Below are 59,917 nucleotides of genomic sequence, written 5' to 3'. Positions count from 1 at the left end.
CAAGCAAAGCAATATCAAGCAGAGAGCAATACAAGTAGTGCTACCATACAAGATCCATTAATTGAGTTCTAGAAGAAGCAAAGTGCGCAGAGTAGAGGTGTAAGTGCCAGAGTAAGTTTTTGTTTTTTATTTTTTTTATGGGTTGGTTAGGTGTTCACGGAAGAGGTGGGTCTTTAGCTGTTTTTTGAAGATGGTGACAGATTCTGTGGTCTGGATTGAGGTTGGAAGTTCATTCCACCACTGAGGAACAGTTAGTTTGAAGGTTCTTTAAAGGGACCTTCAGCCACGCTGAGTAGGTACTACTAAGCGTTGGTCATTAATCAATCACAGATTGCGTGAGGGAATGAAAGCCTTCAGGAGAGAGTTGAGGTAGGAGGGTGCTGTTCCAGACAAGGTCTTGTACGATTAGTTCTCTATAACAGCAGCTCTGACAATATTGCAGGATAATATTAATGCGTGCGTTCTGATATCGTTATCGTTTCTATAGCAACAGCTTGTTCACATGGATGTGTACAGCAAACACTCCACATAAACACCCCAAAGTTTATTATTTTACTTTAACAGCATGTCCCCAAGTGTTTTATTCCTCTTAAAAACAGCAATTTGTCAACCATTACATTTTAATTTACCTTTATCGGGTTGTAGTTACATTTAATGCCAGCAAAATAAGTCAGTTCCTGCTGTCACTGTATACGTTATCGCAGCTATAAACAGTCGTTCCCTCACCAGTCCCTCTCTATTCTCTCTTGAAGTGAATAAGAAAAAAAAAAAACTAATAATGGCTTCTCATGTTAATCGAGATGTGGGAAAACTGAAAGGTACAGCTTTACCTCCGACTGCTACAAAGCGCTGACACTGGAGACTCCTTCCATGAATGTTAAATAAACGTCACCATGTCAACAATTAAACACGTTTTTAATCCGTTTACATGGAGCTTCCACTGTACGAGTCCCTGTGAACAAGCTGTTGCTATATATATATATATATATATATATATATATATATATATATATATATATATATATATATAAAAATCTGTGCTACTGTCAGAGCTGCTGTTATAGAAAACTAATCAACACCTTCTGGCCAATCACGATCCAGAACCCGGCAGTGCCGTGGTGTAAAATACCACATGGTATTATTGATATTATAGTTTGGTTAAGATGGTAATGTACATCACGTGTATAAAATATTCAGATCATCAGTGCAGTAATCTGTGTAGGTATCGCAGCTCCGGTTGTCTACTTCGTTGATCTCGGCTCCAACTGCATTTTCCTGGAGGAGATCACCGACTCAATTACGGTGCGCGAGCACGTCGCAGCCGCTCAGGCTTCCGGACAATCCGTCGAGTCTCTGCACCCCCTCGCTGAGAAAATGGGCCGGATCCTGGCTAAGATGCACGACGAGGACGTGATCCACGGAGACCTCACCACCTCCAACATGCTGCTGAAGCCAGAGCGCTCCGGAGATCTCCAGCTGCTGCTCATCGACTTCGGCCTGAGCTTCGTCTCCGCTTTAGCCGAGGATAAAGGCGTCGACCTGTACGTGCTGGAGAAAGCTTTTCTCAGCACACACCCAAACACAGAGACTCTGTTCCAGAAACTTCTGCAGAGTTACACTGCTGCGTCCAAAAAAGCTCCGGCGGTGATTAAGAAACTGGACGAGGTCAGACTCAGAGGGAGGAAACGCTCCATGGTGGGATAAAAGGAAGAAAACCTAACCAGCAGTGATGCACTGTGCTGTGGTCATGTAACTGTTTTTAAATAAAGATCTTATTTTTTTGGATGTTGACTGAATGTTGTCTTTTTATATATTTTTGTCTGTAGTCTGTTTTTTGTACAGCTTTGCTTAGCTTTTAGATTCACCAACACTTCCTTAACTAGCAGTCAGCAAGCTAATGAATATTATTAAACACCTGAATCGCTCGTTAATGAATATTAATGACAAGAAGCAGAGTCTCTGGAAGTCACTGGAATTTATTACATTTTTATATATAAATTTATAGACATGCATTTTAGAGTTAAAACCACTTGAGATGTCTTTCATAAATCCTCAGGAATAATACGGAAATGCCTGATTTTTATATATATATAGAGAGAGAGAGAGAGAGATACACACACACACACACGTTACCAGTCAAAAGTTTGTGGACACTCGACTGAAATGTTCTCATGATCTTAAAAACCTTTTGATCTGATGTTTGAAGTCGGTGTTGTGGACAAAAATATAATAGCACCAACGTATTAATTTCTTTCATTAGAAAACTAACATTTTATTTATCAAAATATATTTATTTAAACGGATGACTTGGAGTTAAATATTCGGAAAAGAGGAGATAAGTGTGCAGCGAAGGTGTGAACTCCTTTAATACTGTTTAAAAATCTCATCTCAGGGAAATTCCTCAAGAAATCTGGTGAGAAAACGCCAAGAATACATTTTTGGAAATTCTAGGCGAAAAGGGCGTCTACTTTGAAGATTTTAAATTATTTTGATCTATTTTGGATTATTTATCACAACATAATTCCCAGAGTTCAATGTGTTATTCCAGAGTTTTGATGACTTTATTATTATTCTAAAATTATTATAATTATTAATAATTAATAATAATAATAATAATAATTTTAACAGGTTGCATATTTTAATGAAGTGAACAGTGTTCCCTTTCAAAGGAACCGCCATGTCGCGTGAGCCACGCTGTGGGAAACGCCCTCGCGCGTGAGAGGTATCTGAAGCGCGTGTAACTTCATGCCTATTTATAGACCTGCCGTGATCAGGTCACGTGTCAATTAAGCGCAGCGTGATATGAATTCGGCACCTGTGAGTCGCGCCTCAGCTTTATTATCTTCAGCGATACTACATGTCGGTCTTTTGTGTAACGCTCGCGGAAAGCTTTTTCATTTCCTCTTTCTCTCTTTCAAAAAAAAAAAAATACCTTTACTTTTCTGTCTCTTTGAAAAAGCGAGAGAGAAGTATGAGTGAGAGAATTCAGGAAGTGTCACGCCTTGCGCCCGTTTCATTGAAAGTGTAAATTCACTCCCTGACAGTAGATGGCGCTTATTGAAAAGCAGAAATACTCCTGTACACAAGGTGGCGCTGCACAACTTTCCGTTTCTGACCGTATTTACTTCTTTAAGCCGTTCACACACTTTCTGTGAACTGGATAACCGAGTTTAATACATAATGTATACAAACACCAGCACTCACTACAACAACTGGTATAATAGTACTGATGTAACATGTTCTCTTGAAATGTAAGGTATTTTGTGATTTGTCTTCTGCAACAAATACTTCTTTAAAGCTAAATCCTTTAAGTTCTCATTTTAGACAGTATACTCTTTTTAAATAAGTAATGATTTCGAATAAATTTAAAGTCACAGCAATAGCATTCACATACTTATGGGACGTTCAAGATAAACATTTAATTTAAAGCAATACACACTAATGGCACAACTCTGTAGCAGGACAATGAGAGAAGAAGTTCTACGTCATTAAAATAGGCAATCAAAACACCAACAGTACAAAAACATTTATGAAAAGGATTTTCTTTTGTTACTATTAAAGGCAGTATTTCTGTGGTCATGTCTATATTTCAAGTGTAAAGATGTCCATGTGCCTTAATAAAGGACTGTTTTGGTCATGACTGCATTTCACAACTGTAAAAGCTCCAGACAGTCCTGAAGAGAAACAAGTTACAGTATATAAAATCACTTTTTTATATATATATATATATATATATATATATATATATATATATATATATATATATATATAAGTAAAAACATAAAGTGAAATATGATACATCTCTTAAAGAATGTGTTTTTAAGAATAAAACACTGAGTAAAATTTCATAGCAGAAAACTATTACATAAAGAAAACTGTTAATGCAAAATATTGTAGGTGGAAAAACGTATGCAGCACTAGGAAAAAAATGTTGCAGCATTTCTCAAGCATTACATAAAGCCTCATAAAAAAAGTGATGTAAAACGTCTCACGAAAATATTGACATAATATTTCTCAAACTTTACATAAAGGCTCGTAAGAGAAAAACATGACGTAACATGTCTTAAGTAAAAAAAATTGTCACAATATTCCACAAACTTGACATGAAATCTCACAACAGAGAAAAACATGATGTAAAATGTCTTAAGCAAAAATTGTAACATTTCTCAAACTCTCACAATAGAAATGTGAGAAAGTCTCAAGTAAATACTGTCTCAATATTTCTCAAACAGCAATATAAAATGTCTAAAGAAAATAATTCACATTGTTTCTTGAACTTTACGTAAGTGATCATAAGAGAAAAACATGACAAAATGTCGAGCAAAAATTGTCATATTTCTCAAACTTAAAAAATTGAATGTAAAATGTAAAATCACAAGTAAATCACGTTAGAAATACATGACAAAATGTCAAGATTTTACTTAAAGTTCAAAACAAATATTTTTTGACTTTACGTAAAACCTTGTAAGAGAAAAACAAAGTGTATTCAAGCATTGCCTTATTTTAAAAATGTGACATAAAGCATCTTATGAAAACGAGAGAAAATTCACAATATTTCTCAAATGTTACATAAAATCATGAGAGAAAAAAAATCTTAAACACAATGTAAAATTGTAACAGGAAAAACGTCACAGAAAAAGTCCTAACAAAAAAAATCTGTTATTTAAACTCTCTTAATCGTAAAAGCAGAAGGATAAATCAGTTACGATTAAGTGGCTATGAAAAGTCTCGGTCTGGGAGGATGATGGGAGCGATCAGAGTCATGACGTAGAAGAAGAGACAAAACCAACTGGACGAGATTTTCACCCAAACTGGTCCTCGCTTGTGTGTGATGTCGCTGTGGTTAGCATCAGGACTGTTACAGGAATAACACAAAATATGTGAATCATGAACAGTTACACAAATGTCAGCAATAACACAGTAAACATATAAATATTACCATACAAAACTATAATAGTTCCTAATGTCTTGATTGCAACCGCTGGCAGAAATAAGATAACAAAAAGGACTCCTCGTCACTTCCTGTTTCCTGCTTCCTGTTTTCCTCGGCTCCTGCTCCAGCTTCCTGCTGATTTATTTTGTGTTGTTCATCCTCGTTCCGCAGTTGACCCGTTTCTGCACTTTGGAGTCTAGTTCTAGTTCTCACTGGTGTTTTGACTGAAGTAAAAAGTCTTAAGCAGACTTTGGCAGCAAATAAACAAAAAATAAAATAGAACGTTCATGCTTCAGCAATCAGCCACAAGTCTGATATGAAGCTCCGCTAAGAAAACAAAATCTCACCACTGACTGTGGAAGTCTAAATGTTACATTCATACCGTATAATTAAAGAAGTCTACCTAACTAACTAACTTTGATTACTAACTAAATAAGATTTGGACATCTTTCCATAAATGATGCATTTCAGAATGTTATTGATTTTTGTGATAATATGTATAAAAAACAGGGAAAGTGTTTCACACGTGTTATTTATTCTGTTGTCCCAACTGCAAGAAATGAGTAAGGTTTTGTTTTTGAATCCAGCATTTGACACTATTGTCCTTAATATTTTATCAAATCTACTTAAAAATTTTGTTGTGGTAAGCCAGTTTTACAATTTCAGATCCGAGTGCAGTAAAATCTTGCTGATTATTTTCAGTTAATTCAGTCATGTTGCTATAAAACGACCCCCGCTGTAACCTGTACGTTACTCACCTGTACCAGTTTGTGAGCGTCATCATAATGTAGAGCGTCGCGAGGAAGAGCTGGAAGTGAAAGAACGAGTAGCTGTACTGAACGCTGTCTCTCTCGTTATCTATCACCCGTCTCGGACCCTCTGAGTCTCCGAGGCTTCCTGTCGAACAGTCTTCCATCAGCACGGTGTCTGAAGGAGTCAGCAGGAGTTTGTTCACCTGACTAGTGCTGGATGAGCGAATACTACCGAGCCAGAGAGCAGTGTGTCAGTACACGCATGTAGGGTTTCAATCAGTAATAAGCAGTTTAATGGCTACAGTTTGTATATAAATATACAAGCCGATTAATTTTCTATAACAGCAGCTCTGATAGTAGTAGGCTTATTCACAGGGATTACTATGTTTATTTAACATTTGTGGAAGGAGTCTCTCAGCGCTTTGTAACAATCAGAGGTAAAGCTGTAACTTTCAACTTTCTGACATTTTCAGGACAGAGGAGTTTATGCTTCTTTGAGGTTTATATATATATATATATATATATATATATATATATATATATATATATGTATATATATATTATATCTGCTATAACATAAGAGAATTTGCTTCACTGACGTTCCACAACATTAAAAGTTACTATAAAAAGTACGTGTCATTCTTAAATAAATAAATAAAATCATTGTCAAATTGCTGTGCTATAAAAGGAATAAAACACGTCGGGACATGCTGTTGTAGGAAAATAATCAAGTTCGGGGTGGTAACAGTACCCTGTTTCATCACACCGCCCTGTTACAGAGTGTTTTATATCGTATGTATGTAACAAATTTTGGATGGAAATGGAATGAATATGTGATCATACCTCGAGTATAAAAGGCACAAGACGAACAGTAACAATCCCACGATGCTTTGCGTATCCTCCCATAGGAAATAAGGATGGGCGGGGGCGTCGACGAGGGTTTGGTTTGCAGAGGAGATATTGTTAGTGGGGTCCTGCTGGAAAAAGCTCAGCAGGCTGGGATTGCACAATTTTTCTGTTCGGGATTAAAACACAAAACAAAAACGGTGATTTCAGCCTCAGTACAAATACACTAGTCAGTCACTCGCAGAAATGAACGCAAAATCAAGGAAACTCTGCAATATTCGGAGGAGCTTGCAAATTTTTTAAATTATCATAGATTTTCCACAGATCTGGGCCGATCGTCACGATGTGCGTTCAGCCAAAGCACACTTCGATTCACGTGCGTCAAACACGACTACAGCTAAAAGCTCTCATTTACCAACAAACATCACTGCGAAATTTTGCATCACAAATTTTTGGCCTCAACAATCACAAAATAGCTGGTGACATCCTAGTTAATAGTTACATACAGGTGATCATGAAGAAAAATCAGGGAAAGGTTATCAATCTGGTGGGATTTTTTTTTTAGTTTGGTCTGGGCAAGAAAACATTTACATACAACTTTACCAAAAGACTGATAAACAAGGTCCTGTGTTTGTTTAGACAGGCAGTGAAACCGTTCTTGCCTGGTTTAGATCTTACTTGGGGATTAAAAACATGGAGTGTGATGTCCCACAGGGTTCTGTTTTAGGTCTCCTATTATTTTACATTTATATCTAATTTCTTGGACAAAAATAAAAAATCATGCATCATCCCACATGTGATGTGACATTATGACAGGGTTGTGTAATTAAACCTGAGCTCCAGTGTGCCTCATTTGCTGCAGTACCTGGCTCATTTGTCACGGCCGACCAGGTGAGGTACATGGTGTACAGCGTGATGAAGGACGATTGCACGAGTCCAGAAGCATGAAGACGTTTCTGTATATCAAAATGATGAAAAAGTGACTATTTCTTTTGGCAATTCATTTCTGAATGTTCATTTCTTAGTGCAGTTTGGTATTATTAAACCCATTGGCCACGCCCCCTATGAGTCACCTCCAAAAAATGTAATGGTGGAATTGTATTGGAAGTGATGCAGATGATAATAAATAGTAAAAGTTCTACTTTAAGCTTAAATGTATTAACACAGTGCTGCTGCTTTAGAATTTCACACAATTTTTTTATATGATTGCGGATCTTAACAATGTCATTTGAATCAGGTGTGGAGTCTGAAAATCTGAGAGAATGTGTAGAGCGTGTGTTATAAATAATAAATACAAAATTGTAGTATACATGTAGTTTTACTATCAATGGTTCCTGACTTTTCGGACACCCTGTGAGTAATCTGTTCACTTCATTGGTTAATCGTTTGTAAGGAATATATATATGTATCTCACTTACACGAACTTTCTTCTGAAGGGAGATCACTGAAGCTATGAAGCACAGGATGAGGTTGAAGCTGATGAAGAACCTGTTGAGTACACACTCCACAGGCCGAGTGTAAAAAATGAACATGAGCGTGACAGCGGTGATCGACAGAGAATAGTTCAGGGATGTTACACTCACGAAGACTGGAAAGAGAGAAAGAGGATCATGAACCAAATTCTGAAATCCAAACTAAATCCAAACCAGTTTATTAAGGATTTAAAACTGTAATAGTCACAAGTAACAAAAAGAACAACAACCTAACTGACAAAACATGTTCCTAATTATAAAGTCCATTAATAAGTCACGCACCACAAACCCACAGCTTTGCGTTCCCGTTTTCCTTCTTGTCATGCCACGACTCACTCAGTGAGTGCACAAAGTCCATGAGGAGGATCAGCTGGATGACAATGAAGGAGAAAGCTCCAGCGGCACCCACTATGAACCAAACTGACCACAAAATATAAACATATTAATTACATCCAATTCCCCGTGCTGTTATTTTTTAAATTAACAATAATGATAGATTTTATATAGTGTAAATGAGTGCAAAAGTCTGATTCCTGTAGATACAAAACAAATCTAAAAAATTTGCTCGTTATGACAAGAAACAAAAAAGTCAGGAAAATGCGCGATACTTTCTTTCGTTTCTTTCACATCCTCTGAGCAGATTGTGTGTCAGGTTTTTGGGGTTTGGAGTCGGATGCAAGTGCAAGTGGGTTGTTATTATTAAAGAAAACGCAAATGAACGAGACAAAGTAGAGACAAGGATCATCTGTGGAACAAACAAAAACAAGACCGAGAGCTAGAAAAATGCGGTACAATACATACATGGGATAAAGAACGGCCGATGCGAACATGTGACAAACGCTCGACAAAGAAATAGAGACAACGCAGAGCTTAAATAGTAGTGCTGATTAGGTGAAGAAGGTGTAGATGTTCAAGAAGATATGTGACAGGGTCATGTGATGTGATCAGCTAGGGCTGTTAGTAGTGTAATTCATTGCGGTGGATTCCGGCGTTGACCTGACATCATTTTACATTTATTAACGCTCAACATGATGCTACCACCACCATGCTTTTTGTAAAGAATCTTCCAAAGTAGATTTTTTTCTTCTTTCCATTGCAATATTTTGTGTAGATTCATGACATTCAGTTTAAAACATGTAGAAGTTCAAGGGGGGGACACTGAAGTAATATTTACTTGTTATAAAAGTTGCCGTATGTTTCTGGTTGTTGTCTTGTTGTACAACACCCACATTCATCTCGTGTATTTTGTGGATAAATTGTAAAATTGCATTTTCTCATCCAGAAACCAACGGTGGTGTCAACTTTTGCACTCCATGGTAATAACAGTAATAATTATGAAAACGAAGAAAATGTATGTATGCAATAATATTTCACAATTTTAAACAAGTAGCAACTAATAATAACTGTGTTAAAGTGTGTGTTTCTTACTGTGGGAAAAACGTCCATCTGGAATGTAAAAGGCACCGACAGTGAGCGTAATAATGACTGCGATTTTGGTAAACCAACAGCTAAAAGAAAGAAGGAGAAATGCTTAACAAAACATATGCAACAACTAGGAAAAGTTTTTAAACTAATTGTAAAGTTTTGTAAGTCAGGTGTGAGGGTTAATTAGCCCTCGTTAGTCCATTCGTTATTTACCCATTGTGAAATGCAGCTCGAGGGTCTCTGCTGTTCTTCATGTTGACAGTGAGCAGACAAAAAGCCAAGAAGCTCATGCTCATGCCAAAGCAAAGACGATACACAGCTTTGTAGCCCACAAAAATGTCACACTGAAAAGCTCCTGCGATGCTGGACATCATGCCATCGTCACAGAATCCAGGGATCTGAACAAGTGAGTCAGAAAATCCGCTCATATTTTACTGTCAAATTATTCACTCATCCATTCGTTTTATAATCCCAAATGATTCACTCACCTGATTCAGTATAATCCAAAATGATTCACTCACTCATCATAATCCCAAATGATTCACACTCTCATTTCATTTTAATCCCAGTTGATTCAGTCATATGTTCAATGAATCAGTTGAATAATTGAAAAACTTAACACGTTCATCATAATGCGTTTATCATAATGCATTTTATAATGCGTTAATTTACTAATACAAATGATGATACGAATTATTATACATTATATATATACAAAGCATTATGAACTAATCTTAAACAATTCCCTTATATTTCTTATACGTATATATAAGTATAAGTACAATCACCCTTTCACCATCTAATCTTTCATTCACTCTTATGTTTGTATTAGAAGTCAAATGAGTCACTCATCCATTCACATATATAAATATATCCATTCAAATATATAAAATAACTTGCACATTTGTTTGTATTATAATTTCAAACAATTCTGTCATCTAGTCACAATTTGATCTCCAATGATTCACTCATCCATTCACATTATGATCACACGATTCACTCATCCATTTGTATTAGAATCTCAAATGATAAAGATTCACTCATCCAGTCCCAATTTGTTCTCAAACGAATCACTCTTCTGTTCACATTATGAAGTCGTTTTATTCCTTCATTCACATTGTAACCTAAAGTATTTCACTCATACGTTCATTTTATAATCCCATAGATTCACTCATTCATTCACAAATGAGACTAGTCAGACCAAACATTAAATAAAATGTTTCATTGAGTCACTGAAATATTTTAAAGAAAGAAGAGAGAGGTGTGCACTTTACTTTTTTCATTCGTTGCTCGACGCTGGGTGACAGCATGATGCAGGCGATGACGGTGCCAATTAACAGGATGGAGGCGTAAATGATGCGAGTCACTATCGAGTTCTTACATTTCGAACAAAATCGACACGTCAAGCATGTCGCCGAGCCACACAGACACTGAGCCTAAAACACATACGCACACACACACACGCTTTAAAACACATTATATTAAAACATTACATCATTTCATTAAATGCATAATTAGGTATGTGACGTAATTGTTTATATTTAACAACATTATGGTAATTTTCTAAATGATCATAATGACCATACACCATCACCACAGTGATTAACTATAAATTAATTATAATAATTTTTTAAAATATCGTATCACTTTCTGTTAACTGCAAGGGATAAAAGACCAACAATTAAACAGACCTTGAACGTAATCAGTTAGCTGAGACATTTGGTGCCTGATTTGGAGTCTAAATGATCACAGGCTTGACTCAAAATACATGCTCTAGCTCAGTAACACTGTATGTACATATACATACGTCATAATATGTTAATAACATAGCAGAATAAATCCATATTTAAAAATGAAATTTGAATACATTGAAATTGAGTACAAATTACACGGTTCACTCATGTCTAGAATGTAGATATAAATAATGGATGATTGAGGAACGTTGAGAACCTTTCTTAACATTCTTAATATCCTTCTTGAATATTTGTACTTGAATGTTTGAATGAGTGCACACTGTTCACGTTTACAGTACAGTAATTAATCATCATTTGCATGAAACTCTTTGTTATTGTTGTATTGCTGAGCCTGTGTCTGTTACCTGCAGTATCTCGGTTCACAGGACTATCCGAAAGTCTGAGCGGATTAGAAGGTCACTCTCAGGCAGAGGACAGATAAATGCAGCGAGACTGCATACTGTGTATTTCTACAACTTGTGGCTTGTAAGAGTTCGAAAGCCTGCTCGTACTCATGCTTCTACACTTTTATCTGCAGCTTTAACCCTGCAGTAAGCAAATAAGACGCTGTGCAGTAATTGCACAGATCCACGTGGAACGACCTTGTGAAATACTTTCTCAAGCTAGAACAGTGTCGCCTGTGTGTCTGTGTATGTGTGTGTGTGTGTGTTCATATTATCTGACCTTCAACTTGTAAACCTGCCATGTTAGTTGAGGTGAACAGAAGACAAAACAGGAAATTGTTCTTCAAATATAGTGAACATCTCTCGATCATTCCTTTCACAGCACAATTATTTTCACTTTCCAAAATCACACTGTTAATGTACGTTAAAATGATGAGAGGATGAGCTTTAAGCCCCTGAAATAAGTTTACAGATACAGATACTCGAAAGTTTCCTAAAGTGTAATCCTGTATAGGATATAACAAGCTTTTACAGTTCAGTATCCCTTTCTAATCGTTTTCTAAAAGTTTATATATTGGGTAATTTTTAATGTTATCTAATCTGTTCATTAATCAGACTGTCTAATCATTGATTAATACACGACATGGGCAAAAGTATGTGGACACCCCATTTTGGAAGGTAGCTGTGGGAATTTCCCATCCAGCAACAAGAGCACGAGGTCTGGCACACAGTGTTCCAGTCAGCATTTCGGTTCATCCCACGGTTCCTCCACTCCACCCCATGTCTTCGTGGAGCTCACTTTGTGCTCAGGGCACAGTCATGGTGGAACAGGTTTGGGGAATCTTAGTTCCAGTGAAGGGAAATTGTACAAAGACATTCTATATAGTCCTGCACTTCGAACTTTGTGGTAACGGTTTGGGGAAGAACTATACTGTATATGGGTGTGATGGTCGGGGGTGCACATACTTTTGGCCATATAGTGTTTGTCTAGTCTAGTATGTTTTTGAGCACACTATATTTTAGCAGTGTTTTTAAATACTCTAAAGTGAGAAAATTTACTATTATTATTATAACTACTAAATGTTATTTAGAAATAATTTCATTCTTATTGGATCTAATCTAAAGGGGAAAAAATCCCCAATTTTTGTGGTTCAAATAAGGCACTTTAGACACAACATATATTTATAATTCAGTTTAAATATATTTAACAACACAAGGAAACTGAACATTTTTGGAAAGGTGAAATTTTTTATAAAAAGTTATGAAAAGGTTTGAGATTTTTCACAAAGAATCCTGGCCACAATGAGCTAAAACGCAGGTGAATTCCTCAGGTCCACACCCAAATACTGGGGAAAAAACAGTTCTCTCCTGAAGTGAAAGTGAAACTTAGCCACCCACAATCTATTATTTTATTTTTTAATTTTTTTTATTTATTTTATGGAGGGGGGAGGGGTGTTTGTTTGTTTGTTTGTTTTTAATTGATACTGACATTTTGACCTGCAGTGTTGCTCGAGTGAACATGTAAGTAAAAATCTTAACCTATTTGTTACATTTCTACTCAGCATTTGGTCACAGTGATCATAATTCAGATAAAATGCTAAAATAAAAATAGTAAAAAGCAATACAACGGCTGTTCAATGTGTTTACTGTCATTGTTGTAATGATAAACTTCCACATCTCATGTAGGTTAGATCACTTCTAATTACAGCTGGATGAAGTGGGAAAAAATATACATCATGATATATCTTCATGATCCATCAATGATACTTAAGCTTCAATATGCATCATGAATTACTGTTAAAGGTGAAAGGTACACACTAAAGATATCAAATCTGGCATCCGGAAAAGTACAGCTTTCCACCTTTATTTTGATAGTATATATCTGTGATACTCTCAAAAATACATGTTATGACTGGATCACAATACTGATCAGATCTGTTACCTGGTTCTGACCTCATCCTGGTTCATATTTGATTATTTATTGAGAATTTGCATGCTGAAAACACCAAGCAACACTAAATTTGTTTGTGGCAATGAATAGTCAAATCTTGATTCATTTATTTATTTATTTATTTTTAACCTTGAGTTATATTCCAATCTCCCGAGGAAAGCAGCTCAGGATTCTCCTCAAAGTGGCAAATGTTTAAAGCTCGGTTTCTCCACCACGCATTCAGTCTCTGGCACACCTGATACCCGCAGGTCACTCAGCTGGAACAAATCTGCCTATAACAGGAAATATGAAATTCTGCTCTGGAGAAACGTTGCCCTGTGTGCTGTGTGTAAACGCAGTGAACGGTGATGTTAATCCGGTTAGGAAGTTTTAAGAACAACACGATAAATCCCTCTGATTACAGAGACAATGAGGGGACGTGGTCACGTGCAACACCGCAAACCGGATTAACGCGCGCGCTCTAAAACGCACAAACAAGCACCAATAGATTAGATTTTTTACACTGAGTTTTAAAAATAAGTAAATCAATTCAAAAAAAAAAAAAAGGTAAATCAGTATAAGTCCCGTACCCAGGGCAGCAGGCTGAAAGTCCCTAAAGTCGCTCCCATGATCCTCCTCCAACGCGCACGCGAGATCACAAAAATGTCTCTAAATCCGTGTCGGATCTGGTGTCAGATCAGATCTGACTCAACTGTTACTCGAACTCAAAAACCTCAACAATGCTTAATTTCTTTTTTTTCCTGTCTGAGTTTGGAAACCTCGCTCCTGATTGGTCCGGCAGTGAGAGAGCTTCACTTTGCTTTCGATACTCCGTAGATCGAGTCACGTGACCTCTCCAGCAAGCCCCGCCCCTGTGTTGCAAACCGTTACAAATTAAGTAAGTAAATAAATAAATACAACCAACCCCCCCACTCCCGCCCCCCCCCAAATCTCTCTCTCCTCCCCCCCCCCCCAAAAAAAAAAAAAACATTAAAATATAACTTGACTACAGATCACTGAATAAAATCTGGAAGGTGTTTTTTTTTTTAGGGTATTATTTCTGAAAGTCACTTAGATCCATCCAAATGATAAAATCCAACAGTCTCTGAGGAACGTTTTTTGTTTTTTAAGTGAGTTTATATCTGCTTCAAGAAACCCTTAAAGGTTCTGTTCTGTCTAGAACCATTTTATGAAGTCAAGAACCTTAAACTAAAAGACCAAAGGATCCTTGAGGAACTTTTATTAAAGTGTGTAGAAATGATGATGTCTAAATGAACAATATTTTCTCTAAAGAAGATGATTTAAATGTTTGAAGAAAACACACTTAAACCAACACTAAGAGAGCAAAAATGAAATGTGCATAATGTTAAAGTGTAAAAGCCTTGGGTATGTAGTTTACAAGAACAAATGTCGTCACCATTTAAAAGATCTAACGCACTGAAAATTTACAGCCTTTTTAGAGGCGTGTCAGTGGTTGAGGTTTTGTGGTTGTGAACAGAAAGTTGTGAAACTTTAACCCTCAGCTGCTCAGATCATTTAGATTTCTATTCCAACGAATGCCGGATTTCAGCCTGGTGTCAACACAGCAGCAGTGGGCTTTACTGATTAAAATGTATCTTTTAAAATATACAAATGCTAAATCATTGATTCTGCAAAGTTCAGCTTACTGTAAATAAGAATTTTTGTCCTAATGATTTCCATTAAGCACATTAAGCATGAACATGGTTACCACTGGCCCCATTTCTAAGTGCTAAGTGTTTGGGTGTTTGTTTTTTTTTGGGGGGGGGGGTTGACATTTTTGTGTTTTTCTCCTCTTAAAACCTTGTGCAGTATGTATTAGTGACCTGATGAGTATCAGAGAAGGGTAAATGCTACAGTATGCCTTGCTGTAGAAGGGAAGTTAACCAGCAGGAAGTGAAACAAAAACAGATGGACAGCTGTCTATTATTAATTTTCTCCTCTTGAACACTGGGATTTTCCAAACTCCACCACAGGAGAAGAATCTGGTACTCTGGTTTCCCAGTTTGTGTTACGCTGGGTCTGTTTGTTTCTGCATTTGTTAAGCTGTTATTGTGAGGCTACTTTTATTTTCACTGTGGAAATCTGACGATCAGGTGTGAGTGAGTGAGTGCCATGTTTTATTTAAAGAACAGGGATCTATCAGAGTCTGATCTTCATAACACGTGTTTGTGGAAGTGTATCATGGTACGAACAAAAGAGATTTCTGAGGACGTCAGACATTAGGCTGGAAACGGTCACAAAACCATCTGTAAAGAGTTTGGACTCCACCAATCCACAGGCAGACAGACAGACTGTGTACAAATGGAGGAAATTCAACACCATTGTTCCCCTCCACAGGAGTGGAGACCAACAAAGATCTCTCCAAGAGCTAGACGTGTAATAGTCCACGAGGTCACAGAGGAACCCAGGGTAACTTCTAAGCAACTAAAGACCTCTCTCACATTGGCTAATGTTAATGTTCATGAGTCCACCATCAGGAGAACACTGAACAATAATGGTGTGCATGGCAGGGCTGCAAGGAGAAAGTCACTGCTCGCCAAAAAGAACATTGCTGCACTTCTGAAGTTTGCTGAAGATCACATGAACGAGCCAGAAGACTGTTGGAAAAATGTTTTGGGAACTTTTTTGTTTAAATGAGAAGCGTTATGTTTGGAGAAAGGAAAACACTGCATTCCAGCATAAGAACCTTATCCCATCTGTGAAACATGGCGGTGGTAGTGTCATGGTTTGGAACTGTTTTGCTGCATCTGGACCAGGACGATTCGCCATCACTGATGGAACAATGAATTGTGAATTATACCAATGAATTCTAAAGGAAAATTTCAGGACATCTGTCCATGATCTAGGGCTACACGATTATGGCCAAAATGATAATCCTGATTATTTTGATCAATATTGAGATCAAACATATTGAGTGACAACATATTTTTATTGCACTTTCACATTTTTTAAGTTTTCTCATGCCACAATATAACACACAAGTAGACATGAGAAAACTTGAGCTTGTCAATTATGTCAGAATTTAGGAACATAGTGTGAGCCATGACACATTAATTTACCTTCTGATAAACTAAATGTAATATTTTCAGTTAATTTTACAGACTGTATGCAAAAAACAACCGTTAACCTGTTCCACCTTGTAAACAAATACAATAAACATCAATGTTCAGTGTTTGAAGTCTGCTGCCCTTAAATATATTTAAAGCTACACTATTACACATTTTCCACTGTCATGGTTCTGGGCTGGAGTCAGTTCTCGAACTGTTCTGTGTATATTGTGTATATATCTGAATAATCTCATATAGGATGTGATTGGGTGAGTTCATTTACCCATCAGATACAAAGCACTTTAGTTTAATGGTGTTAATTAGGGATGCCCCGATCAGGATTTTTACAGCCAAAACCGATCCAGATACCAATCTTTTTTGTTTAAGCTTTAATCAGGAGGTCATAAACAGTTAAATGTAAGCTCTCTGCTCATGGTCACTGTTAATTGAGTTAAAATAATAGCAATGATAAATACTGTTGGTTAATTGATAAATAAACAAGCATAAAATATTTATTTTTAAATATCTTAAACAATAAAGAGTCCTAATTAAAAGTAGACTAACACAAAAATGATCCATATTAGGAAAAAGGCTAATAGCTTTCTAAGGAAATAGCGAACTAAGCTTAATGTCAAATTGATATTAAATGCAACCCATAGTAATTAAACATTATTTCATTTCTCATTTTATTTATATTTTATGAAGTTATTATGATATCACATTTTTATATTAAATGGTTTAATTATAAATAAGCACATTTTCTGTCTTTACATTTTAGTAGTTTTATTTTTGTTTGTTTATCAGTTTTAGATCGGTTCCCCCAGTACAGTGTTGCCATGTCTGCTGATAATATTATGTTTTGGGGAGATTAAATCAAAACATGGAAACTGGAGTTGACTTTTCTAGTGATATCTGGCAACTGTGAGTTTGAATTAGAGTTAGTGAATGGAGAGCTGCAGCATACTATATGTTTACAGACTGAACAGTTCTGTATCTTGATTATGATTGGTGAGAAATTTTTTAATAAAGAAGTTTGAATTAAACCCCCCTTGTAGCGTTAGCATTATTATTAATTTACTCCACCCGAAACTGCTGTGTCTACACGAGCAGGTGCAAGTTCAAGTCATTTTGCGGGGTCAATAAAAGATGGCGGTTGTGAGATTGGGTCGTTGAAGCAGATGATGTACAAGAGTTACTTGTCATCATAATGGCTTCTTTGCAGTATTTATACACTTGTTCGGTTGCCTGAGGAGATGAAAAGCAGTGTGAAAGTAACTGTTGCTCGGTGTAGATGCATTTTGGACATCCTGTAGTTTTTATTCCGATTGTATTATGCAACTCTGAACAGGTCACTCACACCGGTGCGAATAAATATTTTTTCACAGTCGCACAAAATACTTTTCAGTCATAAATGTGAGTGAAATGGTCGCACTGTAGAGCCCTGAGTTTATCTGCAAAAAATTTCTCGCGTTCAGCATGATGACATTTAGTGTCCCCGACAACCTCATGTCAATGTCATGATTTCTCCTCCTGCAAAGCACTGGAGATCGAATAGAAGCTGGTAGCTCGAGGGCTAAAATGCTAACTCCGTTTCGGGGTTTTGGCACTACAAAATGATGTCATCCCTACACTGCTCTATGGTGATTGGCTGTAAGTGTAGGAAGCGCTTGATTTGATCTGCAGCTGAGTTTTCTATTAGCGGAGGACAAACTTTAAACGTTAATATCACAGTCGATCATGTTCATTTAATCGTGGGCAGTCAAAATCGTAATCACGATTGATATTCGATTAATTGTGCAGCTCTACCATGAACTGAATCTGAAGAAAATTAAGAAAGTGGGTCTGAAGAAAGTGGGTCATGCAGCAAGACAACGATCCTAAACACACAAATCGTTCTACCAAAGAACGGTTAAAGAAGAATAAAGTTAATGTTTTGGAATGGCCAAGTCAAAGTCCTGACCTTAATCCAATAGAAATGTTCAGGAAAGACCTGAAGCAAGCAGCTCATGTGAGGAAACCCACCAACATCCCAGAGTTGAAGCTATTCTGTACTGAGGAACGGGCTAAAATTCCTCCAAGACGATGTGCAGGACTGATCAACAGTTACCCCAAACATTTATCTGCAGTTACTGTTGCACAAGGGACTCACACCACATGCTGAAAACAAAGTTTCACATACTTTTACCCCTCACAGATATGTAATATTGGATCATTTTCCTCAATGAATAAATGAATACATTTCCTCAATAAATAAGTATAATATTTTTGTATAACTGAGTTCACAAACTTTCAAGCACCACTGTACATATACATACATACATACATACATATCTCATACTCATATACATATACATACACATTCTCATACACCTACACAAATACATATACATGCTCATATAGAACATATACAGTATATACACATGTACTGTAGATATGTATCTTACAAAGAGTATTTATGCACATTCTCCAAAAGTCTAATAACAATTTTATCACAGTGTGTTTTTGTAAACATAACAGAGAAGCGCTAAACTCTATATCACACTCTTTTCACATTTTTCACTCTTTTTTTACTGAATTTTTTTACAGAATGAGTGTTCTTTGTATGACTCCTCATAGCTTCAGGAAACACACGTTCTACTGGCGCTGTAGGAAAAAGAGGCGCCAAAAAAAAGTGGACGAGTTGGAATTGAAACTATTCTTGATCCACGTCCAAATTCTATTTGCACATTCCGACCGTGACATCAGAGCCGTGAGGGTATAAATGAAAGTTCTGGAGGTGAGCCGTTTGGTAACGCGTACGCTTAATGGAATTAGGACATCTCACAGGAGAGGAGAAACAGTCAGGCTGCGGGATGAAGAAGAAAACCCGAGGAGCTGTGTCTGCTATCTCTGTCCTCCTCTGCGTCCTCACACAGGTCAGAAACACATACTCTCTCTGAAGCTGCAGGAGCGGTCCTGTGTCATTCAGAGCTGCAGAAAACGGACAGGATTAGTTTAAAATGTAGAACAATTTTCAACAAGACACGTATAAAGTTGTAGTTTTTCCTTTTAAATGGAAAAAGGAAGGAAATAAGGATGTGTGGGGAAAAAAGAGGTGTATTGTATTCATTTACAAATTATTAATTTCTTATATATCTGCTTAAAATGCCCAATTTTCAACAAGAAGTTAAGTAATATTCTGCAATTTAGATTATTCAAGAAGTTGAAAAATCATTTGCGATAGATCCAGCAGGTTGAAATTTAGCTACAGATTTACAGTAATAAAAGTGGAAAATTGGAAGGGGTGAATACTTACGCACATCACTGTATGTTAAATACATTATACAGAATATGTCGCATGATCTTTTACCCATGCTTAAATGCTTTCATCTTGTGAAAGTTACTGAGGGTGAATATACTAATTTGTTAACATTTTGGGATAATAGAACCAACAAAGTTCATCAGATACAAACAAAAATAGTAATTGTGTGGGTGGCCGTGGTCAAAATAAGATTTATAAACAGAAATCTTAACGATCCCAAGTCAGTATGGGCTATATAAAACGTTCAGCTTCTGTTCTCCTGGTTTTCCCTGGTTTATATGCTGTATTTATCAGATAATACACACACACACACATTAAATGAGTCACATTGCGTTTTTCAGGTCACGTGCCAGCTGTGTTCAGGTCCATGCCAATGTCCTTTGTCCCCCCTTACATGTCCCCTTGGGGTTCCTCTGGTCTTGGATGGGTGTCGCTGCTGTCAGATCTGTGCAGGACAAGAAGGTGAACTTTGCTCTGAAAAAGACATGTGTGATGCTCAGCGTGGTTTGGAGTGTGACTACAGCGCCAGTTTCCCAGACGGACCCGGAGAGTGTGTCCGTAAGTGGTGGGAATATGACTGGAATAAGCGGATTTAAAGGAGACCTATTCAAAGCCTTTTTACATGATGTAATATAAGTCTCTGGTGTCCCAATAATGTGTCTGTGAAGTTTCAGCTCAAAATACACCACGGATCATTTATTATACCCTGCTGAATTGCCCCTTTTTGGGTGGAAGCAAAAACACACAGTTTTGGTGTGCGTTTCTGTAAATGCAAATGAGCTGCTGAATACAATCCGTGAATACAATCAGAGACAATGGCAGCATTAGCCGCATTAGCCGTGGAATCGCCTAACAAGCTCATTCGGAAAGGCTATTTGCAAACATTCATAAAATATAAAGTGCGATATATGCGTCTTCTGGATATGAGGCTGTATCACGAAAGATTGGTACTGATACATGCTTGAGAATCAAGTTTTTAGCAAATCCTGCTTTGTATTGACTCGTGTTCACACAGCAGTCTGCTGGGAAATGATTTTAGCTATTTTTGGGGGCACATTTCCTTCCAAAATAAAACTTCTCCACTTTGTCTTCAGCGGCTCTGATGCCGGGAGAACATGAAGACTCATATGTTCATTCTTACAGACAACAACAGAATGCTTACAAAGCTTACGAAGCTGAGACGTTCTTCTCATCACTGTAGCTGCTCCAGTGTGGAGAACATGGCCGATTGTGTGCAGCACGCTCAGGGGAGGAGCTATGCTAATAGGGCAGAGTCCTGGGGCAGGGCTTGTTCCAACGTGATGTCACATTAGGCTGAAAATGAAAACGGCTCATTTTGAGACATGATGATTTTTTGGGAATATAAATAAAAGTTGGTGGATTTTTACCATTGTAGGGTGGTTGTGTACACACTCTGGCGACACAGATTTATGTTCAAACACCATTTAAAAGTACATTTTGCATAATAGGTCCCCTTTAAAATGACTAAAATAAAATTGTTAATGCCCCCATGGTTCATGCATTTAACCTGAATATAAAAATATACATTACACATACAAATGTTCTATTTCCCACTCTACCACCTCAGCCACAGCCAACCCAATTTGTAACTGAGTAGAAAGTGTAACTGAGTGGATATAAATACTATAAATAGTGCAAATAGCACTGCAATGTTAATGTCTAATATGAGCATAGGATTATCAGCATTAGCATTGCTATTTTCTTATATGCTTTTTTGCAAGTCTGATGATTAATATTTGGAATTTTCACAGTAATAAATAACAGCACAAACTTTTGTTTATTTGTTTATTGTAACTGTGATCGAAGTCGCCTCTTGTCACCTCCCCAAGGGCGAAGCACGCTCGGCTGCGAGCACTTGGGCGTGAGGTACGAGGAGGGTCAGTCGTTCATGCCCTAGTGCAGGCAGCTGTGCCGCTGTGTGGGTGGCGGCGTCACGTGCGTCCCTCTCTGCACCGAGGATCTGAATACGCCAAACTGCCAACACCCAAGATTGGTGCACGTGCCGGGGCGCTGCTGCCGAAAGTGGGTGTGTGACAGCAAGGAAAACAGCATTGTTCCGGAAAACACCGCAGGTATTCAAACACATGAGATACTTTTGCATATTAAATAACTCCTATGCTCTCGGGTGGTCGAGCTAGACAGCCCTGAGGAGCTCTAATATAACAAAAGAGGATTGTTATGTTCTCCCTGAAGACCCAGAGGCTTTGTTTGGGTCATACACCTATTGAAAACAGCGCACTGGCTTCCAACCGCAGAACCATACAGTGAGTCACAATTTGTTTAAATCTCCTGTAATGTTCACTCTTTAGCCAGAACTGTCACATTGACCAGGTCAACTCTTCAACAAAATATATTTTAAAGCAGTAATTCGGCCAAAAATCAACTAAACGTAGCTGAACGGCTGGGTTGTGATCGGTGTGTAGTGAATTTTTTAGGCTTCGCTAACAAGTACTAAATTTAATGTAAAAGATTAATTGCGGTGCAGTTTCTCTATAGGAACAGTCGTGGCACGTGACCTCACTCTGACACCAGAGCTGCTCTTTCTATTTCATGATTAAACATAGAAGGTGACATACTTTCATTTCCTTAAATCTTTGCCACACACAACACTGTGGCTTCTGCCCACGTCCTTGGTGCTTTTTTGTTAAAAAAAAAAAAAGTTATTAAATTTATCAAAATGTGGCTGTATGTAGATGAGACTCTTCAACATAAAGTTGTGCTGTCAAAATTATGCAAACTAAAATAAAAGTGTAACTTTTTACAGACAAATCCCTGCTGCAGATATAAAGTTTACTGTAAGGAAAAGTTTATTTAACATTTACAGAACGCGTCTCCAGTGTCGGTGCTTTTTAACGGTCAGAGGTAAAGCTGTAACTTTAAGTTTTCTGACATCTTCAGGACAGAGGAGTTTACGCTTCTCTGTGGTTTCCTTGTAACATGATGAGAGCTGCTATAATGTAAGTGAGAACAGGAACTAACTCATATCACCGACATTAAATGTAACTATAAATGGATAGAAAGTATGATGTATCATTCTCTCATAAATAAGAAATGGTAATTATGAGCAAATTGCTGTTGTATATATATATATATATATATATATATATATATATATAGATAGATAGATAGATAGATAGATAGATAGATAGATAGATAGATATAGATAGATAGATAGATAGATAGATAGATAGATAAAAGGAATAAAACATTCTGGGACCTGTTGTTATAGGAAAATAATCAACTTTGGGGTGGTAACAGTAACTCTGCTTCATTCGCTTGGTTGTTTTTCCGCAACAATAACAGCAACACGGACTGATTTACAGCATTCCTGATTTACATATTGAACATCAGCATAAACCATATTGATGGAAACGGAATGCCAAAACCCGTCCCATCTTCACACGTAACTGAGAGATGTTTTTTATTTAGCAGGTTTATTTCACCTTGAAGCTTACGGCTCAGAATGATCTTGCGAGTCATCTCTGCAGTTTCCTGCATGAGATTACAGAAACTGAGCCAAACACACGTTGGCTTAAAAAACATTGCTCCATTTTTAGTCGAAAGAATGTAAAACAGTACATAAAGGTTTAAAGATATTTACATCTTTGCTGTCATGGTAGCTGAGCGAGCCATGAGGTCCTGGCAGGACACTTCGGCGCCGAGCAGGATCTCCTGGACCAACTGCATCGAGCAGAGCACCGAGTGGAGTGTGTGTTCACGCAGCTGTGGTCCAGGTGTGTCCACACGTGTCTCAAACAGGAACTTGCCCTGCCAACCAGAAACACGCATGCGCCTGTGCGTGGTCAGACCGTGTCACCCTGGACCAACCGCCAGAGCCCAGCCGGTGAGTTAGCACTGGTAATACTGAATATCAGGACTAGCATTAATGGAACTAATAAGCACTGAAATAGAAATGTGTAAATGAATAGAAATGCATAACTAACTTTAAAACATTGTTAAAGTTACTGAAGTTCTTGTTATGCTTCTAACCAAATAGCTAATAGATTCTAATAGCTAATAAAGGACTCTGTTAATATAGGACCTTAAGGAAATAAGACTCTTGGAAAAGAGATCCTTGGGAATATATATACTACATGGCTAAAAGTATGTGGACACCTGTCCATAACACCCATTAACATGGAGTTATTCCCTGTTTACTGTTATAATATGCTCCACTCTCTCTTCTGGAAAGGCTTTCCACTAGATTTTGGGGCGTGGCTGTGGGGATTTTTGTTCATTCAGCTACAAGAGCGTTAGTGAGGTCTGGGGTGCACTCGGTGTTCCAGTTCATCCCAAAGGTGTTCAGTTGGGTTGAGGTCAGGGTTCTGTGCAGGACACCCTAGTTCTTCCACATTCTTCCAACACCTTCTTCACACACCACATGTTCATGTAGCTCGCTTTGTGCACAGGGGCATCGTTGTGCTGGAACAGTGTTCGGGTTTCTTAGTTCCAGTGAAGAGAAATTGTAATGCTACAGCGTACAGAGACACTCTATACAATCATGTGCTCTTTAAACTTTGTGGATACAGTTTAGAGAAGAACCACATATGGGTGTGATGGTTAGGGGTGCACATACTTTTTGCCATATAGTGTAGGGGTCTGAGAATATAGGATCTTGGGAGTTAAAACTCAAAATTAAATTTGTAATAGTAACTCCACAGTTTATGCTACAAATTCTGCATCTCAACATCTCAATATCTTTCATTATGTTTGGCAGGATTAGCATTTCGAGCTAGTCCACTCATGTTATAATATGAGTTATAATATACATAAATGTTTTGTGTAGTATTTTAGTATTTATTTGAATCCTCAATTCCAGAAGCCGGGTGTGTGTCAGAGCAGTTATCGCTCGCCTGTGCTAGTGCACTTCGAGCATCAGGGCTGCTACAGCGCTCGCTCCTACAGGCCACTGTTCTGTGGAATGTGTTCTGACGGACGCTGCTGCAGCCCTGACCACACCAGGACCGCACTCGTGACCTTCCGCTGCCGGAAGGTCACGAGGACGACTCGCTCAGCACGCCGTCATGATGATCGAGTCGTGCGTCTGCCATTACGACTGCCCTCATCCGAACAGCTCCAGAAGAACAAGATTGTGGCTGTAGACTTTAACACTCTCATCTTTCGGGCATCACTATCAAATATACATTATTATTATTATGTTATCTAAAGTGTGTGTAAACATTCATTAGCTATGTTAGCCAGACTTGTATGCAAATTTGATTCGAATTGTGTGTCTTCCAGGAGCAGATGTGGACGCAGAAGTTATAAAGGGGAAGTTTAATTTAAAAAGAAAAATGTATTCTATCAATCAGCCATGTTTGGTTTCTGACATTTCGCACTAAACATGTCTCGGGTAAAGGAGACATCGTGTGTATTTGATTTTTTTGTTGTTAAATTATTCCTTCAAAAACAGAAAAACATTTTAAATTAATAATACAGATACAACGTTGTTTATTCGGCCTCCTCAGCGCCCCCTTTGTCTAATTTAAGGAACTGCTGCTTTAAACGCTTGGGTGTAAAAATAGCTTTTGTTCTATTATCATCCATATTTTCATCTTATAATGCTTATTAAAGAGTGTGTCATTTTATTCATGTACATATTACCAGATAAATCTAGGAACACTTAGATTTATACAGCACACACACCATTAACAGAGTCACAGATGATTCTTTTTCCTCCATTACGGGTTCGAACATGTTTTTGATTCTGCTATTGTCCAAATTTTAAGGCACTGGAATGAAATTATAATGTGATCAATCATATTATATCATCATTTATGAACCATTATAATTACAGTCTGAGCAACGGTCTGAAGTTTGATTGTCAGAGTTTAAATTGGATTTTTTGTAGTAGAAAATGATATTGTAACCCGATAAATAAATGAAAGAAATTGTATTTGTTTCCTGGCTCAGTCTCAATTCTATCCATCATTGAAGTCATTTGTAAATTTGAAAGAAAACAACCTTTAATGCCACTTGGTATAAAAGAGAATCCAGACCATTAAAGCCGTAGATCACTGTTATGATTATATAAGAATTTATATGTCGTATTAAATCTTCACTAAGAAAAAAATGTGAGGATTTTGAAAAGTTCATGGTGTTTGTGTGACCTGTGTAGGGAATAAGGTGTGCGGTTTGAGACGTTTGCGATGGTGTAAATATGATGGAGTGTGAGTTAGTGTGCTAGATTTTTTGGCAGTGATTAATAACAGTTTTCGGGTCAGAGTGAAGAATAAATCGAAATAAACTGACTTCTTTTCAGATATATAACAATGAGATATATAACTGTGAGATAAACTTTAATAATAGAGATACAAATGTAACATAACTATAAAGATACAATATCTATACGATACATAACTATAAGATTTAAAACTATAGGATATATAATTAAGATTTAAAACTGTATGATATATAACTATAAGATACATATCTATAGGATATATATCTATAAGATTTAGAACTATAGTGTATATATAACTACATGCTGGTGTGTGGTGAGTTGGTCGTGAGGATGATGGTGTCATTCCAGACACTATAAACCAGACTGGTGTCTTCCAATCTCTTCACGGTGAACTCGTAGCTGCGATCTGGCTTCAGGTCGGTGAGTTTAATAGCGTAAGTTGGGTGGGCCACAAAGCCGAACTCTTTGGCTTCGTTGTCATTTGTCGGATTGAGGAGTTTGTAATGGATCTCGAACTCTTCCTCCGGTTCATATTGCTCCTGTTCAGTGACATACCAATAAAGAACCACTGAATCACAAAAGGCTTGGGTTTGCTCTCTGTTAAACATCACCGGCTTCTTGACCTCCAGGACCAGCTGAAACTTTGGCAACCTTTTGCTTTCACGCTCGGGGATCAGGCTGTGTTTGACATGGAGCTTCCTGGGAATCAACACTGCATCAAAGTCTTCAGCCACCTGGTGGAGCCTGAGGATCTTCTCCTGGATCACAGCTTCTCTGAGCATGAGGGATGCGGCACCTTTTTGAGCCAATATGTCCTCCAGTTCCTCTCGACCCCTGGTTAGCTCGGTGTAAAGCATCTCGAGCAACGCCAGCTGGAGCTTCACCTGGTTGTTGCCGTCCCTCTTCACACGCTGGAACCTCGATAGATCAATGAAGGGCATAAGGGTGGGGTTGGAAATGCCCAGCTGAGGTAAGTCCTGGTATTTCACCATAATGTAGAAGGAAGAGTTCTTGAGGAGCTCCAGTTTGTGATAGTTGGTCTGGAGCTGATCTAGACTCAGTCTCGTGCTGAGAAGATCCATGATATCAATCTCAATGCTGAGAGGAGCAGGGCTTGTGTTAGGCTTTGACATGGACCAGTCATTCGTGTCACCCGGTCTGTCTGGACCACAGCTCTTCATTGAAGATGTTGAGACATGTGCCTTGTCTGTGCTCATTTTTCTTTTCCTATCTGCAGGTAACGGCACAGTCTGTCTCTTCAGCAGTGTGACAGGGTGAAGATCTGACCTTTGATTAAAACAAAGTGAGGTTTATTGGGGAGAAAATGTTAATTCCTGTTATTCCACAGTGCTCCTGAATTTTGGATTGTGATTGGTCAGATGTTGATTCATTTTTTATAACAGCGGCTCTGACAGTAGTGCGGCTGCAAAATCACAGGTTTATATCAAGTCTTATATATTAACGTTATCGTTTCTATAGCAACAGCTCATTCATAGGGACTCGTACAACGGACGCTCCACGTAAACAGTTTAAGAAAGGTGTATAATATTTGATATAGTGAGGTTTTCTGGGAGGAGATGTTTATTTAACATTTATGGAAGGAGTCTCCAGTGTCGGCGCTTTGTAACATTCCGAGGTAAAGCTGTAACTTTAAGTTTTCCCACATCTTCAGGACAGAGGAGTTTACGCTTTTTGTGCTTTCTCAGTATCATGACAAGCTGTGTTTTTTTGTCTTATTAACCTCAAGAGAGGGAAAAAGAGAAGCTGGTGAGGGAATGACTGTTTAGACTGTGTATAGCTGCTGTAAATAAGAACAGGTACTTGCTTTGCTGATGTTCCACAACATTTAATGTAACTATAAACAGAAAAAAATGTATGATGTGTCATTGAAATGCAGAAGATTAAGATTATTAACCTAATAACTGTTCTGTGAACATATCCATGCAAATCTGAGAAAGGACAGGTTGCATTAAGAAATAAGGAAATGGGAATTATCATCTCAAGAAACTGTTTTATTTTTTTTGGAAGAATGTAGGTACTGTTCAGAGGGCTTCTTCCCTGTTTGGTGAACTGACCCAGACAGTCAGGGGCAAGTGATCATAAAAGTGCTGCGGTATGTTTTATGACCACCAGAACATACAGTATACCAAGCAAATAAGTGGACAAGGATAAGACGGGGATATATGATGGGAAGAAGATGGTGGTGAGGAAGACAAGAGATGGTATTTATTATATTTCAGTGTATTCTGTCCTCCAATGGGATGTTTATTTCTTTGTCCTTTACTAAATGAATGATAATGATAATGAAATGAATAATTCATGGACGTAACCATATATATTCCGATGTTCTGTCTCAACCCTCGTAACACTCTGAGGTAAGGTACAGTTGGTAAGGTAAGAGTTTTCTACCTGGGCTCCTGAGAAGTTGGTAATTGAATAAAATATTTATTTGAGCATATTCAGGTGTTAATGGTTTTTCATTTTAGAGGAAATTTCCACCACATTGTTTTAATTAATAAAATAAAATGTCACTGTTGGGAAACTGCTGTGGTACAAGAGGAATAAAGCACTTCGGGACATGCTGTTAGAGGAAAATAATCAACTTTGGGGTTGTAACACACTATAAAATGAATAATATTTAAACCACGCCCATCCATAATATCAACCACTTCCGTTCACAAAATACTTTTTTATGCTAATTACGTTAAACTTTGACGCAGTTGTACAGAAACTGTAAGGGTTAAGTTGTACATAATAGTTCACACAAATGAGCCTACCTGACTTTTCCTCTTTAAGCGTTTCTGTATTTGTTCTTTCTTTACTTTTAAAAGTGTTATTCGTGTCACCACGGAGAAGCAATGTTGCCAATTTTAATATGCAAATTAGAGCCGGTGAGGTGACGTGATTATGTATGTTTTCAGATAAATTTATATTTTGTGAAGCTTCAGTTCTCACACTTGTGAGGGAATTTATTCATTTTTACTTTGTAATAGTTTTGTTCTTGTTCTGTTTCATTCTCATCAGAGGATAATGTCTAAGAAGGCCATGTCATGTCACTGAGATCAGTACAGAATGTTTATCTGATATACAGAGACACAAACATGTTCTTCTGTTCAAGGTTCGTCTGTACTTCTTCTAAGACCCTGAAACAAAGCCTGTTTGAACTGCCTCAAACCACTTCTTATCGGTACACAGAAGAGTGTCATGCTCTGCGTTTCATATATATAGTAGTGGTTCAGCACAAACACTTCAGAGCGCTCTCATTATTCTATCCTGCTTTATTCTATCCTGTATTAACCATCTTTCTGTAATAAACATTTTTACCTTTAGAGGACGAGTCTGCGAGTGTTGTCTAAATTCCACGACAATTTGGCGTCTCCTGGCTGGGCTGCGTGAGTCTTTTCAGTTTTTCTGGACAATAAGCAAACCGGAAGATGCTCGTGGAAAAGTTTCACCCTGAACCTTTATTGTGCAGAGTGAAAAACTGATGCAGCCTTACAACTGACTGGTAGGAATCATCAAGAATTTAGTATTAGAATTTAGAATTAGAATTTTATGAAGTCATTGTGTATTGCTGTCTGTATGGAAGGGAATCAATGATATAAGAAATGCCTGTATTACATTGAGAGAGAAGTATTACATGGAGCGATTTCTTATAAGAAGTTCCAGGAACTTCGCCTCTGCGAGGGGAGAGATATTGATGTTTCTTAGATCACAGCTTCAAAACTAAGATATATACTGACAGGTATATAGAGAGAGAGAGATAATAACGGTAAAAATATTTGCTAACGGAAAGTCTGTTTCAAGCAATAAATAAGTAAACAGAGTACTTATTAAGAAACGCAAGAGACGCAGTATTTTTGCGGCAGGTTATTATCAAGTTGCATGCCCCATTGACTCATTCCATCATATCAGCGGTACATGATACATTTGGCAAATTTAACGCACAAGTACATTTTACTGAGATAAAAAAATAAATAATTGCTGTATGTGGACTCGCCCTCACAGGTAAACTCTTTTACATTCTTAAGGTTTGCTCTATTGAACCTATAGGTTATATGATTAATTGAATGTCTAGAGATTTGGCACACACTAGAAGCTTTTCTGTTTGTGCACGAGAATGCATATTCATTTGATTTTCATAGCATGTTAAATTGATTAAAACTTTGAAAGTTACAGAAGCTGTAAAAAAAAATCATAATAATTTAAAAAATGGGGAAAACATGTAGCAAAGCACATCCTGTGACACATGCTATGGTATGTACAGGGTGCTCATATGTTGGTCCTAATATCACATTTATGCGAGTGAACTATGGAGAAGGCTGTTTGAACTAATATGATGTATGGGTTAAAGAATGTACTTTCCCAGAAAAAGGTAGTTTTAGTCTCAGACAGTTAGAACAACAGAAATTTAATTTGGAGACAAAGGAGAGAGAGAGACCCCTAAAACAAAGAGCAAAGTGTAGTTTTTAACAGACTGAAAGGCATTTGCTGAATGGCAGAGTGATGCACATAAAAGAGAGAAAAAATGTCAGGCAGGGCCCTTACCTATTTCTCAGTGTGCTAAATTGCAGAAAGCCGATCCCGACCTGGACTCCCCACCGCGACGCCCACAGCCAGTAAGGAGAAAGGAACCTGCCGTTTCAGAGGCACCTCTTCACGATGAAGCAGCCCGGCCTACACCACTCTATCCGAACCTGTCAAAACTGAGCCACCAACCCCCACCAAACTGTACGCCAGCCATCCTTTCTTCACCGGTGGCGTTACACACGAGATCCCAAGTGAAGGGACCAACAACATTGCTGCCTGAGGGCTTCAGACCAACAAAATCGGACAGAGAAGGGACAGTGCACACTGTGGTAAATGCCCCAAGGCTAGAATTGGCCAGAGAAGGAGGCCCTATGCTAGTTCACAGACCCTGGACATTGGAAGACATCAGGAGCAGCATGACGCATCTGCCGGCGCTCTGCGAAGTAGGAGGACGAAAGTTTGGGGATGAACTTCAAATATTCTGCAGAGAATTCAGACCCACCACTCATGAACTACGACGACTGCTCATGGCGAAACTTGGCACAGACTGGGTCAAGGTTTCATGTGAATTCCCAGAGAACGATGTTCGCTTGATCAACCCACAGTGGGATGATGGAGTCAACGCAAGGTACAGAGCACAAATCGCAGCGCTCCAACAGAGGCTGACGAACACCTTTTCTGTGCGAATGGACATGACAAAAATAGCAAAGTGCAAGCAGCAAGATTCAGAGACTGTATCACAGTACCTGTCCAGGCTCACTGAGATCCATGACGCAAACTCAGGCTTGGAGAAACCCAACGCTCTGGCAGATGGGCAGGTGGCCGTCACAGCATGGGAGGCACATCTCAGAAACAGCTATATGAACGGCATGAAACAGAAATTGCGCTATAGTCAAACAATAATGTATCACCTGGGACACGGGAAGCCTCACACAAGTGGAAAGGTATGCAATCCACACGGAGAAGCTCCTACGAGAGGCAAAGGAAAGAAAGATGGAGAGGAGAAGAAAACCAAAAGGACATGGACGAGGAAGGCCAGGTGGCAACCCCCATAGATACAACTTCACATGTTTTATCAGTGGAAAAGTTGGACATGTTGAAAGAGACTGTCCAGAGCAGAAGCCGACTGACGGGAAGAGGAAGGGAAGAGTGAGGCACCTGGGAACAGAAGAGGTGACATCAAACTATCAGTTAGTTCACAAAGAATAGGAATATATGCACACACCCACATCCAACATTAGTCAGACTGACAATTCACAAATGTCTGAACCAGTCATGACCTTTAACCTATTAAAGTATAATGCCTCTCCTTTTACACAGTTACGATGTATATCTCTTGTAGTTAATGGACAAAGTGTCACATTTTTGGTAGATTTAGGAGCAACGTATTCAGTAATAAAACACAGCGAATTAAAAGAATCCCCAAAAATGAGTTCACGGTCATTGCGCTCTATGGGTGTGACAGGACATTCAGTATTAGAACGTTTCTCTGAACCGCTAGTTTGTGAATGTAAAAATGGGAAAAGAGTAACCCACCAATTCCTAATTTCGTCTTCATGTCCAGTCGATCTACTGGGCAGGGACTTTATGTATCTTTTACACTTAAATTTTATCTCCTCACCTCAGGGAGTAACAATAACTGATGACTCATCTTTGGGAACTCCATTTGTTAAAGAAGCAGAGCTCTGGGTTTATCAATGGTCCATGCATAACAAGCCTAGAGCCTGTGCTCGTTTGTGGACGTTGGCACATGATAAGATGAAGGACACGTGTGTTGATTTTATGCTGTTCTCTGCCCTTCATTGCACAGCGCAAGTGCATGAAGGAAGAGACTTTAATTTTGAGAAAGAAAGGTTTATGGATATCCCAGAAAGCGAAGAGCTGTACCTATATTGGTGTGACAAATTTTGTGCATGTTCAGTCAAATTAAGTGACACGCAGTTGCGTGCATTTTTCGACCCAGAATCAGCGCCTTATGTCTCATTAGCCAAAATAAAGAACAAACAGTAGAAAGACGTGGGACCGTGGGTCAGATTATTTAAGAGTGGGAAAATTACAGATTTCCCAGAAGAGAAACCCACCTACCACATATGGTACAGCCCGACGCTGGGAGTTTATAAACGTACGTGGACACCTGACCATAACGCCCATTAACATGGAGTTATTCTCTGTTTACTGTTATAATACGCTCCACTCTCTCTTCTGGAAAGGCTTTCCACTAGATTTTGGGGTGTGGCTGTGGGGATTTTTGTTCATTCAGCTACAAGAGCGTTAGTGAGGTCTGGGGTGCACTCGGTGTTCCAGTTCATCCCGAAGGTGTTCAGTTGGGTTGAGGTCAGGGTTCTGTGCAGGACACCCGATTTCTTCCACGTTCTTCCAACACCTTCTTCACACACCACATGTTCATGGAGCTCGCTTTGTGCACAGGGGCATCGTCGTGCTGGAACAGTGTTCGGGTTTCTTAGTTCCAGTGAAGAGAAATTGTAACGCTACAGCGTACAGAGACACTCTATACAATCATGTGCTCTTTAAACTTTGTGGATATAGTTTAGAGAAGAACCACATATGGGTGTGATGGTTAGGGGTGCACATACTTTTTGCCATATAGTGTAGGGGTCTGAGAATATAGGATCTTGGGAGTTAAAACTCAAAATTAAATTTGTAATAGTAACTCCACAGTTTATGCTACAAATTCTGCATCTCAACATCTCAATATCTTTCATTATGTTTGGCAGGATTAGCATTTCGAGCTAGTCCACTCATGTTATAATATGTGTTATAATATACATAAATGTTTTGTGTAGTATTTTAGTATTTATTTGAATCCTCAATTCCAGAAGCCGGGTGTGTGTCAGAGCAGTTATCGCTCGCCTGTGCTAGTGCACTTCGAGCATCAGGGCTGCTACAGCGCTCGCTCCTACAGGCCGCTGTTCTGTGGAATGTGTTCTGACGGACGCTGCTGCAGCCCTGACCACACCAGGACCGCACTCGTGACCTTCCGCTGCCCGCGAAAACGATTCGCTCAGCACGCCGTCATGATGATCGAGTCGTACGTCTGCTATTACGACTGCCCTCATCCGAACAGCTCCAGAAGAACAAGATTGTGGCTGTAGACTTTAACACTCTCATCTTTCGGGCATCACTATCAAATATACATTATTATTATTATGTTATCTAAAGTGTGTGTAAACATTCATTAGCTATGTTAGCAAGACTTGTATGCAAATTTGATTCGAATCGTGTGTCTTCCAGGAGCAGATGTGGACGCAGAAGTTATGAACGGGAAGTTTAATTTAAAAAGAAAAATGTATTCTATCAATCAGCCATGTTCGGTTTCTGACATTTCGCACTAAACATGTCTCGGGTAAAGGAGACATCGTGTGTATTTGATTTTTTTTGTTGCTAAATTATTCCTTCAAAAAAAGAAAAACATTTCAAATTAATAATACAGATACAACGTTGTTTATTCGGCCTCCTCAGCGCCCCCTTTGTCTAATTTAAGGTACTGCTGCTTTAAACGCTTGGGTGTAAAAATACCTTTTTTTTTTTTTAAATAGCTTCTTTCCTCCTCTAAGGAAGCGCCACAGGAAGAAAGGGAATCGTGCTGGTGTTCCCGTGAGAATCAGACGGACTATTGCTTCCTCCATGCAATCGATGGAGTTTGCGTTGGTTACTATAAACTTGGAGGGATTCCACTTGACACGACACTCGTGGGATTACAGATATGTTTTTCATCTGCTTATTTTCCCGGACTGCCTACACACATCTAATTGCTCTGTTCCTCCATGATTACGGATTCATCAGAGAAGAGTGAACTGTTTAAATCTCCGCCAACTGGAATTCATTTCACCGGATCCATGGCTCTACAGTAACAATTTCTTTTAGGAGCACAGTCAAAAATTTAGGAGCACGGTTGAAGTTTAGTTTGTTTGTTTTTTTGTTTTATAGATTTGGTAACGTTAATGTGCCACAATATAAATGGTAAATGGTACCAACATTAGAATCAGTTCTAACGCTACTCCACAAAAACAAGTACTGTCACGTTTTAAGAATGTTGGTACCGAAGTATCGGTTCTCGTGACATCCCTAGTGGCTATACATTTCACTTTATTTAGTTTACCATAATTCTGGTTCTGCTTAGGTGTTGTTAACTACCTCTATTGCATGTGATGGTGTCAGTGGGCCTGGGTGTTGGCCACCACACCACGGTGTCTGTAATATTTTTGTTTACTGTATTTGTGTAATTTTGGGTTAACCGGTGTTTTTCTTTCTCTCCAGGAGCCAGTGAGTTTTGGTGGGACAGGGGAGGCTAGCCGCATTTATTCGGTGGTGTGCTTCACAGTGTGCTCAGTGTGCCAACACAACAACTTCCTTGTGGTGTAGGTAGTGTTTGATTTTGGTGTGACTTGAGGTGGGTTTGGATGACCTCCCGAGCTGTAGCTGGCCTGCCTTGTTCCCGCCAAGCCTGGGCCTAGAGAAGTGCTTAGTTTTAAAATCCTTATTGTGCTTCATGGAAGAGCGATTTTATATTTATATGTTAAGTTTTAATGATGCTTAAGTGTCATAATAAAATATCTTTTTATATATATATATTCATACACGTGTCTCATTCTCATGTTCCTTGCCCCGATTGGTAAAACTTATGTGTGCCTTTATTTGGGAGTATTTCCCTGGTTCTCCCCCAGGGTGGCAGAGTTGGATTTACTAAATTTGGATTAACGTTTCCCTCCACATGGGAATGCCACATATGAATATGACTTTATTGGTTTTTTTAGTCTATTTGATTCTACCCTAGAATATTTCATTTTTTATTTTATTTTACAAAATGAATTGTTTTTCTAGTTTTATTTTCTCTCTATAATGACCAACCTCTTATTGATTACATGCTGTAAGACCACTAATAGGGCTTTTTTTTTTCTTTTTTTTTTTAAGATGCTAAAGTGCATTATGGAAGAAAAATCTAGTCTACTGACTGCTATAATGGTATTAATACTAAACATGAATATTAATTCATACCGAGTAGAATGTTATGTCCTGTAGATCTGAACAACTTGAAATTTTGGCATTAGACTCATTAAAACCTTAAATGACTGCGTTAATATGATATCCACTAGATGGCAGTGGAAGACAATTATTCTGAAATGGTTTTCACTGAAACGCTCAAAAGGCACTTCGTAGAAAGACAAGAGGCGGAAAATGACACGATGTTCATGAAAACTATGCATTAAATCACATTTTTTCAGTGATTTACAGAATGGATTAGTAGCTAAATGAAATAAAATAACAGGCATCCAGCCAGCTGTGTGAAACGACGGGGGTTTAATTAGGCCCAGCGCCGCTATTGGCTGGTGAGAGGCTATCACGTGACTGCTCCAACGCCTCGTGAGTGAAACACGTGACTGGTCAGGGGTTTAAGCAGCGGTTTGTTTCTCTGAAGGCTTGTAGCGGTGACGTCATTACTTCCATAAGGAAGTTCTTCACTTCTCCAGTGTCTACTGCTGGAGATATTTGTGAAAATGCTTTTTTTTTTGTGTCAGGTAAGTGCTGAAAAAATGAAAGGGCGAGTATTTTCCTAGTGGTATTTTCCCCTCAAAAATATGCAGTTGTGTATGCTAATCCAATTTGAAGATTGTGAGAAACCATGGACTCCATCTGTAATAACTGTAAGACTTGTAACATCTGTAGCACCAATAATACCTGTAAAACCTCAAACTCCAGCAACAACTGTAACAGCTGCAGTAAGTGTAACAGCTGGGGCAGTGGTGGCTCAGTGGTTAAAGGCTCTGGGTTGCTGATCCAAAGGTCAGGAGTTCAAGCCCCAACACTGCCAAGGTACCACTGTTGGGCCCTTGGGCAAGGCCCTTAACACTCAACTGCTCAGTTGTGTAATTAAGATAAATGTAAGTTGCTCTGGATAAGGGCATCTGCCAAATTCCATGAAATGTAGCACTTGTAACACCTGTTAAGGATTGTGCTTAAGAGGCTTTCAGCATGCTAAGAACGGTGGAAGCACTGAGACAGAAAAGACACACACTAACACATAAACATCATCTTTTGGTAAAATTATACTTAAACCACAATAGTATAGTTTATCATAGTGATATAACAAAAAAAGAAAAGACAAATTACCCAAAAATGATAAGAGCATTATCATCGATCAACTGCAATTATCACATTTATTTATTTATTTGCCCATTAATAAATCAGGGTAGCCACAGTGGGACAGAAATCTCTTTTCTGCATGAGCCCTAGGCTATAAGGCAGCACAATATTTACTACAAACACAAATCAGCAAAAAATAAAAATAAACACCAAAAAATACAAATGAAAAAAAAACCATTTGCAGCAGCACTGTGGAACAACAGGAGCAGTCACACTGAATACAACATAGTTACCTAATAAAGAGCTTAGAATCTTAAAATCTTAATAGACTGGCTGAGATTTCCGCATGTGCTCCAGTGGACCAGCTCCAAACCAATCGTGAGATGAATCTCTGCTGATTTAAAGAAAAGAAAAGTATGCAACCCCATGCTCAGTGTTCAGTCACCGTCCACAAGGTTAATTTATATTCATTTGAATAAATCATGTATCATTAGAATAGCTACAGATTTCCACTCCATAAAGTGTGAGCTATAAATAAAGTAGAGCAATGTATTTTTTTTTTATTAACATCCTCTCGCTGAATAACGTTAATAAATAGCTGTGTTGCTGTTGATATGTTACACTTAGTAAGAGTTCTCAAAAATCCCATTCTGCTTTTCCAAGTCATGGTTAAATGAAACAATATCAGCGGCGCTACGTGCTAGTCTAAGGATGGGCACACTCCAGCACTTGTAAGTGGTTTTATTGATTTCATGTGTCTGGGACTATTTTTGTCTGTTGGATAGTGGGCGTGGCTCATCATGGAAACACACTTCTACACTCAGGCCTGTCCTCCAGTCTGCAAAGATAAACCGAGGGGCCTCAGGGGAACATGGTCCACTTATAGGAGAGTGCTTGGGACATGGGGACATGGGGACATGTGGTTTTGGGGTGGGGCATGTGAGTGTCCTAAATATTTTAACATGTGCCAAGTGGATTATAAACTCATAATGAGTACGCTTAACTCAGAACATGTTCAATCCATTTCAAAATCCTAAAAAAAAATTTTAAAAAAGTTTCTTCATATTTTTTTATACTCATTGTACATTTATTGTTCTGGATACAAACAAATTTACTCATCTGCAGGAGAATTTACACAAGAAAAATGCATCATTGCCTGATGGGTGAATTATTTCGGAAAGCTCCGCATTTAGCAGTAAGGTCACAGTGTTCCTCTCAGTCGCATGCTTATTTTCAGCCGTGTACTGTCTGAGCGGTTCATGTCGTCTTGCCACATGTCCTGTCTTCAGGCTGTGCATGTGCGTCTTCATAAATCTGTTCAGCCTTGTAATTCAGTTCTAATAGTATATCGCTAGCATAAAGCTTATTTTCCACGGTGAGGTCGGATGTAGTTTGAGAAGAATATATAATCCCAACATTTGAGACAGATCTCTGCTAAATTTTACGTTTAAAACAGACCTTTTCAGTTAAAAATAAATAAATAAATCAGAGGCGGAGCTACATTTAGGTTTTGTGACGCCACAAAATGTCAAATATGCATATTGTAACTGGATGACATAACTGTGGTATTTTATCTACAGATCCTGCGTGCTAAGCCATCCAGCTAGTTTAGCTAATGTTAGTGATGAATGGATGACTTTTTTTTTGTGGTAACTTTATATTTTGACAGTGATGATGAACACGATGATGCAAGTTGAGACTCGGTACTTAAAATCTTAAAACGATTTACGGTGAGGTTAGTTTCTACGTAACTTGGTTTGTATTTGTAGATTTCATTTGTGAGGGAACACGGAAAGGCTATTCTTGGTATTTTGTTGGAAATTATGTAAATATATATATTTTTGGAAGTGGACCACATTAAGTTCTCAATAATGCTGTTGATGACATTTCTTATTTTTTTGTTAAACGTTGATATGTTTCAATAATAATACACCATTATACCACAGCGCTGTTGAATTCTGGATTCTGAATAGTCAGAAGGTGTTTGAGCTTTAACTGCAGAGCCCTTTTTTTTTAAAGAAATTTTATATATTTTTAACCTTTAACTAATATTTCGATGTAAAACTTCACCTTTATTCAGTTGCATGTAAATAATTTCTATAAATCCCATAATAGAACCTTAAAATTCTAAGATGATGCGAGTCAGGACTTTAATCAGGTGTCTTGAAGGACACAAAGCAGAAAATATTTCTGCGATCCCATGGATCCAAGAGTCGTATCTCTTTATGTCTCGTGAAAGGATTAAGTAAGGGTTACGAGAATGACATGAGAGAGCCACGGATCCATTTAACTCAAAACTAAATTTCATGGAGCCTGTCAGTACCGATTTATTTTATGAACATAATGCATTATAAAACAATTTAAATATCAGACTTATTATTCAGACATGTACAGTAATATTCTGGCTGTTTATTTGAGCCATAGAGCTTTTTAGTCCTGAAATTTCCACCATCAAATCACATTTGGTTCTAGTTGACAGGAAATCACAACCCACTGTTGTTATATTTATTACTGCATTATTATATTACTTAGACCGTTTGTCTGGTCACATGAATCGAGTAGCTTTAATCCAAACCTCAATAACTCAGCTATAAAGATAGCAGACTGTACTGTTCCTTGTCACTTGGGTGGTACAATCAAAGGATGAGTGTTTTGCAGAAGTTGACCGTTGGATCGTTCTTGATGATTAATTGGCATCGATAAACGATTGCTGTAACTATAAGCAAAAATCCACACCGATAGTGTTTCCCGGTTGCGTCGGCTGAGAAGGGTCCTCTGTCATTATACAGTGCGTCCTCTAGAGGCGAAATACAAACCATCACTGACTAATTTTGTCGTGTTATTTGAAGTGTTTTTGATTCATTTTGGACGTCTCCGTTTTTATTTGTTATTTGGAGTGCTACTTTTTGGTTCAGTTTGGATGTATATCTTTTATTTTTATAGTTAGTATTTATAAATTCATTTCATTAAAAAACGTACAGTACATTTTCATGGCTCAGTCAGTACTGTTTATTTTTTGTAATAAAGTTTAGCGATATTTTACTTTGAGTGTTATGTTTTCATTCAGTATTCAGTTATTGGCATCGTTAAAATCCACTATCGGTCCACCTCTAGTGTTTTGTACCTTTAGTATGCATGTTTCACCTGGAAATGTGAAAAATATTTCAGTTTACATAATTTGGCCTTGAAGAGCACAGATTTGAAGTATTACTCCTAAGGCTAATTAATGGTACACACCATGCAGGTGAAATATATGTACTAAAGGTACAAAAGATGTGACCTTGGTAAAATGGCAGTGACAAAGTACACTTTGGTACCTTGATTTCTGAGAGTGCAGCCTGATTAAAGCTATATTATTTACATAACCAGTCAAACTGGCTAATGACTATATATGCATCATCATAGTGGGCCATGATTTCCTTGCAAATTTTTTATTTATTTTTAAACCACAGATCCCCCGGCTATGATTCACAGACCCCACTTTGAGAGCCAATGCCTTAGAACACCACAATGTCTCCTTTAGTCCTGTACCACAATAATACACTATTTTTATTTTTAGAAGAACGATGATGATTGCCAAACTTTTCCAGGTCACCGATATCACATCTGCGCGAATAAGTCACATGCAGTGGTTTTTGTTTGGTGTAGAAATGGAGATGAAAAATACAGTAGAAGATATAAATATGATCTCATGTTTGTTTTGGTTGTGAAACAAAATGAGTTTCAAAATGAGCACAGGGAAATTGTTCCATTGACTGGAATACCTTATTTATTTATTTATTTGTTTGTTTATTTGTTTATTTGGTCAAATCTGCATTTCTGGGGGGTTTTTTTTTGTGTTTTGGGATCTGGTGTGTTGATGTATGAATATATATTCAGCTAGGTGTGCCAGGGAATAACTTGCATGGTAAACATTTTTTATGTCCAAAATATGTTCAACTCCAAAATAGCCTGAGCCTTCAAAAGGTTAATACGTGCCATGTTTTGCCCTATGTTAGATTCTTTCTCGAATGCTCTTAAGCTGAAATCAAGAACTTGACGTTTGCCCAAGAGGGGGTTTGGAGCTGGTGAGAAAGCCTCTGGGCTGGACACCAAAGCTAGTCTGGCTTGGTTGCTGAAACCCAATCTATCTCTTCACGAAGAAATGTCCCACTCTCATATTCTCATAGTCTGGACAGGCAGAAAGTTTCCAACACAAACATGCTTGTGCGAGTGTGTGTGGTCATGGTGTTGTTCCTGTGGGTGTAGGGAGGAAATTAGCGTAAGCTTATCTCGCCTATTGACACAGCTTGCTGTGAGAAGCCATAACGGCACACATGACACCGGAAAAGTTTATTTTATCCCATTTTGTAGATTCCCATTTAGTGCCACCACCTCCATTAACACTTCACGCTCTCCATGGCATGCTCTGCCACTCACACAAGTGAGGTCTCCTGGCTTAAATGAGTGCAAGAAAACAGATAGCCGATTTGATGTACAGTGCATTGGTGGGTCAGGCAGCTGGTGAAGGTGTGCGCCAACTCATTTATCAACTGATCTCTGAGAGTAGCGCTCAGGTTACAGAGGTTTCCAGGCCGTGACAATAGCCAGGGCTAAAAATATTCATCCGGACAGAGGGTTTTCCACTTGCCTCCTCGTCTGGCTTCTAAGGTACAGCCTGAGCTTTCATGTGTATGAGCATGCATGTCGGTATGCACGTATGAACACGTAATGTCAAGGGTGATACACGAGCGGTGAAGTCACATTGCTGCGTTTCATTATACACAGCGGGACAGCATATGCCACGCATACGTATACACCAACATCAAACAAGACTGTCTTTTCATTCAGCTGTATGTGGAAGGGACGTATTTTCAGACGTGAAAATCAGGTGTTTATAAACAGTTATGCATGAGATAAAATAATCTGGATTCCCAGAATGATCTTCCATTTTAGAGAGAGCTAATTGGAAGAGCTGAGGATGGATGGGATAGAAAGAAGTGGAGTGACTTTGCGTTCTGATGTTTTGAGATGGCGGATTTTTGAGACCGTAATTGGAATTTTAGCCCAATATTAATCACAAAACACCAGAAATAACATTTTGTAGACACGATCATGTAACAGATTTACATCACAGTGTTTCATGGTATTGCAGAGTCAGAGCTAACATTATTTGGGAGGCTCAGGCCAATATGTCTACCTTGATGAGCCTTTTGGACAGTTTGCCATGACATACTTCCTGCTTGCCTCTGATCTCCTGGTATTACAGGCTCAGCTCCATCCTGATTTACCTCTTACCTTGTTGACCTTGTTGACCTGCAGTGTCCCTCAGGGCTCTCCTCTGGGACTGATCTTTTTAACAATTGATAGATTTTATGTCAAGGCTTCGGTTCTTATTACAGAATGTATATGTCGTCTAGTTTTCTCAGCTAAAGTTAATTTTTTGCCCTTTTCACCAAAAAAAAAACTTATGTAGACACAGAGCAAAATGATTTCCAGTGTAGCCTTACAGGCATTATCACCATTATTCAGCCATCGCTCATCTTTGTCAGTGTTGCCGATACTAAACATCGGTGATGAGATTTGAGTCCAGAATTGTTTGAAAACTCTGCAATGAAGGATATAAATTCTTCATCGAATTCTTTCCCAGCTCTCTGGGTGATGTAACGCTAACTAATGATGAGTAGCTAGATATTCATAGAGTTCATTCATATCGCGTTTGATATGTATTGTTTTATTTTTTTCACCACAATTCAGTTACATTAATCGCTTTACAAAAGGATAAGATTGTGGATGAATGAAAGTTAGACGTAAAGTAAACGTATAACTGAGAGCACTTTGCTAATGTTCTTGCCCATGACCATATAAGGTCATTTTTAATTATTTCATGTTATCGCATTGCTTCATATTGCATGGCCATTTAAATGCGTGAATGATGGCAGTAGGTTCACTTGTGGCATCTAATATTTAATTTAATTCCATAAACATTCAAAAGAATGTAGGAAAAAATGTCAAACGTAGGCAGAGTGAAACCAATTTCGTTTAAATATATTTACGTGATGCTAATAGTGTCTTTTTCAGTGTATTAAAGTTAGCATGTAGCACTGTTTTGAACGCGAATAAACCCCCTTGCCTTGAGATGATCGTTACTTTACTTTCCATGCTTGTCCTTGTGTCCTCCTGTTTCTGTCATGTTACGATACCTTCACACTAGCAAGTGACAAATCGCTCATTTTACTTGTAGTTTGTCTCTTGGGGAAGGGGGGGTCGGTTAGCGACATCTACTTTTGTCACTTGTAGGCGTGGCCTGTCCAGTTATAGTAGCTACTGATATCATATGTAGTATTTAAACACACATTTAATCAGTGTGAATTTGTTAATCAGTGTGAAAATTGGTTGTTTGGATGATATGTTACATGCTTGGCTTTGTACTAGCTTTGTTCTCAAATTAGCAAAGCAACAGTAATATTTCTTTATGCATTTAATAAGAGGTTGCAAATGACCGGATGGGATGAAACCATGGTTATAATTTTTCTTCCATTTTTTGGGAGGATCAAAAAGTAAAAGGATGGACTGGTGTCCCATCAGGGGTGAATTCTCCTGCCTTGGGCCCACTGGGATAGGCTTCAGATCCACTGTAATCCTGACCAGGATAAAGTGCTTACTGAAGATGAATGAAACGGTTAAAATGGGAAACTAATTCCAGATAGAACTGACGGAACTGACAAAGCGTCAGACCACACGCTCCATTGGATTGGCCCAAGAAACCATTCGAGCGAGTACTTTGGATTTGTCGCTTTATTTCATTATACCTAATTTGCCTAATTTGCATAAAGTTGAGAGAATCTATTTTAAATGTTGCTAATATCATGGCACCTTGTCATGCATGTATATAGAAAATGAATGTGGCTTGTTAGTGGAAACACCTGGGGTTAGTTATCCTCCAGGCTGAATGGAATAGTAAAGCAACCTTGAGTTTGAAAGGAAGATTATATACTGAAGATACTGTACAAGCACTTTTTCTTTTCCAAAATACAAATGATGTACATGACACCTAAAAGGTGCCTAAAAGTCATCTTTCAGGTCTAATTGTATATCCTAATGATGTTCCTGTACAATCATGTCCTTCCAACTCTTGATCCTACCACCCTTTAGATAGTATTAGTACTAGCATGTAAATGGTCTGCACTTATATAGCGCTTTTTTCCAACGCGCTTTACACTGTGTCTCATTCACCCATTCACACACACACTCACACACCAATGGGAGCAGAGCTGCCATGGAAGGCGCTAACTTGCCATCGGGAGCAACTTGGGGTTCAGTGTCTTGCCCAAGGACACTTCGGCATGTAGAGTCATGTGGGCCGGGAATTGAACCGCCAACCCTATGATTGGTGGACAACCCGCTCTACCACCTGAACCACAGCCGCCCCATAGTACCTTATGACCCAAGTTTATTCACATTATGAAAATATATAAACCGATCTACCTTCCAAGCCCTAGATTAATCAAACTTGACCTGATATCCAAGCAAACATGTGAACATCTCAGATTCGCTTAATACGCTCAAGCTTATAATTCTGTTAAATCAACATGAGCTTTGTATATACACCATGTATATAGAGGATTTGAGATATTATCTCAGTGGTAATGTTCCTGTTTTTTCACTTTACAGATTTGTTTTAATCCCACTGATGTCCATCTGATATCCATGCACTTGCTTGCTATCAGGTTTTGGGAGTCACGGCCTTTAAGCAGAGAGGCGTGAGGTGAATTAAGCTAGGTTGCGAACTCCATCACTCAAAACCCTGGGTGACACCATAATCTTCATCAAGTTGTAAGATGACTCACAGAAGCGCCTATCGCATAGCCGCCACCGTTCCACACCTTTGTGCCTTTGCCACATCCTGAACCAAGTCCACAACCAACATGTAAATCTGGTCTGCATCATATGTATGTGTTCTTTGTTTTTGGTAGAGAATTGAGAAGATATGAGAAGCTACACTACTACCTTGAGCTGGAAAAAACGCCTCTTCTTCTCCGTGTTCTACTGTAGGGATGACATCTTGAAATATGTGCTTCCAAAACGCCACCTTAGAAGCAGAACCTCAATCAGCTGCTGCACCGTTGACCTGACCAGAGTTATGGGATCCTTGCAACTTGTCTAGAGTTGCTGGCTAGAAGACCACGGGAAACAAATCAAGTCGTGTTGATGCTTAGCTAGCCTGTAATAGCCTGGGAGGCCAAATGCTAGATTTATTCAAATTTTCAAACAATACTAAAAACCTTAAGCCACTTTGGACAAAGATTTATTTGCAGAACGCCATCAGTAATCGAGTCAGTCTAATTATATAACAGGAGTTCTGTATTTCAACATAGCATAGTGTCATGTTATTAGGCTAAGTGTTTATTAACTGTGCAAAGTGTCCTGTTTCTGAGATCAGCTGTTTATTATATACAGCTTTTTGACATTCTGTCTCAGCTAAGAGATGTGAGAATTTATTCTTACAGAACTTTTGCGTGGTTAAGCTTCCTCATCTGGAAGGAATCTGTTTTGGCGTGGAATGTAAGATTACAACATGCCAATGCCATTGGAAAAGTTGAGAATATATAAATTAGTGAGTCAGATGCCCAGTAGGAGGTTGCTTTAACTCTTGGGAAGACTTGGGAAGATTTACAAAGACGTGAAAATTAGCTAGCTACTGCCTTTTCCTTCTCTTCTGCGTTGGTACCATCTAAGGTAGAAATAAGTGTTAGGGATTAAGTGCCTTGATTTTTAAGATGCTTTACTATTCTGGGACATGACATGGATAGTAGCTGTCAGGATTGGTCTGTGTCAGAATGGTTCCAGACTGCTACGGTACCTTGATTTGTTGCTAACCACTGATACCGTTTCTCACCCCATTGTAGCCACATATAAGGCTGTAAATACAAAATAACTAAACGTTGCAGTACTATAAAGTTTCTGGATCGATGTTCGCTTGAGATGATCATTGTTCCAGGGATGATTCCTAACCGGTTGGAACTGTGATTTAGAAAATTGTCTAAACAGTTCCCTGTTTCAGTACTCTTTATCCTTGTTTTTGCATAGAAAAGAAAAAAAGGGTTCCTCACCGGTTCTTTGAATACTTACGGATCCTAATCTTTCTCTATCCATCTCTACAATAAAGAATCCATCTCTCAAATCCATCTGTTGGATTGTGATTGGTCAGAAGGTGTTGATTGATAAAGTAGGGCAAATCAGAGGTTAATCTGTCCCTCTAGGATTTACTGATTTTGCGTTAAATCTGCAGTATTCGGAGAAGCTTGCGATTTTTCGCAGGTTCCAGCCGGGACGCATCACGTGACGTCATCACAACACGCCTTCAGTCAAAGCCCTCTTTGCTTCATGTGCGTCGAATACGAATACAGCTAAAAGGTCTCGTTTACCAACAAACATCACTGAGAAAGGTCATGCAATACAATTTCTTGCAATTGCAATTTCGCCAATTCGAGTAGTTTTCCACAAAAAAAAGCACAAAAAACTCCACAAGTTGCATCGCAAATTTTGAAGAAAAAAAGCCACAGCAAAATCAATCAATGTTGGCCGCAAAGAATACAAAAACACTCTGTGATAGCCTGTACGGACTGGTTTATATTAACGCACTCGTTCTAAAACGTGAATGTTTCTATAGTAACAGCTCGTTCATACGGGGTTGTACAGCAAACATACCACATGATAGGATTAAAAAACATGTGTAATCATTGATATGGTGATGTTTTCTCTAAGGAGTTGTTTAACATTTATGGAAGGAGTCTCCAGTGTAACAGTCTCAGGTAAAGCTGTAAATGTAAGTTTTCTGACATCTTCAGGACTTTACACAAGGAGTTTACACTTACAGAGAGAGGGGAAAATAAAGAGAGACTGGTGAGGGTATGACTGTTTATAGCTGCTATAACATAAGTGAGAACAGGAACTAACTTGTTTCACTGACGGTCCACGATGTTAAATGTAACTATAAATGGATGAAAGTAGAACGTCATTCTGTAATTTTTTGTGAACAATCTCATCATCTGCAAATTGCTGTTGTATAAAAGCCACCGTTAGAAGTTCTATGTAGAACCCTACAGTTGGGAGGTTCTTTTCTAGGACGCTTCCATGCAGAACCACGTTAACGTTCCGAAGACCACTTAGTTTCAGATTAAATCTCGTTCCTGTACTTAACTGTTCATAGATTTTTACATGACTTTTATATGGATTGTGTGAATTCTTATTTTGTGTTGTAAGGATGAACCTTCACCATCCGTCGCCGCTTCAACAATTAACACCAGCCACATTGATTTAACTGTTAATTTTGTGTCAAGCAGCATGAATATAAACACTCCAGGTGTTAATGGAACATTGCTCTGTTCGCTGTGCGGATGTACGAGGCCTTGCTGTGACTCTCGGTGATAAAAGCCGAACTCAGCAGAGCGCATTGCCAGAGCTGGTTCAGCTATTCAGGAGCTGATATTAAATGTTATATCTTCTTCCAAGTTTACAGCATAAACAGTGCACATGAGCAAAGGGATCGTTTACCGCAGATCTCACACATGCTCAGATAACTCCGGCTCGCTGCTCCTGCCCCCTGCTCTTGTTTTTTTTTTCCATTGTGCCTGCCAAAGATCAAAAAAGAAATGTGGATGACTCCCAGCATGTTCTGCTTGCCACTGTGGTTTTGATCAGATTTCCTATCGGCACTGTGATTTTAACGTTTTTAAAAACGTATTTTGTATTTAGGCTCCTACCTGTAATGTGCGGAAGTGGGAGGAGGGTCCAAAAAAGTTCTTGTTTGGGCAAATCCAAAGACGTAAGTCAAATAAGCCACGAGAGAACAAACAAACGAATAACGAGGGGTGAAAAACAGCTCAATAACACCGAAACACAAAGTTTAGAATCGCATGATGGCACTGAACAGAACAGCAGGGTATACAGTATGCAGAGAAGACTGATCAAGAACTGACACGAAACAGGTGCACACAAACAGGTAACGAACAATGACAGGGCAAGGACGGACACAGGACTAGAACAGAAACAAAAACTAAATCACGTGGAGCTTGTTGCCGTGGAAACCGCAACGTAAAGGTGGATTCGTAACACTAGTGAATTCACACAAGTGAAAATAATCCTGTGGAATTTATGCGAGCTGTGCATGAGCTTTGAAGACATTTTGTGCTAATGCGAATTAACATTTTGGATGATGTGACGCCTGTAAGCAACTGACATAATTACTTTAGCACATGTTAGGGGGCGGTCCTGGTACCGAGTGTTAGCAGGTTGATGTGAGACTGTAGTCAACTTGTAAATTCTCCTTTTTCCAGTGGATTTAAATTGATTCAGCTTTACCAGTCTTGGATTTGACAAAACCTGTAGGTTAGAACTAGCCACCTACAAATTATTTATACCACAGCAAGTATGCAACTAGGTTATTGTAAGTTTTTTTTTTTTTCATTCTTATCTTTTTTTTTTTCTTTGAAATGTCAGTTTGGATTTCAATGTACAGCTTGTCATTTTTACATTAAAGGTGGAAATGTTCTGATATGATTTTATCTTTGTTTCGGGGTTTTTTTTTACATCACAAAAACTGGCTGTTTTTAATAGGGGTGTGTAGACTTTTTACATCCACTGTATATTGTATTCTATACGTAAGGAATAACATAGTGTGCAGTGCTGTTACATTAAAATAATGATGAAGCGGTTCTTATAACAGCACATCTCTAAGTGTTTTATTCCTCATATACCACAGCAATTAAGACCAAGTTTTTAAAAACGATTTAAAGAACATTTAAAGAATTCATACTTTTTATCCGTTTACATTTTAATGTTGCAGAACGTTGCAAACCTTTTGAAGTTCCTGTTCTCACTTATGTTATAGCAGCTATAAATGCTCGTTCCCTCACCAGCCTCTCTCTCTGTCTCTCTCTCACTCTCTTTTTCCTCTCTCTTGAAGTTAATAATAATAAAAAAATTGTGAAGCGTAAACTCCTCTGTCCTGACACTAGAGACTCCTTCCAAAAACGTTACATACAGTAAACGTCTCATTACGATTGCACGCGTTTTTCAATCCGTTTATTATTATCAATGGAGCGTCCGCCTTACATGTCCCTGTGAATGAGCCGTTGCTATAGAAATGACAGCGTATTAGAACTAACATTAATATAAACCTGTTATAGTGCTAGTCAAAACAGTGCTTTCTGAAGCAATCATTGTCTCGACATTTAAACTAAAATAAATTTCATAGTCTTTTGACTCCATTTGGAAAAAAAGGCTTTTACTGTTTTGTATTTTGGGAAAATAATTCATCATAATGAATATAAAATCAACATCATGTGTTGACAAAAGAAGGTTTGTATAAAATCCTGCTGATGCTAAAATCTACATCAAAATCATTCAACGAATTTATAAAGATATTTGCATAGCAGTAAAGTCAAACCATAAACACACACATACACACACACACACAGTAATTAAAGTATAGAAAATGCCCTCTGATGTTTTCCAACATAAAAAAATATTCGTACATGGTGTAAGGAACGGTGTGTTTTCCTCGCAGTACTCGAAAGAACGCTATTAGAAAAGTCAGTCTGTAAGTGTTTGCTGAAAAACTGTTCCGTCAGTGTCTCGTTCACTGCTCAAAATGGAAGTGTGTCCATGAAGATTTTCTCCACAATGGGCGGAGGAGGAACCAGGTCCTCCAGCTTCAGGTAAAAGATCCGCTGCAAACCCTGCGTGCACAAAGTCCTCAGCTCTGGCAGTTTGCTGAGCAAACGAGACAAACACGGCTGAGATCTGCTCTGGTCTGCGCTGCTGCTTGTGATGTGGGTTCTGAGGCAGGAGATCAAGCGGTTCTGAAGCTCTTCCACACGTTTGGGTTCCTTTAGACCATGGCGATCTGGAGAGAACATGAGTGAAGCGTTAAAACATGTTAAATCAAAGATTAAAATTTAATAAAGATTTATGGTTAAAAACAGTTCCTCAAAAGTTCTTCAGATGGTTCTATCCTAGAACATGCTCTTTAGATTCTATTAACAGTTCTAGAGTAAAAAGATTCTGCCTGGAATACTTTCTGATGGGGAAAACCTATGTTGAATGTAGGGTAACCTTATGTTTGGGTTCCCCCACAGGTCAAAGCAAAGAACACTTTAGAGTGCCAGATCGAACTTTTTTGAAACAGTATAACAGTAACAGTCCTTTATAGGTTCTAAAGGACCTCCATTTGGAACCCTTTATTTTGGGTGCTTCATAGAACCTATAAGGGTAGTCTCAATGGCCATAGCAGAGAACCCCTTAAAGTGCCAGACTGAAAATCTTTTTTTTTTCTTCTAAGAGTGTACATTATGGTTGGTTCTAGCTTTCTAAAGGGGCTCTATCTTGGAACCACTTCTAAAAATAGAAACCCTCTGTTCTGGGTGCTGGATAGAGCCTATAACAGTTCTATGGATGGGCAAACTAAAGAAGAGTGGGTTGGTTTTAGCTTCCTGAAGGTGTATTTTGTTGGAAACTTCTCTGAATGAGAAACCCTCTATTGGGTTTTGCATAGAACCTAAAGGTTCCCTTGATGGGCAAAGAAAAGAACCCTTTAGGGTGCCAGATGGAACCTTTTTTCTTAGACACTATGGTTGGGTTTAGCTTTCTAAAGGGTTTGTTTTGGAACCTTTTAAAAAGCTAGAAAATTACTGTAATTTTACCAAATCTTTGACCAACAAGTTTTATGGTTATTTTTTCACAATGTTTTTCTCACCTGTGATGATGACGAGTGCTGCTAAGCAGGAGAACGATGTTATGTCCAGGTTCATGCGATGGAGACTCTGAGAGAAGTCCATGATAGAATCGATCCAATCTCCAAACCCTCGTACACACTGCAAGCGGTGTAGCACTACACCATTACAGAATATCAGTTTGTGTTCCTCAGGATTCGATCTGAAATAACACGATGAGATGAGAACATCATCTACAGTCCAGATATCTGCTCACAAGCCAAAAAAAGTCTTCAGGGTGCTCTTCAAGGAGATCCTTACCTGTATGCTAGTCTCAATATGAAGAGCTCGACGAACGCGGCCTCCAGAAGGAGCTCCTGGTCCTCGCGACAGAAGGTGCGGAAACCAGGAACAGCCTCAGCCCATTTCTGGATAACCTCCATGGTCCCGGTGAGGAGATCGTAAAACTGCTGGATGTCATTGGCGTCCACCTTTTCAGACAGGTTCTTCACATCTTCCTGGTACTGAATATTGAAAAGAAAATAAATATGCGTGAGCAAGCTCATAGTCGAAGCATTGCTTTAGAGTCTGGACAAGTCTCTTGTGTTCCTGAAGAACGAGATATTCAATTCCCTTACCTTGGAGTAATCCAGTTTCGCCAGAGCAGGATTGGAATCGATGTGAGCCCTTACAAGCGAGGCGCTAATATTCACAGGAGTCACGTTGTCTGGAAGGTTCTTGGGCTTTGATGGAAGACGTCCTCTTCGACCTTTAAGACTGTCTGTTCTCACCACTAAAAACATGGATGAGACAGAAGGTTCTCAGCATGGTATCCTTCCATGTCTAGAAGTGCTAAAAGTATTTTATCAAATACAACTGTTTTTTTTTTTTTAATCTTTTCAGTAGTGTAAGGTATGTTTGGTTCTAGTGTTCTAAAAGAACTATATTTCTAACCTTATCTGAAGAACCCTTTATGATACCAGATCTTTTTTTTTCTAACAGTGTACATTACATTTGGTTCTACCTTTCTAAACAGGCTCTTTTCTTAAAGCAGAACCTTCTGTTCTGGGTTCTGCATTAGACTTTGTAAGAGTTCTCTTGATGGACAGTGCAAAAGAAACATTTAAGCAAGAACTTTTTTTTTTTCTAATAGAGTGCATTATGATTGATTTCTAATTTTCTCTTTGGAACTTGAAAGGGACTCTGAAAAGGGTTCAGAGTTATGCATAGATCCTACTGTATATGGTTCTCCAGGTAGGTAAAGGGGGAAAAAACATTTAAGGTTGCAGATATACATAGAATGTACACCAGATGTAGAATCTACACTATGGTTGGTTCTAGCTTCCTAAACAGGCGCTATTTCAAAACTTTCCTGAAAAAGAAACCCTCTATTCTGGGTTCTATATGGAACATACATGGTTTCTCCTGATGGGGACAGCGAATTAATGTTTAGGGTTGGAATCTTTTTTTCCCTTACTAGCATACATTGTGGTTTGGTTCTACCTTTTTAAATGGCTCAATTTGGAACATTTAAAGGTTCCCTTCATGGACAAAGCCAAAAAACGACAGTGTACATTTTGTTTGGTTCTCAACTTTCTAAAGGGTCTCGACTTGGAACATTTTCCGATAGGTGACTAGCTGGCATGATTAATCCACATTTACCTTCTTTGACCATTCCTACTGCAAGACACTTCTGAAAACGGCAAAACTGGCAACGGTTCCTCCGTCGCTTGTCGACTGGACAGTCTTTATTGGCGAGGCAGACATATTTTGCATTCTTCTGAACAGTGCGCTGTAAAAGAACACACAATGAAGCAATTTACTCAGGGTCTTTTTAGTCCACAACTGCCCCCCCCCTTTTCATGGAAGCCCTGGTTAGAACAGTATCTTGGAAATTTTTAAGGATTATTAAGCAGCTCACCTTGAAGAACCCTTTGCACCCTTCACAGGTGCGAACCCCGTAGTGCTGACAGGAAGCATTGTCACCACATACTGCACAGTTTCCTTCGTTGGGACTTCGTTGTTTTGCAGATGGGTGAACCTCGACCCTTCCGACCTTTAGTACCGGATTGTCCAAGCACCTGTGCTCAAGGTCCAGGGATGGGAAATGCAATGGAGACGGTTGGTGAAATTGACCAAAAACATCCTCATCACCGAGTTGCAGTTGGTGATCCCGGATCAGGGACTGCTGCTCAACCGGCGTGTTGAACGTAAAGAAGGAAGGCTTCTGGTGTAGAGCTGTGACCTCTGATGACCAAGACATGGAAGGAAATGGACTGAAGGCACTTTCCCAGGTTGAACCGGGATGGTTTTGGAAGCCTGGGGTTGAAGATGAGGAAGTCGACGAAAGCGGGCTTCCGTAATAGTCAGATCCACACGAGGACAAGCTTTCATCCAGACAACTGAAGGAGAAGGCTCCTGGGTAGCAGCCGTACACCTGGATGTCGTCCAGCTTGAAAGGAGACTGAAGACCACTTGGGCTTGAACCTTCAACTAATGCGTTGTGGATGTCGCCGGGTGTGTTTGTGTTCGTGGCGGCCGAGACCGAAGCAGTGAACTGGCAAGAGAAGGTGTCATTCTCACCAGAATTGCCCACTAGTGTGTTGATGCTGGGCAGCGACGGTGTAGAAAGCTGCTCTCTCTGGATGCTGAGATCCATGCCCGGCTTGTTGGAGAGTCCTGAATTTAGAAAATCAGGGCTGAAGAAGTTGCTTTCATAAGGCAGTGCTCCAAACTGGGTCTCGACGCAAGGCATCGCTGTGGCTGCAAATAGAGAGCGATCGTTAGGATCGACTGTCCTAATAACGAACTTATGCAAACATTTGCTTACACTATCTGTCAGCATGTCTCCGTTTCACAGGTGCACGAGACCATAACTCATGTGCGAGAGCCACTTCAAATGTGTCTTAGCACCTCTAAGTGGCAGTGATCCCAAAACCCTGACTCCCTAGCTACAGCTGTAGCGAAACCTTACCTAAATTTCAGGGGAAGTTCAGAGAGGCCAAGTTCTGCGTAAACGATCTCCTTGCTGAAAGAAAGTTTATTACCAAGCCGTTAATGCACACACTCCTGGTTGTGTATGAGTCACGGCATTTGGGAGTATGTGAGAATTGGGTTTCAGATGCAGACAGCATGCTCGCCAACACAGAGAAGGTGCGAAGGCCAACGCAGGCTGTTTGATGTGGAGTCCACTGGGATATCGTGGTTCTGTTTAGATGTGAACGTTTTACATTTTATAAATGAGTAGTAGAGTGGAGAGCTTTTATATTTTATTCTAACCATATATAAGTATACAGTAGAATGAAATGACATCCTCCAAAGCCTTGATGCAATATTTTATAACATAACAGTATGGTTACTATAAAAACACTACTACTACTACTACTACTACTACTACTACTACATGCAGTGCTAAAATTAGAAACCAGTGACTCAATAATAGAAATACAAAAAGCTGTTTTAGTACTTGTATTTATATATATAATGTATATAATGTAACAAAATATTGCAATTAAATGCATAAGTTATTTTAGTAAAAAAAAAATATTTTACTTGACTTTTATGAAAAGCTAACAATCAATTAAAAGGTTTTCAGTGCAATGCAAATGTTGCATACATTTTAGTATCTCTTTTTTGTATTAACTAGCACCTGATCAATATGCAAACTAATAATCTCTACTCAGAAATAACGTAAGAATAAAAACAGAGACCAGTGGGTTATCACAAGAATATACTATGTTACAGTTTATCTAATTAACATTTATTATAGATCTAGTTTCTGTAATCCCATCCGTTTGTATTATAGGTCACCAATGTAAACGACCTTGACCTCTGCAAATTCAGCAAACTTTCTGACCTCTAAGGAGGACGCTCCTGCCATGGCATGGCTGTGAACTCGTACGGAATGTCCACTTCAACATAGTAAATTGTGAGGCCATAAAGACATGTGATACCCCTTGGCTGCCATCTTTAGGATCAATGATCACCATCGTAAATCTCAGAAAGGGATTCGTACTTTTATTTGATTGATTTGTTCGAGGGGGTGTGAGTAGAAACACAAAGGATAAAAAAATTCTCCTCTGCGAAGCTAAGAGGCATGAAATGAATCACGTGAGTTACAGGAGCACTTGTGTTCATCCTCACAGGGGATGTTTTGTTTAAACGTAGCCTACATAAAGTACAGAAATATTCATTTCAGTGAAGTCAGAACTGCACTGCAAGTCTACGTATGTGTTTCATGCTGATATAAATAATAATAATAATAATAATAATAATAATAATAATAATAATAATAATAGTTTAAATTAAGTAATATGAGCATGAATAATAGTAAGAATGAAAGTTTTGTGTTAAAAGGCACTAATTCAGGAGTTTAGCTGTGTAAAGTTTGGTTTAGTTTAATAACTGCTAGAAGATAAAGAAAATGTTTATTTATAGAATAATAATAATGCTAGAAAATAAAGATAATTGCAATTTAGATTTATAGCTAGCTCATTTCTTATATGGACTGCAGCTTGAAGTGTTTTATATGAAAATAAAATATCAATTTTAGATTTATTGGTTTCAGTCTCAGGAGCACTTTTGCTTGCAGAGACGAAGAACTTCTGTCCTAAACATCCTATTTTTTCCCCCCTGGAAACCTTTACTACAATGTGTGTGTGTGTGTGTGTGTGTGTGTGTGTGTGTGTGTGTGTGTTATTCTGAAGACGAATCCAGGAACTAACTGAAATGTAATGAAATACTGAATCAAAGTCTGAAAAGTTTCCAGAGAGAATTTACCAAAGTTTCCCTTTTGGTTGGGAGTTTTAAGTTATTATAATGGTAATAATCTGATCAAAGAACTGATCAAATGAGCAGAAATAAACTAATCATATGAATGAAATAAATAAATAAAATTAATTAGATGAAATAGTACAAATAATGATTACTAGTTTTGTCAAAACTTTCAAATGAAAAATTTTTTTAATAAAAGTAAATCTCAAAACAAAACAAGTTTTTAAAAATATTAAAATCATTCATTATATAAAAAAATCAAACCTACCTTTTTATATATATTTCCGTACAGTATGTGTAGAAATAAATCAGTGTTTAATTCCACACAGAGCCGCAGAACTCAGTGCAACAGGTCCTCTCTCATCTCTACTCCAACTCTCTGCGCTTCTACACTACACCTGACCCATATAGTTTGCCGTGACGTCCCCCGGAGGCGTGACATCACCATATAAGGAATGTAAGCTCAAAGTGGTTTCCGGATAACGAGCCAATCCGCTGCGTCTCGCCCTACGTAGGCCCGTGCGCTCTTTGACGCACACGCGCTAAAGGGATTCCATTGACGCAATACAGAGAGCGGAACCGCGCGCGCAGCACCAAAAATAGCTGCTCCGATCCGCCGCTTTTCACTGGCTATGAAAACAACAAACGCCGAGTGACGTCATCACCCAAAGACGAGCCGGAAATAGAAAGACTCGGACGTTTTAATCACATTCACGATTTACATTTATATTTATAGCAGCACTGTTTACTTCACGTTCATATATTTATTTATTTACTAAAATGAGTTGAAGATTTATATACAGTGTTATATATTATATTTAAATTATTATTATAATTAGTTGTTGTAGCATCAGAAGACGATAAAGTGATAAACTGTAAAAGTAGTGTACTTACCCTATAAATCTAGTACAATATATTACTGTGAATATCTTTCACCTTTTATCTCTTATTTACTTTTAATGTACTCTATTTGTAACTCTGTTGCCAGTAAATTACTATAAATTCCACAATACATTTTACAAACATTTTTTTAAACAAATTTTTTACAAACGCCTCAGGCATTTATAACCAAATATACACTCAGTAAATGTAGAAGCTTTTTACAGCTTCCTCATTTGTCCCTAAAGGGAATCTTTTAAAGCTTAATTTTCTGTAGCAGAAGGCTTCCAAGTGAACAGATCACTGGGACATCGCAGAAGAATGATTCATAAAACAATAAATAAAAACAAACACAAAACTATCTGAATAGTATAGATGTTTACATGTAATGTTTAATCTCCATCATACACTGAGATTTTTTTAAATTCAGTAGTGGGTTAGGGATTTTTTTATTCTACCACACTGGTCTATTAATACATTTATCACTTACTTATCATATTAAAATCAAATAAATTCAGAAAGTATAACCGTTCACTAGTGCTGGTGAAATGATGAATGATAGGTGAAAATTGTGGAATTGGACAACATAAATAATGATGATGCATAATGAATTTTTTCTCATATAAACATATCTAAACATTTTTACTTCTTGTTTTACGAATGTTGACAGGTTGAAACGTTTTTATTTCTAAAGTAATGGAAAATTATCTGCCAGTAAGAAAACATCAAGCAGGAATTACTAAAAATAAGAAAGAAACGAGTTTCATAACTGATTCATAATTTATAATGTGTTGAATAACCTCAGAAAAATATCTTTATTCAAAATTTCCTCAGATGTGCCATCATTTCTGCTGTATACCTGACGAAAGGAATACAAGCCGAGGTTTTAATTCTACTTACACCACACGTGCTCTTTAATCCCGGATCGTGATGGGTCAGAAGGTGTTGATTAGTTTTCTAGAACAGCAGCTCTGACAGTAGTGCAGGTTTATATTAATGTGTTCGTCATGATACGTTACCGTTTCTATAGTAACAGCTCGTTCACAGGGACTCATACAACCGAATTTAGAAAAAATCAGTTCCTTTTAGGAGACGTTTATCTAAAATGTAAGGAAGGAGTCTCCAGAGTCAGCGTTTTGTAACAGTCAGAGGTAAAGCTGTGAAGTTTACGTTTTCCAGCATCTTCAGGACAGAGGAGTTTGTTTTGCTGTTTCTCAGTGAGATGCGTAGCAAGCTGCAATTTTTTTTTTTTGTCTTCTTACCTTCAAGAGAAAGAAAACAAGCAGCTAAGAAAAAGTATGGCATGTTGATCATTAGCAAAATGCTGTGGTGTAAGAGGGATAAAACATTTTGTGGTGTGCTGTTATAGAAAATAATTAACCCCATGGGTGGGTGGTGGGGTTGGGGGGAGGGAGGGGGTTACAGTAACTCTTCATAGACATGTGATCATATAGTCACCCAGGGATATTTTTGGTATTTGTTCTTTCAGGAATGATGTTTTCATTCAGGATACTGAGAGAGAGCTTGTGATCTGCAGCCAGCTTCAGGCATCATCTGTTCTCGCGAGCGTTTTAGAGTTTTGCTGGCAGAAATACCCAGATCCTGTATCCCTGAACTAATTACCCCTCTCAATTCTTCACAGGGCATCTGCACACTGGGAAACAGAGGAGGTGGGGTATGGTGTTATTTTTAAAGCACAGTGAGAAAACCCAGGGTAGATTCCATGTAATTACACTTTACAAACACACACACACACATTTCCTTGGTGGCACACAGGTTTAAGGTGGTCTTCTAAACAGAGCCTGTCAGCTGCTCACTCTCTGAACAGCCATTACGCTGACGAACTCCAGATATCCAGAGACGAGGCGCTCTCCATGACTTGATCTCATCAGGGCACTAGAGTCACATTGGTATTGTTTGCATTTAGCTGTCAGCACTTTCCTAAGTGAGCAGGCCAAACAGGAGAGAGAGAGACTGAGAGAGTGTGTGTGGGGGCACAGCAGCTGTCTTGTCCTCAGAGAGCTGCAAGGTTGCGTATACATGCTTAAGATAATCGCAAAGTCAATCAAACATTCAATATTTTTAATCCGTTACTGTATTTCCTGGACTATAAGGGACTTTTATTTCTTTTCTATTTCTTTTTTATTTCTTTATTTCAAATCTAACCATACTGTCAAAGTTATAAGACGTTTTTGTTCACTATCTGTGTTTTTTTTGTAAATCCATTATACATTATCATGGATGAAATGGATCATACTATGGTGTTCTTCACTGAGGTTTATTTAAAAGTGCTGTACATAAGTATTCATCCCCCCGGAACCTTTCCACATTTTGTAGTGCTACAATATGGAAATGAAATGGACTTAAAATTGCGATTGCATACATACCCCTCCCCAAACCCTCACCCCATCCCCTCAAGTGATGTTGAAATGACTCCCCCCCTCCCCCCCCAAGTTCTGTTTCTTCTTTATCACTCGTAACAGCAGATACAAAATGATTTGCAGAATGAAAAACGTGCCACATTTTTTTACACACGTGTATGAAATTACAGTAGAGGTATTATATTGCAGTAATTACAGTTGGGCCGTTATTAAAGCTCTTATTCTGTTGCTTTTCAGGTTTACAGAGACAATGCAGGTGTCACATGCAATATTCACATCCACTGCTGGTTTACAGTGACACAATCTGATGTACACAAAGGAACACGGCTTGCTGAGTGGTGTAAATAATTACACGCAATAGTCAGTACAATGACGCTGAAAGACGAGACATGCAGCAAATACACGACAATATTGATTCTAAAGCAGGACTGCAAGTTATCATTTCAATTTAATTTGCTGTCAGAAGTGCTTTTATTCTGTTGTTTTTCAGTTAACGATGTACATGTTGCTGATTCGGATTATTGGGACATGGGACAGAGTTCAGAGGAGACTCGGAGGACGAAACCCAAAGAAATCCAGTTTTAGATCCTTAATGAGCAAGCCAAACTCTGTGCATTTTGACAACACTTGGATGCTATAAATAAATAAATAAACAGTTACATTATTGTCATCAATTTTCAGTAGCTAAAACCTAAGATAAATGATATTAGTAGCTGATTGAATTTGACATAAACAAACATAAGCAGACAGCAGCAGTGTGTGTGTGTAAATTTGATCTGACATCATCTCACTGTCTGATAAAGGTGTTTACAGAAATATATATATATATATATATATATATATATATATATATAAGGTGAAAATAAAGTTCTCCAATGTCTTGATGCCATTTAAAAAAAAGCACCTAATAGAATCGAATAGAATATTACTCTACTGTCCAACTGTATTTTAAAACAATGTTTAAGTTTAAGTGAATAACAAAGTTTGACATTTGTTTAAAACATATCGGGCAGTTTAGGTTTTATAGATTCAAAGACCTCATCATCATCAACAGGTCAAATTCAGTGTTCATGGTGTGGCATGGAAATATGTCTAGCGTTGCTCTTGTCCATGTTGGAATAGGCAAAACAAGAAGACTTTCCACAAAGCTGATGTGGATGATGATGACGTTTTTTCCCTAACATTTCTTAGATAAGAATTTGCATCATGACTTTAAATCAAGTAAGTGACAAACTCTTATAACGTTTGAAGTTATAGTAAATATAAATCACCCTGTCTGGGGGAGTCTCTGGTACACTCGCAGAGATGGACAACATACTGAGAAATCATACTTAAGTGAAAGTATAGATGATGTGTCAAAAATCTTACTCAGTTAAATGTGGAAGTATCCACCCAAAATTTTTCTTGAGTAAAAGTAAAAATGTTGATCATTTAAAATATACTCAAGTATTAAATAGTAAAAAGTTAATGTTTTTAAATTAAGTTAATG

The 59,917-nt window shown here is 38.3% G+C and overlaps 5 protein-coding genes across 8 annotated transcripts in view; 2 read left to right on the top strand and 3 right to left on the bottom strand.

Moving 5' to 3' along the window:
• The window catches only part of tp53rk (TP53 regulating kinase), a 4,482-nt gene extending 2,697 nt beyond the window's left edge, over positions 1-1,785 (top strand). For all 4 annotated transcript variants that reach the window (XM_053653440.1, XM_053653439.1, XM_053653438.1 and 1 more), the window contains one exon: positions 1,223-1,785. In XM_053653440.1, coding sequence (XP_053509415.1) covers positions 1,223-1,704 — 482 coding nt within the window. In that variant the 3' untranslated portion in view covers positions 1,705-1,785. The remainder of the gene's footprint in view (positions 1-1,222) is intronic.
• Positions 1,786-3,807: 2,022 nt separating this feature from the next.
• On the bottom strand, positions 3,808-14,428 carry si:ch73-267c23.10 (serine incorporator 3). The gene is made up of 10 exons (XM_053653480.1): positions 14,086-14,428; positions 10,703-10,864; positions 9,642-9,826; positions 9,432-9,511; positions 8,286-8,423; positions 7,950-8,119; positions 7,397-7,487; positions 6,529-6,700; positions 5,692-5,913; positions 3,808-4,855 (listed from the first exon to the last, which is right to left on the bottom strand). The coding sequence occupies exons 1-10, from the start codon at positions 14,122-14,124 to the stop codon at positions 4,717-4,719; spliced, it is 1,398 nt and encodes a 465-aa protein (XP_053509455.1). The 5' UTR covers positions 14,125-14,428; the 3' UTR covers positions 3,808-4,716.
• Positions 14,429-19,957: 5,529 nt separating this feature from the next.
• Positions 19,958-36,513, top strand: LOC128624692 (uncharacterized). The gene is made up of 12 exons (XM_053652354.1): positions 19,958-20,422; positions 21,008-21,162; positions 21,783-21,982; positions 23,471-23,729; positions 24,705-25,010; positions 26,699-26,906; positions 27,307-27,317; positions 30,644-30,928; positions 31,205-31,417; positions 31,506-31,772; positions 33,437-33,708; positions 33,852-36,513. The coding sequence occupies exons 1-12, from the start codon at positions 20,143-20,145 to the stop codon at positions 33,889-33,891; spliced, it is 2,496 nt and encodes an 831-aa protein (XP_053508329.1). The 5' UTR covers positions 19,958-20,142; the 3' UTR covers positions 33,892-36,513.
• LOC128625221 (fibronectin type III domain-containing protein 11-like) lies at positions 26,166-29,600 on the bottom strand. The gene is made up of 2 exons (XM_053653392.1): positions 29,394-29,600; positions 26,166-27,356 (listed from the first exon to the last, which is right to left on the bottom strand). Exon 2 carries the CDS (start codon positions 27,284-27,286, stop codon positions 26,366-26,368), a length of 921 nt encoding a protein of 306 aa, XP_053509367.1. The 5' UTR covers positions 27,287-27,356; positions 29,394-29,600; the 3' UTR covers positions 26,166-26,365.
• A 12,439-nt stretch (positions 36,514-48,952) lies between the features above and the next one.
• LOC128625184 (probable nuclear hormone receptor HR38) lies at positions 48,953-55,564 on the bottom strand. The gene is made up of 7 exons (XM_053653314.1): positions 55,437-55,564; positions 52,317-53,158; positions 52,058-52,187; positions 51,034-51,188; positions 50,717-50,919; positions 50,440-50,618; positions 48,953-49,590 (listed from the first exon to the last, which is right to left on the bottom strand). Exons 2-7 carry the CDS (start codon positions 53,148-53,150, stop codon positions 49,331-49,333), a joined length of 1,761 nt encoding a protein of 586 aa, XP_053509289.1. The 5' UTR covers positions 53,151-53,158; positions 55,437-55,564; the 3' UTR covers positions 48,953-49,330.
• Between the last annotated feature and the right edge of the window lie 4,353 nt (positions 55,565-59,917).

Source organism: Ictalurus furcatus, chromosome 21, assembly GCF_023375685.1.
Source record: "Ictalurus furcatus strain D&B chromosome 21, Billie_1.0, whole genome shotgun sequence".
Classification (NCBI taxonomy): domain Eukaryota; kingdom Metazoa; phylum Chordata; class Actinopteri; order Siluriformes; family Ictaluridae; genus Ictalurus; species Ictalurus furcatus.
This window is presented reverse-complemented; position numbering and strand designations above follow the sequence as displayed.

Bases quoted from the DNA above. Each gene is read 5' to 3' on its own strand.
- LOC128625184 (XM_053653314.1), bottom strand. From the start codon at position 53,150: ATGCCTTGCGTCGAGACCCAGTTTGGAGCACTGCCTTATGAAAGCAAC. The intron at 51,189-52,057 runs GTAAATGTGGAT...CCATGTTTTTAG, and splicing joins AGTAGGAATGGTCAAAGAAG to TGGTGAGAACAGACAGTCTT. The intron at 50,920-51,033 runs GTAAGGGAATTG...TTCAATATTCAG, and splicing joins CGAAACTGGATTACTCCAAG to TACCAGGAAGATGTGAAGAA.
- LOC128625221 (XM_053653392.1), bottom strand. From the start codon at position 27,286: ATGAGCACAGACAAGGCACATGTCTCAACATCTTCAATGAAGAGCTGT.
- si:ch73-267c23.10 (XM_053653480.1), bottom strand. From the start codon at position 14,124: ATGGGAGCGACTTTAGGGACTTTCAGCCTGCTGCCCTGG. The intron at 10,865-14,085 runs GTACGGGACTTA...TATGTGTTTTAG, and splicing joins CTTTCAGCCTGCTGCCCTGG to GCTCAGTGTCTGTGTGGCTC. The intron at 4,856-5,691 runs GTGAGTAACGTA...TTCCTGTAACAG, and splicing joins ACGCTCACAAACTGGTACAG to TCCTGATGCTAACCACAGCG.
- LOC128624692 (XM_053652354.1), top strand. From the start codon at position 20,143: ATGCTGTATTTATCAGATAATACACACACACACACATTAAATGAGTCA. The intron at 21,983-23,470 runs GCATATTAAATA...CAGTACATAAAG, and splicing joins CAAACACATGAGATACTTTT to GTTTAAAGATATTTACATCT. The intron at 31,773-33,436 runs GTGACATCAAAC...CCTCAATTCCAG, and splicing joins GGCACCTGGGAACAGAAGAG to AAGCCGGGTGTGTGTCAGAG.